The sequence below is a fragment of the Oncorhynchus nerka genome, linkage group LG28, assembly GCF_034236695.1.
Source record: "Oncorhynchus nerka isolate Pitt River linkage group LG28, Oner_Uvic_2.0, whole genome shotgun sequence".
Taxonomy (NCBI): Eukaryota; Metazoa; Chordata; class Actinopteri; order Salmoniformes; family Salmonidae; genus Oncorhynchus; species Oncorhynchus nerka.
The window spans coordinates 27,354,905-27,415,852 of record NC_088423.1 but is presented as its reverse complement, the minus strand read 5'-3'; the positions used below and the strand labels follow the sequence as shown (position 1 = coordinate 27,415,852).

General features: G+C 41.5%; 1 protein-coding gene across 1 annotated transcript; it reads left to right on the top strand.

Moving 5' to 3' along the window:
* Positions 1-2,134: 2,134 nt before the first annotated feature.
* crtac1b (cartilage acidic protein 1b) lies at positions 2,135-56,114 on the top strand. The gene is made up of 15 exons (XM_029639700.2): positions 2,135-2,249; positions 11,221-11,411; positions 16,420-16,616; positions 17,070-17,206; positions 28,717-28,873; positions 44,364-44,498; positions 44,627-44,772; positions 49,145-49,281; positions 50,937-51,019; positions 51,398-51,498; positions 51,627-51,795; positions 52,350-52,495; positions 54,648-54,690; positions 54,872-55,015; positions 55,354-56,114. Exons 2-15 carry the CDS (start codon positions 11,224-11,226, stop codon positions 55,479-55,481), a joined length of 1,911 nt encoding a protein of 636 aa, XP_029495560.1. The 5' UTR covers positions 2,135-2,249; positions 11,221-11,223; the 3' UTR covers positions 55,482-56,114.
* Positions 56,115-60,948: the final 4,834 nt, after the last annotated feature.

Below are 60,948 nucleotides of genomic sequence, written 5' to 3'. Positions count from 1 at the left end.
AACAGGAAAGGGCCTTCGCCAAACTGTTGCCACAAAGTTGGAAACACATAATTGTCTAGAATGTAATTGTATGCTGTAGCGTTAAGATTTCCCTTCACTGGAACTAAAGGGCCTGAACCATGAAAAACAGCCCCATACCATTATTCCTCCTCCACCAAACTTTACAGTTGGCACTATGCATTGGGGCAGGTAGCGTTCTCCTGGCATCCGCCAAACCCAGATTCTTCCGTTGGACTGCCAGATGATGAAGCGTGGTTCATCACTCCGGAGAACATGTTTCGACTACTCCAGAGTCCAATGGCAGCGAGCTTTACACCACTCCAGCCGACGGTTGGCATTGCACATGGTGATCTTACACTTGTGTGCGGCTGCTCAGCCATGGAAACCAATTTCATGAAGCTCCCAACGAACAGTTCTTGTGCTGACGTTGCTTCCAGAGGCAGTTTGAATCTAGGTAGTGAGTGCTGCAACTGAGGACAGACGATATTTACGCTTCAGCACTCGGTGGTCCCGTTCTGTGAGATTGTGTGGCCTACCGCTTCATGGCTGAGCCGTTGATGCTCCTAGACGTTTCGTCTTCACAATAACAGCACTTACAGTTGACCGGGGCAGCATTAGGTGGGTAGAAATTTGACAAACTGACTTGTTGGAAAGGTCCCATCCTATGAAAGTGTCACGTTGAAAGTCACTGCGCTCTTCAGTAAGGCCATTCTACTGCCAATGTTTGTCTATGGAGAATGCATGGCTGGGTGCCCGATTTTATACACCAGTTAGCAATGGGTGTGGCTGAAATAGCCACATTCACTAATTTGAATGGGTGTCCACATACTTTTGGATACAGTATATAGTGTATATAGGTTTACTAAGTTTATGACCTCAGTAGTTTGTGTGTTTTAAGCGTCCCAACCTCACAGGCTTTAAATTATGGTGGGAGACGTCCTTGAAGAAGTGAACGTCTCATTTCAGTGGGGAGTGCATACAAACACAAGCGTGCGAACACACACACACACACACACACACACACACACACACACACACACACACACACACACACACACACACACACACACACACACACACACACACACACACACACACAGATGCTTGATGCATGAGCGAATACAGACACACACACACATAGAGAGAGAGAGACACACACACCACACATCTCATTTCGCTAGGGGGTCTCAGGGAGGCTAGGTCATCGGAGCATGACCAGGGAATTATACAACTGCAGACCAGCAGCAATAAACCTGCAAAGGCACACACACATGTGCGTGTGTGTGTATGCGTGTTAGTCTGATCAGTGTCTGAGCAGCACCGACTCAATTCCAATCTCCTCACTTAGCTCTCTGTAGATAAATTGTGACTCAGGATCACAGGATCACTCAGTGTTATAACACTGTTTGATGTAACATTGCTTAGTTCACTGGAGGGTACTGCCATTCTGAAGTACAAGCCTATGCCTTGTGCAAATGTTGTGTTTCTGTTATTCTACCCACAGTCTGTGATATGTTCCTTGCAAATTGAGAGCAGAGAGATTCTCTTATCTATAAAAATTACCCTGAGGTGGGATTGCTACTGCAGGTAACATTTAATAAAATGCTACCCTAATTGAAATAGTGGCAAACTAGACAGACCAATAGCACCTGAGCTGCAAAAAGTTTTGAAGCCTATATTCGAGTGGAATTCATTTTCACATGGATGTGTTTTTTTCTGCGTTTGGATTATTGCCATTACATATGAGGGGCAGACAAAACGCTTTGATTGGTGAAAACGGTTAACCTATAGCCTATATTTGGGCATATAAGATGTAAAGAGTAGGAACGTTTCACAGATTCTGTACGCAGGTATGAATCATGATGAGGATGAAATGTAAAGGCATTGAAGCATCCTCTTAGCATTCCCGAATAACCATCGCACCTCCCAGTCCCCGGTCCCCGCTGCAACTCATTTAATATTTTAATGAGCACCTGAGAAAATCTACACTCCACGCGCCCACGTCTCCCTTTCCGCAGTATCCATTGGCTGCCTCCTAAAACTTCACGCACATGTCTGCCGATTGGTTTAAATCTGACACAAGTGATTTCATAAAGCTTTTCTTTTCTAACTAGTGTAAATGGATGAAGAAGTCTGGTACCCAAGAGACACTTGAAGTGGCTTGTCTCTACAGAATTCGCTGACTCGTCCCCTCTTACTCTTTCTGGCGCTGGAGGAATAGTTGCGTCGGTGTGTCCATGTGATTGCGAGTGAGTACCCTGGGTCTTTTGACAGTTCTGCGGCGGTAGGCTACTGTACTTAACTGGACGGCGCGCAGATAGGATGCTCTGAGCGCGTCTGTGGAAGTTTAGCTCGTCATCATTCAACACAGTGATATTATGTTATATTCTATCATACGAGCGCATGGCCAAAGATGTGTTGATATGGGTTCTATTCTAAGCTTGTACAATATGTTCGTGGTAGGTAGGTAGGTAGTTAGTTAGTTAGGTAGGCTACTAGACTACAGTATAAAGTTGATACCCAAAGTCAAAGGTTTGCGGGATTGGGTAGCCTATATGCAATATGCTGTAATGTTCAGTGATGCTGAAAAGTCGCTGCAAAACTTTTAATTTGTGTGTTATAAGAATAACAGTTGTTCCAAAGCTATTTGCAAGATAATATATTATGGATTTGAAAGTAATGTCTGTGCAGACTATATAATTTGTATTTAGGCTAGAATGGATTTATTTATTGTAATGATTACATTAATTCATTAATGAATTCATGGTTGATGGTTGATGAAAAATAACATCTTATAACCCCTATCCTAACCCTCAAGTTAACCCTTACCCTTATCCTAGCCCTAACCTTAACCTTTACCCTAACCCTCATTTTAAACCTAACCCTAACATTAGCATATCAACAGATGGTATGTAGAGCATCTACAATGGACTATCCAAATAAAGTGTGACTCATTATTTTTTTATTTTTTTATCGAGCTAATCAGTTATTAATTATTTTTCAGAGCTAATCAGATGTGATTGAATTGCAGTGAAATATTTAAATACATTCGTAGTTTGTGCTGAGTGTCGAGTTGGACCTATTTGAGAGCAGTAAGTGTTGTAATTGGCCATTAGTATGATTGTATAAGTGCCTTGGCTCTGATTTGAAGATGGTGTGTGTTTGTGTGTGTGATGAGGGCTCTTGCTGCTTTTCACTTTTTCAGAAAATCTCCTGATGAAGTAGCATTCCTCTAAACTGTTGATTGGTCAGAATGATTATGACTAAGCTCAACTCAGTGTGTCTGGAACAGTTTTAATTCACTGATGGCGGCTCCTCTCTGTGTCCTGTGTGTGTGTGTGTGTGTGTGTGTGTGTGTGTGTGTGTGTGTGTGTGTGTGTGTGTGTGTGTGTGTGTGTGTGGTGCAGTAATGGTGTCCTTCACAGAGAGGAGCCTCCATACAGCGTGTTGTGTAAGTGAAGATGCTGGTGCTGCATGGGGCTCTTTGTCGCAGTCTTATCAAGATTTGAGCACGGCGTGAACACTTGCTGATGTTTGCATACTGTACTGTAATGGCCTCTTTATGGCCCCATAAATAAAGTCCAAAACATCTCACCATTTCAAACGACAGTGTTCCAATCTGTCAAATCATCTTATTTCGTTATTGAGAGTGATATTCTATTGTATTGAAGGAGAGAATTTGGTTATTTTCCATAAAGAAAGCAGGTTTTGGACTATATTTCTGTATTGTTCACTGATGTCCGAGTTGTTGGTTGTGTGAGAGTGGGTTTTGATTTAGTCGGCATATCAGTAACTGAGGTCACTCACAGCTCAAATACAACCATGATATATCATATATGACAAACATATTTCATATGAGTCATAGCTAAGTACTTTAGAACTTCCTAAACTGTTGTAGGAGGGGTGTGGAGAGCAATGTGATAAGGGACGTCCCAGAGAGTGTAATGTGTTTTACTGCAGTGCGAGGTAGTTGAGAAACAGGCAGGAGCCGCTCAGATCTGTCCTTGAGGTACAGTAGTACAGTAGAAGCCTAATGTACTAGCAGGGTCCCGTTCTGTCCTCTCTGCTCCTCTCCTGTTGTGAAAGAGCTGGACTGGTGAAAGCAAAAATACTTGGTAGACGTTTTGTTGTCCGTGCAGGGGAAGGAGAAATGAGAAGAAAGATACTTTTTAGACTGTTGAGATTAACACAGTTCCACTCTTGGATAAGTGCAAATTAAGAAAGGAGGGGAAGAGAGGATGCCACGTTAGACCATTGAGATGCAGCTGCTGTCTCATTGCAGCAGTAGAGCTTGTGTAAGACCTCTGTCTTGGTTTGGCACCAAGCTAGCTTAACAAAGGATCTAATAATAAATCAAATCAAATTTTATTGTCACATACACATGGTTAGCGGATGTTATTGCGAGTGTAGCAAAATGCTTGTGCTTCTAGTTCTGACAGTGCAGCAATATCTAAACAAGTAATATCTAACAGTTCCACAACAAATACCTAATACACACATCTAAGCAAAGGAATGGAATAAGAATATATAAATATATGGATGAGCAATGACAGAGCGGCATAAACTAAGCTGCAATAGATAGTATAGAATACAGTATATACATATGAGATGAGTAATGCAAGATATGTAAACATTATTAAAGTGGCATTATTAAAGTGACTGCTGTTACATTTATTAAAGTGGCCAATGATTTCAAGTCTGTATGTAGGCAGCAGCCTCTCTGTGCTAGTGATGGCTGTTTAACAGTCTGATGTCCTTGAGATAGAAGCTGTTTTTCAGTCTCTTGGTCCCAGCTTTGATGCACCTGTACTGACCTCACCTTCTGGATGGTAGCGGGGTGAATAGGTAGTGGCTCGGGTTATTTTGACCTTGATTATCTTTTTGGTCTTCCTGTGACATTGTGTGCTGTAGGTGTCCTGGAGGGCAGGTAGTTTGCCCCCGGTGATGCGTTGTGCAGACCGCACCACCATCTGGAGAGCCTTGTGGTTGTGTGAGGTTCAGTTGCCATACCAGGCGGTGATACAGCTCACAGGATGCTCCTAATTGTACATCTGTAAACGTTTGTGAGGGTTTTAGGTGACAAGCCAAATTTCTTCAGCCTCCTGAGGTTGAAGAGGCGCTGTTGCACCTTCTTCACCACACTGTCTGTGTGAGTGGACCATTTCAGTTTGTCCATTTCAGTTTGTCCCTCACCTCCTCCCTGTAGGCTGTCTCGTCATTGTTGGTAATCAAGCCTGCTACTGCTGTGTCGTCTGCAATCTTGATGATTGAGTTGGAGGCGTGCATGGCCACGCAGTCATGGGTGAACAGGTATTATAGGAGGGGGCCGAGCACACACCGTTGTGGGGCCCCAGTTTTGAGGTTCAGCAAAGTGGAGATGTTGTGTGCTACTATTCACCACCTGGGGGCGGCCTGTCAGGAAGTTCAGGACCCAATTGCACAGGGCGGGGTTGAGACCTAGGGCTTCAAGCTTAATGATGAGCTTGGAGGGTACTATGGTGTTGAATGCTGAGCTATAGTCTATGAATATCATTCTTACAGAGGTATTCCTCTTGTCCAGATGGGATAGGACAGTATGCGGTGTGATGGCGAATGCATCATCTGTTGACCTATTTAAGTGGTAAGCAAATTGAAGTGGGTCTAGGGTGACAGTTAAGGTGAAGGTTATATGATCCTTGACTAGTCTCTCGAAGCACTTCATGATGACAGAAGTGAGTGCTACGGGGCGATAGTCATTTAGTTCAGTCACCTTTTCATTCTTGGGTACAGGAACAATGGTAGCCATCTTGAAGCATGTGGGGACAGCAGACAGGGGTAGGGAGAGATTGAATATGTCTATAAACACATCCGCCAGCGGGTCTGCGCATGCTCTGTGGACGTGGCTAGGGATCCTTGCGAGGGTTAACACGTTTAAATGTCTTGCTCAAATCGGCCATGGGGAAGGATAACCCACTGTCCTTGGTAGCGGGCCTCGTTGTTGGCACTGTATTATCCTCAAAGTGGACAAAAAAGGTGTTTTAGTTTGTCTGCTTAGACATGAGACGTATATGGCAGGGTCTACAGACGATCTTGGACTTCAAAACGAAAACCAGCCATGTCACGGACACCACCGGAGGGAATAACTACACTGTATTCAGACATATTCTCAATCGCCTTTCCATGGTTAAATGTGGTGGTTCACACTTTCAGTTTTGCCCAAATGACGCCATCTATCCACGGTTTCTGGTTAGGGTAGGTTTTAATAGTCACAGTGGGTACAACATCCCCTATACACTTCCTTATGAACACACTCACCGAATCAGCGCATACGTTGATAATATTCTTTGAGGCCACCCGGAACATATCCCAGTCCGCATGATCAAAACAATCTTGAAGCATGGATTCCGATTTTTCAGACCAGCGTTGAATAGTCCTTTGCACGGGTACTTCCTGTTTGAGTTTCTGCCTATAGGAAGGGAGGAGCAAAATGGAGTCATGGTCAGATTTGCCGAAAGGAGGGCGCGGGAGGGAATTGTATGTAATGGAAGTTACAATAACAGTGGTCATGTGTTTTTCCAGCGCGATTGTTGCAATCAATATACTGATAGAATTTAGGTAGCCTTGTTCTCAAATATGCGTTGTTAAAATCCCCAGCTACAATAAATGCAGCCTCAGTATATATAGTTTCCAGTTTGCATAAAGTCCAGTGAGGTTCCTTGAGGGCCGTCGTGGTATCGTCTTGAGGGGGAATATACATGGCTGTGACAATAATCGATGAGAATTCTCTTGGGAGATAATATGGTCGCATTTGATTGTGAGGAATTCTAGGTCAGGTGAAAAAGGAAAAAAGGACTTGAGTTCTTGTATGTTGTTACAATTACAGTCATTAATCATGAAACATACACCCCAGCCCTTCTTCTTCCTGGAGATGTTTATTCCTGTCGGCGCAACGCACTGAGAATCCAGGTGGCTGTACTGACTCAGACAGCATATCCCGAGAGAGCCATGTTTCTGTGAAACAGAGTATGGTACAATCCCTGATGTCTCTCTAGAAAGCAACCATTGCCCTGATTTCATTGACCCTGTTATCTAGGGATTGGACATTAGCGAGTAATATACTTGGAAGCGGTGGGTGGTGTGCGCGCCTCCGCCTCTCCCTCTTCTCCGGCGGCGTTGTTTTGGGAAGGCCCTGGAATCAGTTAAAATTCCCTGGGTGGGAAAGTCGTATCCCTAGTCATTGTGCTGGTAAGTAGACGTCACTCTGATATCCAGTAATTCTTCCCGGCTGTATGTAATAACACTTTTTCTGGGCAAGATTTTCTGGGCTAACAATGTAAAACAAAATACTGCTAAGTTTCTTAAGGACTAGAAGCGAGAGCCCTCTCTGTCGGTGCCATCTTGCCACGGATCCCCCCGGTACTGCTGCTCATTCCGTTCACCAGCTCCGGAGGTCTACGTCACTGGCCTTCTACGCGTCACTGAATTGGATTCATTACCACCAACCCCGGACTGTCTTGTCTCATTACGCACACCTGGTTCCCTGCCTCCTATCATTATACAACATGACACATCTTTAATCTTTGTAGTAGGGTAGGAGTGTGCAGCATCGGGTAATTATTAATTGATCAATACATGTACTTTGTTAGTTTGTTTCTATTTAAGTGGTATACCCTTAAATTTTCTCACCAACCACTGGCCAACATTGCACCTATAAAATATAACAAAATTTTCCTTCATATTTTATGTAGTTATAGTTTTTCGGTCAAAGTTCCATTACTCATCTATCCCTTCCTGTCCTCCCCTTTTATAATATATGTTCTGCCCTCTTATCTATTACAGAGCATTAGCAGGCCTGTAAAATGGCCTGTATTTCTCAGACTCATCAGTCATTATGCTCGCTTCTAATGGGTAGAAACGGCCACATCTCTTCCCTTCTCTACCATTCATTAACCCAGAGGTGATGAACGCAAGACTGTCTTTGCTGAACGCTACCCTCTTATCACTGTGCTGCCCACACACACGGCCAAGGAGGCTGGTGGGAGGAGCTATAGGAGGACGGGCTCATTGTAATGGCTGGAATGGAATGAATGGAACTGTATCAAACATATGGAAAGCTCATGTTTGACTCCATCCCATGTATTTAATTCCAGCCATTACAATGAGCCCATCCACTTATAGCCCCTCCCACCAGCCTCCTCTGACACGCGGATGTACACATGTGTGCACACACACACACACACACACACACACACACACACACACACACACACACACATAGATGCAAGCCCAAACTTACACATGCATGCTGCATGCACAAACACACAAACAAACACAGCTTGCTATTACCCTACCCCGATTACTGGGACAATGATGCCGTTTTATCTCAAATTGAATTGTTGAGGAGGATGTTAAAGAGTCATATATCACCCAGACAGAGGCAAAGCAGAACGGTGTGTGTAAGCACTAAGCAGTGAGTGAATCCACAGCACCAGGGAGCTGAGATGAGAATGGTTCTGTTGTATTACATTAGAACTGAGGGACTGTGATGATGGCTTTTGGTGTTTATACAGTCAGTTGGTAAATCAAGTTGTCAGCTTTTATAAGGCCATCAGGTTCAGTGTGTGTATGTATGTGTGTGTGTGTGTGTGTGTGCTTGACATTTACAATGGGAATGACCTTCCCCAGCGGTCAAAACTGGTTGCCATTGCCTCGTTATGGTTGTAGAAGACTGTTTTGTTATTGTCTTTTTAATGGTCAGAATTATTTTTTATGAAGACAAGACGAGAGCTTTGCAACCAACGGGCATAATGTAGTGCTGTGCTACGCATTACAACCCACAAAAATAAACTAGCCGATCTGTGTCAAGTGATTATGATACCAGACAGCTGCTTCTAGGTTCTCTACTCCCACCCGCAATGAAATATCGAGCATCAGGAGCATAAAAAACCATATGCCATTTGAAATAACTTTATTAGCCTAAATTATATTTTTATAAAACATGTAAAAAATGAATCACGAAATTTAGTTCCACATTTCAAATATGGACAGTCCAGGAATATTTTACTCCAGATCTTGATAAGAAATGGCCATACCAGACAATTGTTTTAAAGACAGTGGTATTTAATGGACTGCATAGATTGGAAACTGATCAAATAGTAAGAGTAGGGTACACCAACATAAGTTTTCCATGCATACAAAAATTGCCACAGTAGAGATTATTTCAGTTGTACGTAATGATTGTTAAATTGTCTGGTCAAAATGTAGGACTAAGTTTTTCCGATGATAATACCCACCAGAGGGCGAATATACAGTACCAGTCATAAGTTTGGACACACCTACTCATTCAAGGGTTTTTAACATTTATTTTTACTCTTTTCTACATTGTAGAATAATAGTGAAGACATCAAAACTATGAAATAACACCTAAACAAATTAAAATATATTTTAGATTTTAGATTCTAGCCACCCTTTGCCTTTGACAGCTTTGCACACTTTTGGCATTCCCTCAACCAGCTTCATGAGGTAGTTACCTGGAAAGCATTTCAATTAACAGGTGTGCCATGTAAAACGTACATTTTTAAAATTGATTTCCTTCTTAATGCGTTTGAGCCAATCAGTTGTGTTGTGGCAAGGTAGGGTAGGTAGGGTAGGTATACATAAGTCCTATTTGGTAAAAGACCAAGTCCATATTATGACAAGAACAGCTCAAATAAGTAAAGATAAATGACAGTCAAGCATTACTTTAAGGCATGAAGGTCAAGAATTTTGAAAATGTCTTCAAGTGCAGTTACATAAACCATAAAGTGCTATGATGAAACTGGCTCTCATGAGGAACGCCACAGGAAAAAGATGCAGAGTTACCTCTGTTGCAGAGGATAAGTTCATTAGAGTTACCAGCCTCAGAAATTGCAGCCCAAATAAATGCTTCACAGAGTTCAAGAAACAGACACATCTCAACATCCACTGTTCAGAGGAGACTGCGTGAATCAGGCCTTCAAGGTCGAATTGCTGCAAAGAAACCACTACTAAAAGACACCAATAATAAGAAGAGACTTGCTTGGGCCAAAAAGCACGAGCAATGGACATTAGACCAGTGGAAATCTGTCCTTTGGTCTGATGAGTCCAAATTAGAGTTTTTTTAGTGAGACGTGAAGTAGGTGAACGGAGGATCTCCACGTGTGTGGTTCCCACCGTGAAGCATGGAGGAGGAGGTGTGATGGTGTGGGGGTGCTTTGCGGGTGACACTGTCTGTGATTTATTTAGAATTCAATGCACACTTAATCAGCATGTTTACCACAGCATTCTGCAGCGATACGCCATCCCGTCTTTCAACAGGACAATGACCCAAAACACACCTCCAGGCTGTGTAAGGGCTATTTGACCAAGAAGGAGAGTGATGTTGTGTTGCATCAGATGACCTGGCCTCCACAGTCACCCGACCTCAACCCAATTGAGATAGTTTGGGATGAGTTGGACCACAGAGTGAAGGAAATGCAGCCAGCAAGTGCTCAGACTGTTGGAAAAGGCCCACCTGTTAATTGAAATGCATTTCAGGTGAAATGCATTTCCTCATGAAGCTGGTTGTGTTATTTCAGATTTTTGATGCCTTACCTATTATTCTACAACGTAGAAAATAGTAAAAACAAAGAAAAACCCTTGAATGAGTAGGTGTGTCAACTTTTAACTGGTATTGTATATTCAAAGACCTTGGTAGCAAGCAGGACAGAAGGTGTCATCGACATCAGCTTTTAGGGTGCAGTTATGAGGTGACCAATAATGGTTGCAAATGAGATCAGCTGTGTTGGTGAATTTAGCACTTATTGATGGTTTAATGCGAGTTCAACTGCTGATAATCTGGTGGCCATCGACGGTTACAATATGCCTGACACCTTTTCCATTACATTTTGTTATGAAAAAACAAGTATTTACCTGGTTGTAATAGTGACTATTTGGTTTGGTTCTGGTTATAATCTTCTCAACCAGAAAGACAATTTTCATCCAGAATGTGATGTCAATGTGATGTCATATTTTCACCTCCACTGCCCAGCTGTTCTGAGGGTGTGGAGGGTTGCAAAATTATGCTAACTTGACCAAAATATAAAGGTTATCCAGAAGTCCTGCTTAGAAGATTTCCGGAATTGGAAGGGAATATGCAGAAAATGTAGAATTTTCCAACCAGGATTTCCAGAAAAGGAACGATGCTAAAATTTTGCATCCCTAAGGTTGTGATTCTGTCTGCAGGTGATGATGTCCCTGTGGGTGTGTATATTCCTCCCTGTGCTCTCTGCGGCCCAACGGTCAGAGCCCATGTTCTCAGCGGTCACAGAGACCATGCTTCCTCCGGACTATGACAACAATCCCACCCAGCTCAACTACGGAGTGGCTGTCACCGACGTAGACAACGATGGAGATCTTGAGATGTTTGTAGCCGGGTGAGTGAGTGACATGGTCAATAGAACTAATCAGAACTAGTCAGAATTGGTCAGAACCAGTCAGAATGTGTCAGATCCAGAATATGTTAGACATAGAAAGCAGTGGATGATCTGGAGATATTCATAGCCAGGTGAGTAAGTTAGAAGGTCTCAGAACCAGTCAAAAGAACTTAGAAGAACTTATTTACCTTCAGAGGTGAATGTAGCAAGCCAGTTGCCGTGATAAGTGTTTTATTGTTGTACACTCTCCTCAAACAATAGCATGGCATTCTTCACTGTAATAGCTACTGTAAATTGGACAGTGCAGTTAGATTAACATAAATGTAAGATTTCTGCCCATATAAGACATGTCTATGTCCAGGAAAGTTTGCTGTTACTTACAACGTCATGCTAATCACATTAGGGCACTTTAGCTCAACAGTCCTGGTATAGGGACACCGATCCCGTAGAGGTTTGTGTTTCCAAGTCTATACTGTTGTTGTGTAAACAAATTGCATATATGCTTTCACTGGACATCGTCATTGGTTTTGAAAACTATTATAAATAAACAGCACAATGCAGAAGCGTCAATTATTGAGAAAGTGGCACACATTTTTACCCATTTATAAAAATAAAAAACGGAAATATCACATTTACGTAAGGATTCAGACCCTTTACTCAGTACTTCGTTAAAGCACCTTTGGCAGCGATTACAGCCTCGAGGCTTCTTGGGTATGACACTACAAGCTTGGCACACCTGTATTTGGGGAGTTTCTCCCATTCTTTTCTGCAGATCCTCTCAAGCTCTGTCAGGTTGGAAAGGGACCGTTGCTGCACAGCTATATTCAGGTCTCTCCAGAGATGTTTGATCCGGTTCAAGTCCGGGCTCTGGCTGGGCCACTCAAGGACATTCAGAGCCTTGTCCCGAAGTCACTCCTGCATTGTCTTGGCTGTGTGCTTAGGGTTGTTGTCCTGTTGGAAGGTGAACCTTCAACCCAGTCTGAGGTCCTGAGCACTCTGGAGCAGGATATCAAGGATGTCTCTGTACTTTGCTTCGTTCATCTTTGCCTCGATCCTGGCTAGTCTCCCAGTCTCTGCCATTGAAAAACATCCCCACAACATTGTGGCCACCACCATGCTTCACCGTAGGGATGGTACCAGGTTTCCTCCAGACGTCATGAGAGTGCCCTTAGTTCAATCTTGGTTTCCTCATACCAGAAAATCTTGTTTCTTGAGCTCTGAGAGTCTTTAGGTGCCTTTTGACAAACTCCAAGCAGGCTGTCATATGCCTTTTACTGAGGAGTGGCTTCCGTTTGGCCACTCTACCATAAAAGCCTGATGGGTAAAGTGCTGCAGAGATGGTTGTCCTTCTGGAAGGTTCTCCCATCTCCACAGATGAACTCTAGAGCTCTGTCAGAATGACCATTGGCTTCTTGGTCACCTCCCTGACCAAGGCCCTTCTCCTCCGATTGCTCAGTTAGGCCGGGCGGCCAGCTCTAGGAAGAGTCTTGGTGGTTTCAAACCTCTTCCATTTAAGAATGCCACTGTGCTCGTGGAGACCTTCAATGATGCAGAAATGTTTTGGTACCCTTCCCTAGATCTGTGCTTCGACACAATCCTGTCTCGGAGCTCTACGGACAATTCCTTTGACCTCATGGCTTGGTTTGTGCTCTAACATGCACTGTCAACTGTGGGTTCTTATATAGACAGGTGTGTGCCTTTCCAAGTCATGTCCAATCAATTGAATTTACCACAGGTCGACTCCAATCAAGTTGTAGGAACATCTCAAGGATGATCAATGGAAACAGGTGCACCTGAGCTCAATTTTGAGTCTCATAGCAAAGATTCTGAATGCGTAGTAAATAAGGAATATTATTTTTTTAATCAATTTGCAACATTTTCTAAAAACCTGTTTTTGCTTTGTCTTTATGGGGTATTGTGTGTAGATTGCTAAGGATTTGTTTTTATTTAATCCGTTTTAGAATAAGGCTGTAACAAAATGTGGAAAAAGTCAAGGGGTCTGAATACTTTCTGAAGGCACTGTATATGACTCTGGTCAAAACTGTTATAAAACAGCCTATACAATATACTCTCAATTATGTTTGACCTTGTTACATTTATTCCTGCTTCAAGAAAATCCACAAGGGCATGTTTTATAGAAAATTCACAGGATGGCCAAAATGACATCAACCTTTATGTAACATTACAGAAACAAACCTAAAACAACCTCTATTCTGTTTAAATTCACTCCTGCCTCAAGAAAATCCACCATGACATGCTTCAACAGTAAGTGAAATACAAGGTGGTACTATCACAAATTATGTCTATTACAGATAATTACATAACAAAATGTCTTCTCTGTTATAAAATGTGAAATCCCATTCTGTTTCAAGAGGAAAATTGATTCGTTCTCACAGTAACAGGAGAATCAGGGAGTTTATAGCAGTAAAACGCTTTCTTCCATTTATGGACCTAAGAGACAATTACAGCGATTCCAAGACAAGATAGTGATCTCTCCAATAACCCCAACAAGGTGGGAAAAATGGAAAGTGATCTATCGTTTGCTTAACTAAAGTTTAAATAGGTCCGTAGCTCTTGCTCTTATGTTAAGGTATCTTTACTTCACTGAACTAAACATAGGGGGAAAGGGATCTATCATTTCTGACCAAGGGTAGGAAGTGTTCTGTCACTCACTTAGCTAAATGTACAAGAAAAGGGGGGAAGAGATCTGTCATTTTCTGAGCTAATGGAAGAGAGAGAAGGGCTGAACAAGGATGAAAAAGAAAGTGTTTTACAGGACGAAAGTGTATAAGGGTGACCTGAGTCTTCGACAAGTGGTGCTCATGAGAATGGATAATGCTGGATGGCGCTACACTGATAGAGGTTTGGCAAGACTGCAGTATACAGGAGAGTGGAGGGAGGGGCAGAGACAGGGATGGTGAAATTAAGCACTGTCATCCCATGACTATGATATAGTTTAGTGAAGTGTGGCATCTAGTTGAAGTTAAGTGATTGGAAGTTCAATAAGAAGTGGTACTTTATTCTTAAAAGCAAGATGTTTTGGCATCAAACCTTTCATCAGAGCAGGCTGGTAACCTTCACATTGTCTGAAGATCCCCTTCTCTTCTCCATTATTCATGACAAATGGCCAGATTTGAACCAGGTGCATATATTTTCTAAAGGGAACATTGAGGACACAGATTAAATAATGGTGAGATATATAAAAAAGTAAATAGTAAATTAACATAGATTCATGTTTTAGATTTTATTTTTTGGTGTTTTAACCTCGCTGAAAAAACCTGGCACTTTGGAAGTAAACCTGTCCCTCAGACATAAAATACTGGGACATAGCCTACTGTATACATGTATATCTTTGAGCAGCGTTATTATTCCATAGACACATATTTTGACATAGTTCAGTCTCAACGTCTCTCCCCAGAACCAGATCTCACGCGATATTTGGTTCTGGGTTGCCGAGATGAGACACAGTTTAATGTATGTCCATGCTCCATAGAACACATCTATAGTCAAAGTATGAGACAGGTTGTCAGTGAATTCCTGAGGTCAGATAAGGGTATGTGCTATCCGGGATCCCTGGGACGTCCCTACCCAATTGAGGTTGACATTTTAAAATGGTTAAAGTAAGAGTCATGGTTATGGTTAAGGGTAAGGGGAGGGGTTAAATTTAAGGTTTAAGTTTTAGGGTTGGGACGTCCCAAGGATGATGGATAGCACTGATCGTCAGATAAGTGTCCGTAAATGAGAGGTTTACTCTGTTTGACCTCCCATCATCTCTCTGCTCCATCTATGGCCTATAGCATCCAGCCTTTAACATCTACAGCCTATAACAAACAGCCTATAACATCTACTGCCTATAACATCCAGCCTATGTGTACCGGTGTGTGTATAGCACTTTGTGACATCTGATGTAAAAAGGGCTTTATAAATACATTTGATTGAATCTAAGTAACATAAAGAATCCATCGGTTTAAGCTTGAGATATGTGTTTTTGCATGGGCTGTGTCTCAATTCTCCGCATCTGCCTATGTTTCACTGCTGCATCTGCGATGGAAAGTGTCAGAGCTACAGCACTGTTTCAGACCAACAGACATCCGGAAATCCGTCTTCTCACAAAAACAACTGTAGCATTTGAACGGTTTAGCCTACAAACTAATACCATTCTATAGAAAGGAGAGACTCTCACAAATATGATGGTGTTTTCTGTTTTGCTCTAAGACCCCCACAAGCCTCACGGGACTTGTCTGAAATCAGTAACGCTAATTTGCCAACTTTTGTCTGTAGTGTCCGAACCGTTTGGGCTACAAACGAATATGACCCCAGGGTAGACTTTCACAAACATGATGGTGTCATGGGCCTATAAAAATAAGGGGTTAAATGTGTCAAAAAACTACAAATATTTCCAAAGCTTTCTTCTATTTCCTAGATATAAGAAAGACACGTCAATAACGTAATATTATAAATCATTGTTTTAATATTTCTGGGGGATACCTAAAGGGGTCCTAAAATTCTAAATCAAATAGTTAAATGATCCATGGTGTGACTACACAGTTTTAGAAACAGATTTTTCTAAGGGAACTCTTATGAACCTTAGATGGGGCTTGAATTTTTTTTCATTATTCTAAATACCTGAAGGTATAAGACATAAACTGGTGTTTACTAATACCTCAACTTTAGCTCAGAGGGTTAACACGATCTTGAGGCCAGTAAATACAAGAAGGCAATTACTCCCTGTTGTTCCCCCATGATTGATTGACGATTGTAGGTGCAGCCCTATGGGCGACAATGAACTCTTCTTAAAACAGGTACTATTTGCCCTAACAATGCCTCACAAATCTTCAAGTGGGATCTCTCAAAACTTCCGTTAGAATAATGTCCATGAAAAGGTAACGATTATTTATGCAAATATTAAAGTTAACACTGGAACTCTGTGCCCTGTAACTCTGATGTTGCCTAGGTCAAAGGGTTTACATGATGTGCAGCCTTTAACTCTGTTGTTGGTCTCTTACAGGTACAATGGTCCCAACCTGGTTCTGAAGTACGACAAGCAGAGGAAGAGACTGGTCAACATTGCTGTTGACAACCGTAGCTCCCCTTTCTATGCTCTGAGAGATCGCCAAGGCAATGCCATCGGAGTGACAGCCTGCGACATTGATGGAGACGGAAGAGAGGAGATCTATGTGCTCAATACCAACAACGCCTTCTCAGGTAGACATGCACACACACACACACACACACACACAGAGATGCATGCATACGTTTAAGCATATATACTGTACATACACCCGCACATGCACTAATACACACACACAAGTACACACACACATACACACGGATCATGTCCTCTCATCTCTCTTCAGACACAAACACGGAAGGGAGGATCAATATAGCAGAGATAAACATTTCTAATCACAGACTTCATCAGGTAACAGATAAGGACTTTGTGTCGCTATTAATCTTCAGAGAGTTTATAGGACTGACTGCCAAAACTACAATATCACAGCTTTATCATTTTCTCTTTACTTTATTTACCCCCAAAATGGTTGTATAGGATTCTAGATGTTTTATCTTCATTTAAATCTAAAATATTCTCTGTTCTTTTCTTTTCTCCTCCCCTCCCCTCTTCTTTCCTCTCCTCCTCCTCCACCTCCTCTCCTGAAGGTCGTGCCACCTACTCTGATAAGCTCTTTAAGTTCCGTAATGGCCGGTTTGAAGATCTGTTAAACGACGATATTAACGAACACCGCGATGTAGCCAACCGCTTGGCTGGACGATCTGTAGCCTGCATAGACCGAAAGGTACAAGAGCCACACACACACACACACACACACACGCTCAGACTGAGAAACACACTCGCACTGCAGAACTCACTATACACAGCTCTCTCTAAACAGATCTGTCTTTCTATGTCAGTTTCTGTCCTTTACACCCCATTACTAACCTCTTATCTCATTTGAGCATATCAACAATAACTCAGGCTTTCTGTTTAGTGTCTCTTCTCCCAGCCCATATTATGATGTGGGTTTTATATTTGTGTGTGTGTCTGTGTGTGTGTTTGTGTGACTGTAGGTGCGTAGTCATAATTCATGCTTGCTGTGTGTCCCGCCCTCCTCAGTGTGTGTTATGACAGTTCATTAGAAGAGAGATGTGGTGTTCCGTCTCCTCTTTCGCTCAGTGCACCGCTGTAATTACAAAACAATGGGCTCGTTCATTCTACAGACTGACATACAAGGGGAGAAATTATGTCTACACACAGACACGCATACACACAAAATACAATGACACAGACAAACACACACATTTAAACAAACATGCATGCATGCACTTGCATGCACACACACACACACACACACACACACACACACACACACACACACACACAGTAAAATAATGTGGCAATGGATGGCCAGTGTATGGGCCAAATGGAGATAGGCAGAACAGCATATTTCTGTAATCATGACTACAGTCCTCTCTACCCCACCCCAGGTTGAGGGATAAAGCTGTTACCCAGTGAGGTACAGTACGGACGGTATTAGAATCGATTTTCTGACTGCAGTCTCATCTGACTGGGCATGGGAGAGGAGCCAAGCCCATAGGAAGAGATCTCCTTTTAATATGACAATACCTTTACAACGGTCCAAACTCTCCTTGAGTGTGTGGTCTCCTTGAGTGTGTGTATTGTGTGTGTGTACTGTGTGTGTGTTTGCACACGGGCATGTGCGTGTGTGTGTTAATGTCATGAGATGGATGAGAGAATAAAGCATTTTCCTTTAGCTGTAAAAATCTACCTCTCCTATACTTTCTGAGAGGACCTTCTTATTCTCCCATCCACAGTTGGAGTTAAGTTTACAGCAGTCATTGATGAGCAGGATGTGAGCCCGCCTCATGTAATGGAGATTTCTCATCATTGTACTTTAATATGATATATAATATATACATTATAGCCCCATTGGAGCAGCATCACAAGGGTATAAAAGCCAGTGGTTTGAGCAGTTTCTCACAGCAGGAAAATATTCCTCCATTATAATTAATTGGGTTGATACATCTTTTGTTAATCAAGTCTGACATTTTCTTAGGTGTAAATTACAAACTTCAGAAGCCTTTTAAACCTTGTATACACTGTTTGCATTTCCTGCTGCACAGGAAAATTCCATTTGACAACACAGATCAAATTAAGATATAGCACATTTGTATGTGGTAGGAAATTCAACTGATCAATCAACTTCAATTTTGTATCACTCACGTCCCTAACACACTTTATAGTGAAAGACAGTGTGAAAAAAGGGGGAAAAGACAGAAAAATGTTGTAATAAGGCCTAAGATGTGAACCACTCTGTTTTGTTCCCCCTTTCAGGGGACCACCAGATTACAGTCAAAAGCTCTTGAAGACCACAATTCCCAGAGATTTTTTTTACATAAAATATGTTGCAGTATGTTTTTTTGTATTTATACAGTACCAGTCAAAAGTTTGGAAACACCTAGTCATTCAAGGGTTTGTCTTTATTTTACCATTTTCTACAAGGCATGAAACTATGAAATAGCACATATGGAATCATGTAGTAACCAAAAAAGTGTTAAATAAATCAACATATATTTTAGATCCTTCAAGGTAGCCACTCTTTGCCTTGACAGCTTTGCACACTCTTGGCATTCTCTCAACCAGCTTCACCTGCAATTATTTTCCAACAGTCTTGAAGGAGTTCCCACATATGCTGAGCACTTGTTGGCTGCTTTTCCTACACTCTGCGGTCCAACTCATCCCAAACCATCTCAATTGGATTGAGGTCGGGTGATTGTGGAGGCCAGGTCATTTGATGCAATACTCCATCACTATTCTTGGCAAATGAAATGAAATAAATATGCCTGCTCTCAAGCTTATCCTTTTCTTAACAATCCTGTCGTCTCAGATTTTCAAAATATGCTTTAGAACCAGAGAAAATCAATAATTTGTGTAAGAGTGGTGATAGCTAGCTTAGCATTTAGCGTTAGCATTTAGCACGCAACATATTCACAAAAACCAGCCAAGGAATCAAATAAAATAATTTACCTTTGAAGAACTTCAGATGTTTCAATGAGGAGACTCTCAGTTACATAGCAGATGTCCAGTTTTTCCTGAAAGATTCTTGTGTAGGACACATCGTTCCCTTTTGTTACTATGCATTTGGCTACCGAAACTAACCGAAAATTCAGTCACCTACACGTCGAACTTTTTTCCGAATTAACTCCATAATATCGACTGAAACATGGAAAACGTTGTTTGAATCAATCCTGAAGGTGGTTTGGCATATATCTCTCCATTGAAAGCACCGTCCTTGAAGCCTGCTTTGTTGTCTGATTCGAATGGAAAAATACTGGGAGCTGACTTTTGCGCACCAAATGCCACGCAGACACCAAGCGGGACACTTGGCAATTGTAGTCTCTTATGGTCAATCTTCCAATGATATGCCTACAAATACGTCACAATGCTGCAGAGACCTTGGGGAAACAAGATAAAGTGTCCGTTTATTCCTGTCGCATTCACAGCCATATAAGGCGATCATGGAAAACGTAGCCTCAAAAATCCTGTTCATTTCCTGGTCGGTCATACATCTTGGTTTTGCCCGAAGCATTTGTTCTAAGGGACTCACAGTGAAAATCTTTGCAGTTCTGGAAATGTAAGAGTCTCTTCTTTCCAAAACTATCAATTCCAAGCATATTCGAGCATCTTTTCGTGACAAAATATTGCGCTTAAAACGGGCACGTCTTTTTATCCAAAAATGAAATACTGCCCCTAGAGTACTAACAGGTTAATTGTGCCTTGAATTCTAAATAAATCCCAGACAGTGTCACCAGCAAAGCACCCCCACACCATTACAACTCCTTCTCCATGCTTCATGGTGGGAACTGCACATGTGGAGATCATCCGTTCACCTACTCCGCGTCTCACAAGGACACGGAGGCTGGAACCAAAAATCTCAAATTTGGACTCATATCACAAAAAGGCCACAAAGTGTGGGGGAAAAGAGAAAAAAAAGGTAGAAAGATGAATGTGTTTGGTGTTATTGACTTCTAAATAGACTTCTATCACTCACTCAGAGATATAATTACTCATCTAGACCACTGCATCTTTCTTAGTCTCCTTCAGTGTGTGTGTATTCCGCATACGTGCCTCTGTATATGTGTGTGTGTGCATGCCTCTGTATGTGTGTTTTTTAGTCTCCTTGGGAGGGAAGTGCCATCATTTGTCTTTTCCAAACTGATGAAGGGAAGCTATTGATTTAAGACATGTGAAAGTGATAGATGACACTGAAACAGGACCACTTTCAGACAAAGACTAGTGACCGAAAATGAACTTTGGTATAAAGAGCTTTCTGGAAACTATTTACACGTTTAGCTCCAAATGTGAATATTTGGTCCTACCAGAATGTCAAAGTTGATTTGTTGACTGTAATAGCCTCCTTAAGTCAAACAACGTCACAATACGAAAGGCCTTCAAAACACGCACACACACATGCCCACACAGCCATTCATGCATGCATGTACACACACACACACACACACACACACACACACATTATGTATAGTCTCCTGATCTGTAATGACTGGTTACAGAAATGAGCGTGAGTGAAGCATCATTATTGAAAACCACTGACTTTTAACACCAGTAACTAATTTTCAATGGCCTTGGAGCCTGCAGCACTAAATCATACTTGTGTGTGTGTGTGTGTGTGTTTGTTTCTATTACCTGAGATGGATGTGCTGAGAGAGTGAGCTGTGACGATCTGATGCTGGTGGTGACATTTACATTCCTTAACAGTCATTTTAATTTTAGTCCTGCAGTGGAAATTAGATTAGATTGTATTTAGTCACAGGCACAGGGTCACAGATGTAGTTGCAGTGTATAGTGAAATTGTTAACCTCCAAGCTGATTGTCTGGGGGTAGAAGCTATTGCCCAGTCTCTTAGTTTTAGCCATGATGCTCCTGTACTGCGTGCGTCAAAGTGATGGATGCGAGGAGAACAGGCCGTGGCTTAGGTGGCAGATGTCCCGAATGATCTTCTTGGCCTTCCTGTGACATCTGGTGTTGTAGGTGTCTTGGAGGGCAGGCAGTGTGCGCCCAATGCTGCGTTTGGCTGAGCGTACCACCCTCTGTAGTTCCTAACGGTCCGCGGTGGTGGAGATTCCATATCAGGCTGTGATGCAGTCCCACAGTATTCTCTCGATAGTGCTTCTGTAGAAGCAGGCAAATTTCAGCTGAATTTCTTCAGCCTCCTGAGGTGGAAGAGTCGCTGTCGTGTATTTTTTAGGTAGACTGGATCTTTATATTTGCCATCTGGGTCTTGTTTTAATAATAGTGAAATAAGACCTTCCTGCTTAGTACCTGACAGACCATTTCTATAGGATTAATTAAAACAATCTTACAATGGCGCTTTTAGTATATCAAAAAAAGGCTTGATAGACCTCTACCAGTATGCCATCAAGCCCTGGTGTTTTTCCAGACTGAAAGGATTTAATAGCCTCAAAGTTATTCCTCTGTAATTTGTCCTTCACACGGATCTTTCTGTACATTTAATAATTTTCAATTTTTTATATTATTTGGAAAGAATTCCTTTCCGTAATCTTCATTCAGTGGAAGAGGATGAGACGGAAAAGAGAACATCTGCCTAAAATAGTTATCTTCCTCTTTTAAAATATCATTCGGAGAATCATAGATGACTTGAGTAACGAGTTTCTGCAAATTATTTTTGTTAGTGTTCCTGTGTTGGAGATTCAGGAAGAATTGTGTGCATTTTTCTTCATATTCCATCCAGTTTGCTTTATTTTTGTAATATATTTCATTAGATCATTCTTGAATAAGTTCCTCAAGTTCTTTTTGTTTTTCTTCTTACTTATTTTGTCTCTGTAACATCGTTTTTATTGCTATCTACCTGTACTATTAGTTCATGGATTTCCCCTGTTTGTCTTGTCTCTTTAGCCAGAAACTGCTTTTTTATTATTCATAGAACATTTAATCGAATGACCTCTGAAGGTACATTTAAAGGTATCTTATAAATTATTTTGTCTTAGTTAAAAATGAGTTGTCATCCAGTAACTTTGATTACATTTCCAATATCCCTGTCCATGTGGAAATTCTATAAGGGTTATGTGAAGGCCAATTAGATGATGATCCGATCGCGTTCTGTTTCCTATTAAAACTTTTTTCACCTTTGATGCAAGAGAGAAAGAGAGAAAGAGACAAGAAAGTAGTCAAGACGACTAGCTTGATTAAGTCTCCTCCATGTATATCTCTCTAGGTTGAGGTTTTTTAGTCTACAAATATCCACTATTTCTAATGTGTCCATAATATTTGTGATAATAGTTTGTAGAGTGATTTCCTTTACAGTCCATTGAGGTATTTAACACTGTGTTATAGTCTCCTACCAGAATGATTTGATCATTTGTTGGCTGTAAGTTCAATAAATTGGTATAAATATTTTCAAAGATGTATGGATCATCCTGATTTGGACCATTATAGATGAACCTTTCTAGCGCAGGCGTTCCACTAGCAGAACCCCTCGACAACATTCCGCTGAAAAGGCAGCACACGAAATTCAAAAATATTGTAGCTTTCACACATTAACAAGTCCAATCGAGAAAATGAAAGATAAACTTCTTGTTAATCTACCCATCGTGTCCAATTTCAAAAAGGCTTTACAGCGAAAGCACAACATATGATTATGTTAGGTCAGAGGCAAGTCACAAAAACACACAGCCATTTTTCCATCCAAAGATACGAGTCACAAAAAGCAGAAATATAGATAAAATGAATCACTAACCTTTGATGATCTTCATCAGATAACACTCATAGGACATCATGTTACACAATACATGTATGTTTTGTTCGATAATGTGCATATTTATATCCAAAAATCTTAGTTTACATTGGCGCGTTACATGCAGTAATGTTTTGATTCCAAAACATCCGGTGATTTTGCAGATAGCCACATCAAATCCCAGAAATACTCATAATAAACATTGATAAAAGATACAAGTGTTATTCACAGAATTAAAGATAGACTTCTCCTTAACTTCTTATGGTATAGAGGACACTTGCGTCCCACTTGGGCAAAAGCCAGGAAAAATGCAGCGCAGCAAATAAAATAAAAACCAATTATGCATTAGGGGGCGCTATTAAATTATTTTCATGAAAAACGTTAATTTTGAAAAAGGTTTGACGTTGTATAGGTAGCATTTTCCGGTCGATTTCTCAGCCAAGCATGATGAACAAACGGGAGCTATTTCCCCTACAAAAAAATAATCTTTTTGGAAAAAAGGAACATTTGCTATCTAACTGGGAGTCTCCTGAGCATATTTTGAAAAGCTGAGATGAAGTTCTTCAAAGGTAAATTATTTAATTTGGTTGCTTTTCTTATTTTAGGTGTAAAATGTTGCCTGCTGCCAGATCCATTGAGCCTCAAAATGTTAAATCAGCATTATGCCATGATAAACTTACACAAATGCTTGTCGGCGAAAGCGTTGGCTGTAAACAAAGATGGTAGCATATTTTGAAAATCTGAGATGACAGTGTTGTTAACATAAAAGGCTATTAATTCCGTCCATATATATCCATTTTGTGTTTGAATATATTTATTTCATTTCATTTGCGATTTTCATGAATAGGAAAAGTTTCTCAAATTGAAGGGTATTTATGAACACAACAAACCGCTTTTCAAGTCTTCTGCTAATTTGTTTGAGCCAGCTATGAATTCAACGATCCCGGATCCGGGATTGAAATCAAGTTCTCAAAATGTTAAATCACACATGTAAAATACTCAATTAAAGCTACACTCGTTGTGAATCCAGACATGATTCAACAGTTTTAGTCAGATTTTAAAAAGCATATCTTTATTCCTGGCATGAGTAAGCATGAAATTGGGCAAGCTATTATCTGATGATAGCACAACAGTAAACAAAGATGGTAGCATATTTCAACCCTGCAGGCCCAATCCAGCCAAAGAAAAATCTGCCAGAAATAAAATATAAAACATGCCTTACCTTTGAATCCTAGAGCTTCTGATTTGTTGTCCACTCCAATATGTCATCCATAAACTTAACAATTGGTCCTTTTGTTCGATTAATTCCGTCCATATGTTATATCCATTTGATCCAGAAAAATCAGCTTCCAAAACAGACCACTGAATTCAGTCATTCCCCCTCCTACAGAAAAACAATTTCTAAAGAGTTGCCTATAAACTTTGACCCCAAAATATTTCTTTGAAAAACTACAAACCTAAATCAAAACAAATTTGTAATACAACTTTCAGGTATTTTTAAACCCGTAAAATAATCGATCAAATTGAAGACGTGGTCTATCTGTGTTCAAAACAGGATGAAACAACAAACCAAGCTACTTTTCAAGTCTTGTGCAACTCTCAACAGTGTTCAAACGCAGTTCCTAGATGGCCAGACTTCTTCATGGGGGTCCTCCGATTGCACAAAGGAATAACCTCAACCAAATTCCAAAGACTGGTGACATCCAGTGGAAGAATTAGAGAGAGGTAGGAACTGAAATCAAGTTCAAACTAAGAACTATTGTTTGCCAATGAGGACTCAATGAACAGACAGAGACCTGCCAAAGCAAAAAAGAATTCTGACCACCGGTTACCATCCTGAGACAAGGCCGGGCTTTGCCTGCTACATAGGTTCTGTTATACTCACAGACATCATTCAAACAGTTTTAGAAACTCCAGAGTGTTTTCTATCCAATACTAATAATACTATTCATGTATTAGCATCTGGGACTGAGTAAGAGGCAGTTCACTCTGGGCACGCTATTCATCCAAAAGTGAAAATGCTGCCCCCTATCCCAAACAAGTTAATAAGCCAAATGTCTTTTTCATCCACTTTCATATTAATAAAGATCCATCTTCCTTGCACATCATTCCTAACTAGTTGCACATTCAGATTAAATTAATATTATCACACTTGAGTTACCGTGCCCATGACAGAATTATTTCACCGCTCCTTTTTTCCATGCAACTTCATCTAAGGATGTAGAGTGAGTTTCCTGTAAACAGAATATCTTTTTGGGAACAATCCTCAGGTTATTTTTTATATAATCGATAATATTTCAACCGGACTGTACCTTCTTCAATAGGAGAGAGAGAGAAAAAGTCTGATCCAAGCTGTTGCGCATGCAAAACTCTGCTGGCTCCCAGCCATACAATGACGAAATGTGATCTTTCTCGCTCATTTTTTCATAATAAAAGCCTCAAACTATGTCTAAAGACTGTTCACAACATGTGAAAGCCATAGGAAAAGGAATCTGGTTGATATCCCTTTAAATGGAGCGAAGGCAGGCAATGGAACAGAGAGCTTTCAGGAAAAACAGCACCTCCGGGTTGGATTTTCCTCAGGTTTTCGCCTGCAATATCAGTTCTGTTATACTCACAGACAATATTTTGACAGTTTTAGAAACTTTAGAGTGTTTTATATCCTAATCTGATAATTATTATATTAATCCTAATTATATGCATATTCAAGATTCTGGGCCTGAGAAATAGTTTCATTTGGGTATGTTTTTCATCCAAACATCAAAATACTGCCCCCTACACTCAACAGGTTAAAACTTGTTTTTCAACCACTCCACAAATTTCTTGTTAACAAACAATAGTTTTGGCAAGTCGGATAGCACATCTACTTTGTGCATGACACAAGTTATTTTTCTAACAATTATTTACAGATAGATTATTTCTGTTATAATTCACTGTATCACAATTCCGGTGGGTCAGAAATGTACATACACTAAGTTGACTGTGCCTTTAAACAGCTTGGAAAATGATGTCATGGCTTTAGAAGCTTCTGAGATTCTGATAGGCTAATTGACATAATTTGAGTCAATTGGAGGTGTACCTGTGAACATATTTCAAGGCCTACCTTCAAACTCAGTGCCTCTTTGCTTGACATCATGGGAAAATCAAACAAAATCAGCCAGGACCTCAGACAAAAATAGAGCTCTCCACAAGTCTGGTTCATCCTTGGGAGCAATTACATACACCAAGTTGACTGAGAGAAGAAGGTAGCCCTGAAGGTACCACGTTCATCTGTACAAACAATAGTATGCAAGTATAAACACCATGGGACCACGCAGCCGTCATAACGCTCAAGAAGGAGACGTGTTCTGTCTCCTGGAGAGGAACGTACTTTGGTGGAAAAAGTGCAAATCAATCCCAGAACAAGGACCTTGTTAAGATGCTGGAGGAAACCGGTACCAAAGTATCTATATCCACAGTAAAAACGAGTCCTACATCGACATCACCTGAAAGGCCGCTCAGCAACTGCAACTGCACATGGCGACAAAGATCGTACTTTTTGGAGAAATGTCCTCTGGTCTGATTAAACAAAAATAGAACTGTTTGGCCATTATGACCATCGTTTTGTTTGGAGGAAAAAGGGGGAGGCTTGCAAGCCGAAGAACAGCGTCCCAACCGTGAAGCATGGGGGTGTCATGTTCTGACCCTAGTTCTTGTGTTATTTGTTTGTTTTAGTTGGTCAGGACGTGAGTTGGGTGGGCATTCTATGTTTTTTGTTTCTAGGTTGGTTTTCTGTGTTCGGCCTAGTATGGTTCTCAATCAGAGGCAGCTGTCGTTAGGTGTCTCTGATTGAGAATCATACTTAGGTAGCCCGGGTTTCACTGTTGTTTTGTGGGTGATTGTTTCCGTGTCTGTGTTTGTCGCCACACGGTACTGTTTCGGTTTGTTCACGTTTACTGTTTTTTTAAATAAACAACCATGGACACTTACCACGCTGCGCATTGGGCCTCCGATCCTTCTCGCTTCTTCTCCTCAGACGAAGAGGAGGAGGAAAACCATTACAGGGGTTGTGTGGGTGCTTTGCTGCAGGTGTGACTTGTGCACTTCACAAAATACACTAAATTTATGTGGATATATTGAAGCAACATTTCAAGACATCCGTCAGGAAGTTAAAGCTTGGTTGCAAATGGGTCTGCCAAATGGACAATGACCCCAAGCATACTTCCAAAGTTGTGGCAAAATGGCTTAAACAAAGTCAATGTATTGGAGTGGCCATCACAAAGCCCTGACCTCAATCCTATAGAAAATTGGGTGCAGAACTGAAAAAGCGTGTGTGAACAAGGAGGCCTATGAACCTGACTCAGTTACACCAGCTGTCAGGAGGAATGGGCCAAAATTCACCCAACTTATTGTGGGAAGCTTGTGGAAGGCTACCTGAAATGTTTGACCCAAGGTAAACAATTTAAAAGCAATGCTACCGAATACCAATTGAGTGTATGTAAACTTCTGGCCCACTGGGAAATATATCATTCTCTCCACTATTATTCTGACATTTTACATTCTTAAAATAAAGTAGTGATCCTAACTGACCTAAGACAGGGCATTTTTACTAGAATTAAATGTCTGGAATTGCGAAAAACTGAGTTTAAATGCATTTGGCTAAAGTATATGTGAACTTCCGACTTCAACTGTATATATTCTTAATTTCTTTAATTTTTACTTTTGAATTATGTGCGTTTTTGTTTTCTAGGTATTATTACTGCACTGTTAGATCTAGAAACACAAATATTACGCTGCACCTGCCGTAACATCTGCAAATCTGTGTACGCGACCAATAAACTTTGATTTGATGTGTGTGTGTGTAAGGGCCAGTGGGTAACTTAGCGCATTGTAATGGTAGTGTGTAATCTATTAGGGTGGTTCCGTCTGTGCCTTTATGTCTGCAGGGACCCTCACTGATAATGGAGTGTGAAATTAACCTCCAAAGGGATGAAGAGAAAGATGGAAGGAGGAGAGTGAGAGAAGGAGGGAGGAGAGAGAGGAGGGAATGAGATGGAGGGCTAGAGAGAAAAGAGAGGGAAGGAAAGAAAGATGGAGTAAGAAGACAGAAAGAGGGAGAGAGAAAGATTGTAGGATGAAAGAAAGAGAGAGAGAAGGGAGACGGGTAAAGAGTGGAAGAGAAAATTGTATGTGTGTGGGGAACTGAGTAGGGAATTAGGGAACAAGGATAAGGGTTGAGTTCGATGAGTGAAAGATAGGGGTCTAGAGTTCCAACCTTTTTGTGCAGTCAATGGTTCCAACTTTTCATGTCTCTCCTTCCTTATGGAACTGGGTGTGATGCCATGGACAATGTTTGTTCACGTTGCTTACTAAAGTCTCTTATCCAAATAATTCCTTCTCCTTTCATATGGTACATATCGTTATGCCATCTTCTAAATACTGTTACAAACTTCACCTATGTTCATGGTTGTTTTAATAACCAAATTTACCAGCGGTAACTTAAATCTAACTCAAAGTCCATGTCTTCTTGTCTCTAGGGTACAGGTCGTTATGCCATCTACATAGCTAACTATGCTAGTGGTAACGTGGCTCCCCATGCCCTGATAGAAATGGATGAAGCTGCCAGTGACCTCTCCCGAGGCATCATCGCCCTGTCCAACGTCGCAGAGCAGGCTGGAGTCAACAAGTTCACAGGTAGATCTGTGTGTGTGTGCTTGTGTACCTATGCAGAGTTGGAGAGAGAGTAAAAGTGAGAGTACTAGAATGAGAGAGAGAAAGACCATTTGGGAAAAACGGAGGAGTGATAGAAAGGGAGGAAGAGACCATAATCCATTGCGTGCCTACTTGTCGGGTCTGTGTTTATTTTACACCTAAGTAAAATACAGAAGAATGTGCTATCAAGAAAGACAGCAGTTGCTTTGCGAGGTCTGTCTACCTGAAAATGCATGATCTAAATGATTGATAGTTGGTATTCAGCAGTCATAAAATGATTTTTAAAAACATTTTATTTAACCTTTATTTAACTAGGCAAAGGTAGGCCTTATTTACTTTGAAGAACTATTAAAATATTGATTTTGTAAGACAGCATAGGCAGCAGCTCTGTAGAGATGAGAATGAAGTAATAAAGTAATCAAATAAAACACATGTAATGCAACAACTGAAATAAAAGTAAAGTATTGTGAATAAATGATGGTTAATAAGTGATAAGCAGTAATGGGCATCACTACCATCATGGGACTTGTATTAATTGTTTTATTCGGTTTTGTTACATTATTCAACCCACATAATGCATACTGCATTTTCATGTTTAAAAAAATAATCGAAAACAGTGATTTAAAAAAATAATCAAACCGAAACCGAACCGACCTCAAAAATAACTAATCGCTTAACACTAGTTTGGGATAGTTAAAACATTTCCTAATAACAACGTATGCCTATTTCTGCACACTAAGAGTTCTTTGGGAAGGGTGATGGTTTTATGGGGAACCATAGTGAATCAAAGAACCCTTCAGTGGTTCAATCAAATATTTAGGGACGTGGTTTGCTCACAGCTCTTATTGTGCAACTGTGAGTGACAGTCATTCCAGTTGATCTAATCTGTTGTGTTATGCCATTACATGCTACATATGACTATGGCCAGTGACTGTGTCTTGTGAAAGAGTCACGTATGGTCTTGTGTCAATTGAGAACGGTCGACTAAGTCAGTGGTTAACAATTGTGTCCTCAGGGACCCCCAGCTGTTCCAAAGCTAGCACACCTGATTCAACTTGTCAATTAACACAATAATAACACCTATGGAATTTTAACAGTATAGAATACAGAACCCTCTGGCGCAGTGGTTAAGGGTGCTGTACTGCAGCGCCAGCTGTGCCACCAGAGACTCTGGGTTCGCGCCCAGGCTCTGTCGTAACCGGCTGCGACCGGGAGGTCCGTGGGGCGACGCACCATTGGCTTAGTGTCGTCCGGGTTAGGGAGGGTTTGGCCGGTAGGGATTTCCTTGTCTCATCGCGCACCAGCGACTCCTGTGGCGGGCCGGGCGCAGTGTGCGCTAACCAAGGTTGCCAGGTGCACAGTGTTTCCTCTGACACATTGGTGCGGCTGGCTTCTGGGTTGGATAGCGCTGTGTTAAGAAGCAGTGCGGCTTGGTTGGGTTGTGTATCAGAGGACGCATGACTTTCAACCTTCGTCTCTCCCGAGCCCATACAGGAGTTGTAGCGATGAGTCAAGATAGTAGCTACTAAAAACAATTGGATACCACGAAATTGGGGAGAAAAAGGGGTAAAATTCAACAACAAATATAATTTAAAAAAGAATAAAGAACCCTGTATTGTTCTTCAAAAGGATCTACAAACAACCTTTGAGATTGAGAAAGTTTCTATATAGCCCCCAAAAGGGTTGTAACCCTTTTCTGGTACAATTATAGAACCTTTTTTTAATGGTCCTTAAGATACCTTAGGAAAGGGTTCTTTATAGCACCATACAGGTTCCGTTTATATAACCTTAAAAAAAGGTTCTGTGTAGCACCAACAAGGGAGCTGCTATTGTTGCAACTCAGCCAGGTGAGGACTGGCCACCCCTCAGAGCCTGGTTCCTCTCTAGGTTTCTTCCTAGGTTCTTGCCTTTCTATTGAGTTTTTCCTAGACACCGTGCTTCTACATCTGCATTGCTTGCTGTTTGGGGTTCACGTTGCCCCTAGTGGATGGTATTGAAGCATCCCTGGTGTGTGTGTGACTAGCCATGTTCTTTGTCCCGAGCCTGATTTACAGAGCGACCAAGTCCCACTGAAATATAGACCTTTTTACTACACACACAGAGACAGAGAGACAGAGAGAGAGAGAGAGAGAGCGAGAGATCGAGAGCGAGAGAGCAAAAGTGAGAGAGAGAGAGAGAGAGTGAGAGAGAGCGAGAGAGCAAAAGTGAGAGAGAGAGAGAGAGAGAGAGAGAGCAAAAGTGAGAGAGAGAGAGAGAGAGAGAGCAAAAGTGAGAGAGTGAGAGAGAGAGAGAGCAAAAGTGAGAGAGAGAGAGAGAGAGAGTGAGACAGAGAGAGAGTGAGAGAGAGAGAGCAAAAGTGAGAGAGTGAGAGAGAGAGAGTGAGAGAGAGAGAGCAAAAGTGAGAGAGAGAGAGAGAGAGAGCAAAAGTGAGAGAGAGAGAGCGAGAGAGAGAGAGCAAAAGTGAGAGAGAGAGAGCAAAAGTGAGAGAGAGACAATTTGAGAGAAACGGAGGAGTGATAGAGGAAAAGGGAGGAAGAGAAAGAAACAAGACATAAAGGTGTTATAAGAGAGGAGAGATAGAGAGAGACTGCCTTGTCAGCTGTTTACTCCAGTCAAAGTCATGAAGTGAGGGAGAGGAGAAGAGAAGGGCGACACGCACATACATCACCCTGGACTGGCTCAATGACATTACTCACTGCTTAGTAGAGCTGTGTTCGTGCGTTTGTGTGACAGGGAGTGGAACGGACAAACCCTGAATCCCAAATGTACTCCTTGCCCTCCTTAGGTCTAGATCTAAGAAGATTGGATAAGTGTAAGCAATATCATTGTTAGCTCCATATATTCCTCTGATAGGCAAGATATACCTATCCAATCCTCTTAGATCTACACAATTGCCTAGGAGATTAGTGGTTGATCTGGTCTAGGTAAGCAGCTAAATTGCTAAACCAGGTTTTGTGGTCCTGGGATTGCACACAGGTATGGTGACCACTGCTGTAGGAAGGCATCCAAACCACTAGAGGGCAGAGTGTTCAGAGTGGGTAGATTAACAGTACACCATTACGGTTTCATAGTGATCTAGATGCCTTCATTTTACGCTCATTAATCACACTGGAGGAGGAACAGACAGTGAGGTTGTATTTTTAATCGTAACATCGTCCTGGAGGGGGTGGAGGGGTTCATATTTTATGACCTAAAGGAGCAGTTGTGTTGTCTGAACTGATAGAGAGAGATAGTCAATTAACAGATATAAATCTGATACCAGGGTGACTCTGCAGATTTTAAGACTGAGTCCTGACTCCCCCTCCCTCCCCTACACCTCCTGGTCCCTCGCTCTTCTTCCTTCAATCTGTGTTGTCCTGATATAGGGGGGACAGATATTATACAGGGAGTATTTTGGGTGGCTAGTTCGACCCATTTCATTCAAGCCAGCATCGGTGCAAGATTAAAAGCAAAGTGATTTGAGCAATTAATACAAAAGGGCTTTTGGCTTGAATAAATTACTTGTATGGTACAGGGTGTGCGCGTGTTTGTATCTGTGTTAACAAGATCTCACGGTTTTACCAATTTGACTTCAGATTCTAACGTTTATCCATGTTTTTACTAATGTCAAATTTAGAAGTTTCCCCAAATGTCAAATTCGACCCATTTCAGGAAACTAGGCTTATGTCGCGGGTCTCTACTTCACAGCAGAGCCGTTTGAACGTTTATTTTTATTTTTATCTAAATGTTTTTTTTGGCAGAAATGCCTTCTCGAACATATAAACTTTTATGTGCCTTAATAACACACTTGTATGCCATCTGAAAATACAATTGTTAAATTACGAGCCTAGTTGGTTTAGCCATAAAGTCAGAAACCTTCCCGCTAGCCATGATTGACTGATAATGAGTGGGCTGGACAGGCAGAGAGATGAGTTTGGATTGGTCTGCCATATAGCACGCTTCTGTATATTTGAGCTGGTCAGTGTTGCTAAGTAATCTTGTCTAAGGCGGCTTTACATTTTTTTTTTTCGGAGTAAAACTGCATAAGTTTTGGTCTCCACTTTCTGGAGGACCGAGTTTTGAAATCAGTGGAATTCGAGTATGATAGCTCAGGAGATGGAGAAAACACCTGTCTCCAGATTACATCTTCAAACTAAGGGCAACCATGGCATCCGACAGGAGAGGCAACCATGGCATCCGACAGGAGACGCGTCCATCCATTATGTATACGTGTAGATAGTCTAGCTAGCTACATTTTCAGATATTGCACGTTTCTAATTTTGACAGAAAGTGGTTTCATTTCAAGTTAAAGTGTACTGTTAGCTAGCTAGCTAATGTTAGCTGGCTGGCTCGCTAGCTAATGTTACGTGTATGCTTGGCTAGTTATAGCCTAATGTTAGCTAGCTAACATTGAACCTGGTTGCAGATTCATGCAGGGTAGTAACGTCATGAGTTGGGATTATGGTTCATTGTTTAGCTAGCTAGCTAGCTACATGTTTTAACAAAAGACTCCACTATGCAAGTAGCCATTTCGGGTGTGTTCGTAAATTCAATATGGCCATCTACTCCGATTTCAGAGCACTCTTCGTCTGAGTGTGCCAGAGCGCAGAATATCTGATGAATTTACAAATGCTTAACAGCCTTTGAATATGGCCGGTGTCAGTAAACATTGAGAAAAAAGCATAATTCAATTGTTGCCAGCAGGACAGTTACAGTCACCAACGCTCTGGATAACATGAAAACAGCCTACCAGCTCTGCTAGGGCGAGTAAAATGGGTGGGGGCTAAAGCTTAAGAGGGTGTAAACAATGCTAAATGGGTGTAGACAAAAAGAGCTCTTCAGAAAGTACCAATACATTCAAAGGCCTCTCCAGTAGGTTCCAAAACATTTCCCATTGTTCCTCAAATGCAGTGTATGATATACCATTTTGTTGCTCTGTGTCTCTGCTTTTATCCAGTGTAAATAGAAATGTACTTGTTTTTTTACACCATGGGTTTTACCTCCTACTCCGCATCATTCTGTTTCTCCAAACGTTACATTTCGAATTTAAGGATTAAGGTTTTGAAAAGGGTTAAAACATTAAGTTTAGGAATTCATTCTGAATGGTTAAGGGTTACATTTTGAGATAAGGTTAAACAAAACCACAAAAAACGAGTGTCTACCATTGGGATTGAATTTTCTACCTTCGGATCAGGAGATTGTGCCTATCTGCCACTGCTGTCCACAACACCTGAGCAAAACCCAAGCCTACTTGATGGTAATAGTGCTCACTGTTGCCCCTAGTGGCTGGTTTTGAAGTCATTTCCCAACGTCCTCTGGACATGGACAGGCGTTACATTTCTAAGTCAATCTTGAGCAATCTGGCTGATCTGTGCGTACTGTATGTGTGAGCGTGCGTTTTTGCATGCATGTATCTTTCTGTGTGTGTGTGCGTGCGTGTGCATGTTCATGTGGTCATGCTCCCTGTGATGTGTTGGCAGTTGGTGTTCTTTCTCTCTGTGAGGTCTGTGTCAGCAGAATGCCCTATGTCCCGTTCAGGGGAAATGGTCTGGAAAGACTGTAATGATCTCTCTGATCGCTTTTCTGATGGAGCCTGCTCTCGCCTTCTTTCCTCTCTCACTCACTCTCACTCTCTAGCTCTCTCTCTAGCTCACTGTCTCTCCTTTCTGTTCTCTTTTGATTTCTCCCTGTCCCACGCTATCCCCCCAGGGGTTGGAACCAAAATTACAGTGCCTTCAGAAAGTATTCACACCCCTTGACTTTTTCCACATTTAGTTGTGTTACAAAGTTGGATTAACATTTATTTAATTGTCATTTTTTTGTCAACAATCTGCACAAAATATTCTGTAATGTCAAAGTGGAAGAAAAATTCTAACATTTCAAAAAAATATATGAAAATTAAACACTTGATATTGTATTAAGTACTAAACCCCCTGAGTCAATACATCTTAGAATCACCTTTGGCAACAAGTACAGCTGTGAATTGTTATGGGTAAATCTCTAAGAGGTTTCCACACCTGGATTGTGCAACATTTGCCCATTATTCTATTAAAAATTCTTTTAGCGCTGTCAAATTTGTTGTTGATCATTGCTGGACAACCATTTTCAGGTCTTGCCATAGATTTTCAAGCAGATTTAAGTCAAAACTGTAACTTGGCCACTCAGGAACATTCACTGTCTTCTTGGTGATTTAGGTTATTGTCCTGCTGAAAGGTGAATTAATTAATTTCCCAGTGTCCTCTAGGATTTTGCCTGTGCTTAGCTCCATTCCATTCATTTTTTTACCTTGGAAAAACTCTCCAGTCCTTAGTGATTACAAGAATACCCATAACATGATGTAGCCACCACTATGCTTGAAAATATGGAAAATGTTACTCAGTAATGTGTTGTATTAGATTTGCCCCAAACATAACACTTTGTATTCAGGACTAAAAGTGAATTGCTTAGCCATATTCTTTGCACTATTACTTTAGTCAAAACATTTTTATGGTAAATGACTTCACCAATCAGTGCAGCTAGAGCAGCTTGCTATGGAGCGAGTAAGCGCTTTAATCTGTATAGTAAAGTTGTTAAGAGCAAATTGTATTTTGCCGTAACAGCATGCACTGTTAAAAAAGTGTTTTGTAACACTAAAACTAGTGGCAACTGAGCTGCCACCATTGTTAGGGAGACAAAACCTTAACTTTGCTGGAGTTTACACCAATCAGGCGCCTGAGGACTGTAATTGCCCAGGCCTCAGGGGTTATGTATGGGGTTATGAGGCAGATTTTAGGTGTACTGAAACCAGTGGCCATTTTACTATGTAAGTCTTGGTTGGGAAAACCCAAATTCTTTGGTGGGGGATACATGCCAGCAAAGCCACAACACCAAACAATACACGAATTGCAGTGTAATGGTGACAAATGGTGCCCGTAAACTGTTTAAAAAATATATATATATTTTACCTTTATTTAACTAGGCAAGTCAGTTAAGAACAAATTCTTATTTTCAATGACGGCCTAGGAACAGTGGGTTAACTGCCTGTTCAGGGGCAGAACGACAAATTTGTACCTTGTCAGCTCGGGGGTTTGAACTTGCAACCTTCCGGTTACCAAACAGCAGAGCTGTCTTTTCAGCAACCATTGAGCGAATCCTTACCTCCACTACACCTGGCTATCAGTGGAGCCTTGTCTGGCAGCGACACAGTTAATTCAGCCTCATTTACTACAGTTTTAAAAAACATATCTGATATGACTGACTCGCTTAAACAAATGTGGTTTCTACTGACAATTGAGATGTACAAATTATGGCATAAGGGCACAATGAGCGGATAAGATGTAATCCATAATTTTGATTAAGACATTAATAAATCCTCTTTGGGATAGGGGGCAGCATTTTCACTTTTGGATAAATAGCGTGCCCAATTTCAACTTCCTGCTACTCATGCCAAGAATATAATATATGCATATGATTAGTAGATTTGGATAGAAAACACTCTGAAGTTTCTAAAACTGTTTGAATCATGTCTGTGAGTATAACAGTACTTATGTAGCAGGCAAAACCCAGAGGACTAACGCTTCAGATTTTCTTTTTTTGAGGTCACTGTCTATTCAATGGGTTTTCATTGGGGAAACACTTGTTTGCAGTTCCTACCGCTTCCACTGGATGTCACTAGTCTTTGGAAATTTGTTGAGGTTATTCCTTTGTGTAATGAAGAAGTACGTCCATCTTGAATCAGTGTAACGTTATGTGTCCTGTTTGAGAGTTGCGCATGACTAGAAAGCATGCTTGAGTTTGTTGTCCTCCTGTATTGAAAACAGAGAGACCCGTCTTCAATTTGATTGATTATTAACGTTTAAAAATACCTAAAGTTGTATTACAAAAGTAGTTTGAAATGTTTTGGCAAAGTTTACAGGTAACTTTTTAGATATTTTGTAGTGACGTTGCGCAAATTGGAAGCTGTTTTTTTCTGGATCAAACGCGCCAAATAAATTGACATTTTGTATATAGATGGACGGAATTAATTGAACAAAAGGACTATTTGTGATGTTTATGGGACATATTGGAGTGCCAACAAAAGAAGCTCGTCAAATGTAAGGCATTATTTATATTTAATTTCTGGGTTTTGTGCTGCGCCTGCATTGTTGAAATATGCTACTCTCTTTTTGTTTACTGTTGTGCTATCATCAGATAATAGCATCTTCTGCTTTCGCCGAAGAGCCTTTTTGAAATCTGACATGTTGACTGGATTCACAACGAGTGTAGCTTTAATTTGGTATCTTACATGTGTGATTGAATGAAAGTTAGAATTGTATAGTATTTTATTTGAATTTGGCGCTCTGCATTTCCCTGGCAATTAACCAAGTGGGACGCGACTGTCCTGCCTATCCCAGAGAGGTTTGATTGAGCTAAGACAAACGTAGTCAATAAGACGGATGTAGTCAAAACTATTTGTTCAGCACTTCTAAAATGTACAACGACAGAATTCAGAACATGGGCCATTCTTACAGTAATCTCCCATTACACCAAGTCAGAGCCGTCGGATAAATAAAGGGGGAATATTAGCAGACAATGAAAGCTTTAACAATATTCGTTGATGATATTTCTCTAAAACAGGTTATAGGTTACATGTGCACCTCCAAGTCAGAACTGTAGGCTAAGTTCTCTTAAAGGAGAAGTTACAGGTATGTGAGAGCCAGAAATCTGGCTTGTTTGTAGGTGACCAAATACTTATTTTCTGGATTTTTTTTCTCATTTTGTCTGTCATAGTTGAAGTGTACCTATGATGAAAATTACAGGCCTCTCATCTTTTTAAGTGGGAGAACTTGCACAATTGGTGGCTGACTAAATACTTTTTTGCCCCACTGTACATATCTCCCTGGCATTTTACATAATTTATTAAGCAGCATACAAGTCATTTTTGGAGTCCCCATTGTGTTGTGCTCATTTGAACAGGAAGGTGGCTCACGGTCCTTCTTATGGGCAAAGTTTGTCATGAAACTTTCATCAAAGTCTTGTCATTCTCTGGATTTATGGTGCTTTCAAGACAACTGAGAACTCAAAAAAATACAAGGTTGAATCATGACATCAGTGATCTTCAGGTCGGAGCTCGGAGCTCTTCCTCAGAGTTCCCAGTTGTCTTGAACTCACTGAAGTCTGAGATTTTCCAGTTCCTATGAATGACAGCATGACCAATTTATTCAACTTTTTCTGGCCCATTGTTTTGCGTGTGAATTTTTATCCTTTTAAGCTTGGAAAAGAGGCCCTTAAAACCAGACTTGGACCACACAGCCTCCCCACTGAATAGCAGGGTAAGCAAAGCAGTGATTCCTTTGCAACACTTGCAGTTAGCCACGGATTCATTCCAAAATAGTAATTGCTGAATTTGCGATTTACAACTTGTTGTGTAATGTTTATGCCAAATGGCCGATGAGCACCGATACATTTGAGCTATAATTTCTCTTTATATGACAACGATTGAAAAGGATTTGCCAGTAGATTGTCTGCTTGTCTAGCTTGCTAGCTAAGATTTTGAAAGTATGATGTTGAAATGATCAGTCCAATCAAAGCTACGGTAGCTATAGTTGAAGTCGGAAAGCTACAAAGTGTCACGCCCTGGCCTTAGCATTTTGTGTTTTCTTTATTATTTTGGTCAGGCCAGGGTGTGACATGGGTGATTATGTGTTTGTCTTGTCTAGGGGTTTTGTAGATTGATGGGGTTGTGTGTAGTATAGTATTCTAGGTAAGTCTATGGTTGCCTGGAGTGGTTCTCAATCAGAGGCAGGTGTTTATCATTGTCTCTGATTGGGAACCATATTTAGGCAGCCATATTCTTTGAGTATTTTGTGGGTGATTGTTCCTGTCTCTGTGTTTGTTGCACCAGATAGGGCTGTTTTGGTTTTTCATGTTTATTTTTTTTTGTATTTTTCATTAAAGATGTATAAAGATAACCACGCTGCATTTTGGTCCTCCTCTCTTTCGCCAGAAGAAAACCGTAACACAAAGCTACAAAGCTACAGTTGAAGCCGGAAGTTTGCATACACTTAGGTTGGAGTCATTAAAACTCCTTTTTTCCACCACTCCACAAAATTCTTGTTAACCTTTTCAGTCGACCCTCTACTTTTTTGAACATTCTGTTAAAAATCGCGCAACATTTCAACTCATGCCAGGAATATAGTATATGCATTTGCTTAGTCTGTGTTAGAAAACACTCAGACGTTTAAAAACTGGTTAAATCACTGCTGTGGCTTTACCAGAACGGCATTTACATCGAAAAGCACAGGAAAACTGATTTCCATGGCACTTGAACCCATTGATAAACGTGAACCACAATTAATTGACTGAGGTTGCAGTACCTACAGCTTCCACAGGGTGTCTAGAGTCTTGTCATTTCCCTTCGAGTTTTTTCTTGGTTAAAGTATCTAATGACCGGATATTTTCGTTGAGTTTCTACATTTTTCCAGACGGACAGCTAATAATCTTTACATCGCCTCCTGATGAATTTTATCGCTTATTAACGTTTACTAATACCTAAAGTTGCATTACAAACGTATTTCGAAGTGTTTTGTGAAAGTTTATCGTCGACTTTTTGAATTTAAAAAAATGACGTTACGTTTTGAAACAATGTTTTTTGTTTATCACACAGTCTACATATAACGATATCTAGGCTTTATATGGACCGATTTAATCGAAATAAAGACCCAAATAGTGTTTATGGGACATCTAGGAGTGCCAACAAAGAAGATGGTGAAAGGTAATGAATGTTTTCTATTTTATTGTGCACGAAATGCTAATTATTTTGTTTACGTCCCCTGTGGGTCTTTTGGGGTGTTGCATGCTATCAGATAAAGCTTCTCATGTTAACATTTTAAAAATCTGAAGTGTAGCTTTAATTCGATACCCTGCATGTGTATTTTAATGAACTTTTGAGTTTTAACTAATACTATTAGCATTTAGCGTAGCGCATTTGCATTTCCAGAGCTCTAGTTGGGACGCAAGCGTCCCGGGTAGAAGCAACAGGTTAACAAACTATAGTTTTGGCAAGTCTGTTAGGACATCTACTTTGTGCATGACATAAGTCATTTTTCCAACAATTGTTTACAGACAGATAATTTCACTTATAATTTACTTGTATCACAATTCCAGTGGGTCAGAAGTTTACATACACTACATTGACTGTGCCTTTAAACAGCTTGAAAAATTCCATAAAATGATGTCATGCTTTAGAAGCTTCTGATAGGCTAATTGACATCATTTGAGTCAATTGGAGGTGTACCTGTGGATGTATTTCAAGGCCTACCTTCAAACTCTTTGCTTGATATCATGGGATCTGTAAGTTGTTTATCATACTCATATTCTTCAAAATCAAGGGAAATATGGTATTATATTTGACATGAACAGAAATAAAAAAAATGTCAATGACTGCTAATGTTTAGAAGTAGCACTAATAGCAAAACTAGCATTTAGCATTTAGCGTTAGCATTTAGCATTAGCATTTAGCGTTAGCATCAGCAGGCAACATTTTCACAAAAACCAGAAAAATATTCAAATAAATCATTTACCTTTGAAGAACTTCGGATGTTTTCAATGAGGAGACTCTCAGTTAGATAGCAAATGTTCAGTTTTTCCTGAAAGATTATTTGTGCAGGAGAAATCGGTCCGTTTTCTGCGTCATGTTTGGCTACCAAAAAAAAACGAAAATTCAGTTATAAAAACGCCTAACTTTTTCCAAAATAACTCCATAATATCGACTGAAACATGGCAAACGTTGTTTAGAATCAATGCTCAAGGTGTTTTTCTACATATCTCTTCAAAGATATATCGTTCGTGGAAGTGTGCTTTCACCTCTGTATCCCGTGTGAAAATGCATGCAGCTGAGAATTACGCATCAATTTAGACAAAGGACACCGGGCGGACCCCTGGCAAATGTAGTCTCTTATGGCCAATCTTCCAATGATATGCCTACAAATACGTCACAATGCTGCAGACATCTTGGACGAACGGCAGAGAGCATAAGCTCGTTCATGGCCCATTCACAGCCATATAAGGAGACGATAGAAAAACAGAGCCTCAAAAATTCTGCTAATTTCCTGTTTGAGGTTTCATCTTGGTTTCGCCTATAGCATGAGTTCTGTGGCACTCACAGATAATATCTTTGCAGTTTTGAAAACGTCAGAGTGTTTTCTTTCCAAAGCTGCCAATTATATGCATAGTCGAGCATCTTTTCGTGACAAAATATTGCGCTTAAAACGGGAACGTTTTTTTATCCAATAATGAAATAGCGCCCCCATAGCTTCAACTGGTTAAACACCAATATTCAGATTGAAGAACCACTTTTGGTGTTTCAGAGTACTTCCATTCTGTTTTTAGTACCCGCAAAACAGCAGTCTCAACATCAACAGTGAAGAGGCAACTCTGGGATGCTGGCTTTCTAGGCAGAGTTGCAAAGAAAAAGCCATATCTCAGACTGACCAATAAAAATAAAAGATTAAGATTGGCAAAAGAACACAGACACTGGACAGAGGAACTCTGCCTAGAAGGCCAGCATCCCGGAGTCGCCTCTTCACTGTTGACTTTGAAACTGGTGTTTTGCAGGTACTATTTAATGAAGCTGCCAGTTGAGGACTTGTGAGGCATCTATTTCTCAAACTAGACACTAATGTACTTGTCCTTTTGCTCAGTTGTGCACCAGGACCTCCCACTCCTCTTTCTATTATGGTTAGAGCCAGAACAAACAATACATCTGATCTTGAGAAGCCCCTCCTCTGTATCAGAGATTGACCAGTCGATAAAATGAATGAAAAGCGGCGAGCCCCCGGGTCCCGATGGTTACCCAATTGAGTTTTACAAAAGATGATCTTCTAAGCTGACACCCTTATTATGCTAAGTTTATACTGAGGCACACATGCAGGGGTCACTCCCCCCTACCATGTCACAGGCTGTAATATCAGTCCTCCTGAAAAAGGGGAATGACCCGCTGAAATTTGAGTCCTACCGACCCATTAGCCTGCTTTGTTGTGACTATAAGATACTTACTAGGGCTATGGATATCCGATTTAGAAGTGGTTATGCCTACAATAATACACCCCGATCAGATAGGCTTTATCAAGGCTTTATCAAGGGCAGACTGACGGTAACCTACCAAATTCTTCCCCCACTCCAGAAGCCCTGATCTCTCTGGATGCCCAGAAAGCCTTTGACTGTATTGAATTTGAATACCTCTTTACTGCACATGAAATATTTGGATTTGGCCCTACTTTTGTCTTGTGGATAACGGAACTATATTCAGCTCCTCAAGCATCTGTTCGTACCAACAGCACTCTCACAATATTTCTCCCTGCATAGAGGAAATTGTCAAGGCTGTCCGCTGAGTCCTCTCCTGTTTGATATAGCCATTGAACCCCTAGACATGTCCCTGAGAGGTGGCGCAGGGATGACAGTTGAGGAGGGCAGGTCCACAAACTGTCTCTGTATGCTGACGACCTCTTACTGTATATCTCAGACCCCATCACGTCTATCCCAATCACTATTGATATCATCTCCAGATTTGGCAATGTTTCAGGTTACAAAATCAATTTCACAAAAAGCTTACTCTTTACGCTCAATAAGCAAGCAATAGAACTATCTTTGGATTAATTTCCTTTCACAGTAGTGCTCAATACTTTCACATATTTAGGGTTCTGTGTGACTCTGAACTTGAAAGACCTGTTCAATTTTAATTTCAAGCCAGCCTTGGAGAAGGCTCAGCAAGACCTCAATCACTCCCCATATCATTCGCTGAGTCAACTCTGTCAAGATGGTCATAATGCCAAGATTCCTGTATCTATTTCAGACTATTCCCATCTTTATTGCAATATATATATTTTTTAAACTGGATAGACATGTCTACTTTCATTTGGAAAAAAAATATCCTGTGGTTGCATAAAGTGTTTTTGGAGAGACAGAAAGGAGAGGAGGGTCTTGCCCAACCCAATTTCCTCCAGTAATATTGGGCTGCTAATATTCCCAAGATAACCTTTTGGGCCTCTACATTTTTAGAGGGGGAAGGACTGGTTTGGTCCCTTATGGAAGAGCTCTCGTGTCAACCATCATCCCCAGTCTCCTAAGTCTGTGCACCCCTACCATTGAGCATTCAATACCACTCAAACAACCCTACTGTGAAAAGTTCACTCAGGATATGGTCTCAGTTTAGTGTCCACTTTGGACATAGACAAGCTATCTCATCCATGCCTTTTATTTCCAACTCCTCTTCACACCTTCCCTCATAGATACAGCCTTCCAGCTATGGTTTTAGAAAGGATTGAAGAGTGAAAAATACCTTTTCCATGAGCGTATATTTACCTCCTTTGAACATCTAGTTAGAGAGCACAGTATACCCCAGACATACTTCTTCAGGTACCTGCAGATTCGTAACTTTACAAGAAAGATTTTCCCCTCATTCCCATCTCTCCCACCCACAAGCTGGCTCGATGAATGTCTGAAACTGGATCCCTATGCAAAGGTAAACATTTCGAAGTGTCACATGTGCTCCCTCTCCGGTCTCTAGGTCACCAGCCTGCTCGTTATGGCGCACACCTGTCACCATCGTTACACACACCTGCTCATCATCAGACTCTCCTGGACATCACTTCCCTGATTACCTTCCCTATACTGTATATGGCACACCCTTTGGTTCCTTCCCCAGGCATTATTGTTTCTGTTCCTGGGTCATGGCTGTGCGTTGTTTGTGTTATGTGTTTGTTTCATTTGTTTATTAAAAGACTCACTCCCTGAACTTGCTTCCCAACTCTCAGCGCACATCGTTACACTAAGCTATATGACAATATTCAGAATATTGCATGCCCCACTCTTGGCCATGTAAAGTGTTCATGGGAGGAAGAGTTTGATTTCCGATATGACCTGGCATTCTGCAATTGACAGGATACACTCATCCTCTATCTGCATTAGACATGGGTTATTACAGTTTCAAGGATTTCATCGCCTACACTTTTGCAGGAGTAGACTTGCCAGATTGTTTCCAGAAATAGACCCAACCTGCACTAGATGCCATCAGGCACCCTCCACGCTGTATCACACATACTGGTCATGCCCGGCACTAGTTCCATTCTGGTCCTCTATATTTGAGACTTTCTCATATATATGCAATAAGGAAATTGCCCCAGATCCCTCTGTTGCTATTTTCGGGGTAGCCCCCGAAGGGCTTACTCTTTGTAACACCCAAGCAGACGCCATAGCCTTCTGGCCAACTCTTTCTTTTGAAGTGGAAGTCATATATTGTTTAACAGCCATTGCATAGGATAGTATCAATGTAACTTGTTGCTGTATTTATGTTGTTACTGTCCGTTATGTTCTATCTACTTTTAAAAATCAATAAAACCAATTTATCATCTCTTTCTCTCTCTCGAGGTGTGAGAGTCAGATTGTGAGATGTGTTCTTTCTCTCTCTCTCTCTCGCTCTCTCTCTTGGGGTGTGACATCAGTCAGATTGTGAGACGTGTTCTGTCTCTCTCTCCAGGTGGCCGTGGTGTGGTTGTAGGTCCCATTGTTAGCCAGTACTTGTCTGACGTGTTTTGTGATAACGAGTACGGACCTAACTTCCTGTTTGTAAACAATGGAGATGGAACCTTCACTGACGTGGCTCAGCAGGCAGGTGAGAGAAAGATGGAGAGACAGCTAATTGAACAGGTTTATCTATGTATTTTGATTGCCACACCATATATTACTGTGGTGTGTTTCATTTTAAAAGTTCAAATGGGAGTTCCCTCCTCTGTGTACCAGGTGTGGAAGACCCTATGCAGCACGGTAGGGGGGTGACTTTGGCTGACTTCAACAGAGACGGAAAGATGGACATTGTCTACGGAAACTGGAACGGGCCACATCGACTCTACCTACAGCTGGGCAACAACCGCAAGCACAGGTTCAAGGTATGGAACACAGGTTTAAACACAGATTCCACGTACGGTACTGTGGTTCAAGCACAGGTTCACGGTTTGGTAGACAGATACAAACACAACTTCAGCACAGGTTCAAGTTACAGAAAGTAGGCTCACACACAGCTTCAAGGAACGATAACAAAGGTTCAAGCACAGTAATCAACTAGCATCCCACCGTTTCTTCTATTGAGCAGTACATTGATCTTAGCTAACCTTCAGCTACTGTGCTTAATGATTCTAGAGGGTACAGCAAGATCCTTCCTCTGACACACACGCACGCTGCTGCTGCGGCTGCTGCTGCTCTGTCTCTGAAAATAATCAATGGCTACTTTCCTGCCAGAACAAAGCCCAGATATTTAGATCCTGAATCCCATTATTATCAGTGTATTTTTATGGTCTTAAATACTTTCGGCTGATGATTTACCAATTACTTCTAACTGTAGTTAAAAGTAAAATAGCTAATTCAATTTGTTTCCAGTGTATGCGTGCGTGTGTTTTGTGTGTGTGTTGTCAGGGATTAAGCTGTCCCAGTGAGGCCTTACACCACAAACCCCATAAACCTTGGCTGGGCTGATGTTTCTGTTAATTCAATGAGTCCCACCATCGCACCGGTGTGATTTATACTGAACAAAAATATAAACGCAACAAGCAACAATTTTACAGTTACAGTTCATATAAGGAAATCAGTCAATTGAAATAAATAAATTAGGCCCTAATCTATGTATTTCACATGACTGGGCAGGTGAGCAGCCATTGGTGGACCTGGGAGGGCATAGGCCCACCCACTTGGGAGCCAGGGCCACCCACAGAGGAGCCAGGCCCAGCCAATCAGTTTTTCCCCACAAAAGGGCTTTATTACATACAGAAATACTCATCAGTTTCATCATCTCTCTGGGTGGCTGGTCTCGGGTGATCCCACAGGTGAATAAGCTGGATGTGTAGAGCCTGGGCTGGCATGGTTACACGTGGTCTGCGGTTGTGAGGCCGGTTGGACGTACTGCCAAATTCTCTAAAATGATGTTGGATGCGGCTTATGTAGAGCAATGAACATTCAATTCCCTGGCAACAGCTCTGGTAGACATTCCTGAAGTCAGCATGCCAATTGCACGCTCCTTCAAAACTTGAGACATCTGTGGCATTGTGTTGTGACAAAACTGCACATTTTAGAGTGGCCGTGTATTGTCCCAGCACAAGGTGCACCTTTGTAATAATCATGCTGTTTAATCAGCTTCTTGATATGTCACGTATACTCCCTCTCTAGCCTCTAGGTCATCAGACTGCTGCTTACCCCGCACACCTGACACCATCGTCTTGCGCACCTGCGCCTCATGCCACTCACCTGGACTCCATCACCTCCTTGATTATCTCCCCTATATCTGTCACTCCCCTTGGTCTTTCCTCGTTGTTTGTTTCGTGATCATTGCTTCTTTTATTTATTAAAACACTCACTCCCTGAGGATTTAAACAAATTTGTGCACAACATTTTTTATTGTAGCTCATGAAACATGGGACTAACACTTTACATGTTGCTTTCATATTTTTGTGCATTAGGACTTTTAACCCCTTTTTAAACATTGTGTGTTTGACCTACAGACCTCTGGGTTGTACCATTGGATTTGTCTATTTCGTCCGTAGATACCAACCATGAGTCTGTGTGGTTAACAGGGGCTGAACTAGAGCGGGGTTTGTGAGACAAGGGTGGATCCCAGGTATTTCTTTACAATAACGTCTGTAGAGTCCCAATAGTTTGAGCTACAAAATATTAAAAATATATATGAAAAGCTGAGACTTCCACAAACGAAGACCATAGGAAATCCCAGGACATAATAACTATAATACCAGAATTAGCTCACATAGTTGCTGTCACAACCTCAACTCTCTCACACACACAGTATCTGGATTGACCTTTAGCATTGGTAATTTTGGTGTTGTCAAAGGTGTGTACGGGAGGTGAAGTCAGGTGCAGGAGAGCAGAGTGTAGTGAACAGGCGCACTTTAATTCCGTTCCAAAATACACAGCACATAAAAACAATAACGTGCCAAAAACACGGAACATGACAAAAGTAAAGCGCCCGACAATAATCCACAATACCAAACAAACAATTACACACAAAGACATGATGGGAAACAGAGGGCTAAATACATGTAGAATGATTAGGGAATGAAAACCAGGTGTGTATGGGACAAGACAAAACAAATGGATATATTAAAAATGGAGCGGCGATGGTTAGAAAGCTCGAACAAGGAGAGGAGCCGACTTCGGCGGAAGTCGTGACAGGTGTTTTGTCACTCCAGTAATTTACTGAATAAAAGGAGCTGAAGCAGCAGCTTGGCTGGACAGTGGATGGACAGGGGGAAAAGGGGAAAGTGCCGATTAGGACTGTTTTAACTCTATGGATGCAGCGACCCCCCCCACACACACACACACACACACTTGCACACTTGCACACATGCACGCAAAATCACAGGCACACACACTCATCTTACCAGTATGTCTCCCAGCCCCACCAACCATAACTAAGAATACATCTCAGAAGACATGATGTGAGCTAATGGGGCATCTTGATATGAAATGTCAGCATGGATTCAGTGAAAATCACTATCATGTTGATTTGAATTGAACAAATCTGAGATTTGACAAAGTAGTTGGTCCTCTTCCCTAATATGGCTAACAACTAACTCTCCAAGTCCTGCTGGCTTCATTCTGGGATGGCTCATTGATGTTGTAGCCACAATGCGTCGATAATGAAGGGGGCTGTATTTTTTACTGGTTGGCTCTCCTCTTTCTATTTCGCTCAAATACCCACATACTACGCACAGCCCTGAGCGCCGCCCCTTCCATTACAAAAGTTGGATTTTCAAATCCAAACAAGTTGAGGTCTCAAAACATTTGAGAGAACCAATCAAGGCCTCCTTTCAAGATCAGTGTGTCACAACTCTCCCTGCACTGTGAGTCATGTGGGCCGCATCAGCCAGGCTACTTTTTCCCAGTATAGAGCACCTCACTCCATCTCCTTTGCCCCTCTCTTTATCTCCGCTTCCCTCTCTTCTCTCATCAACTTCTCTCTCTCCCCTCTCCCTTTTTTCTTTGGCCATTCCATCCTCTCATTCACCAAAACAACGGAAGATCACTTTCTGCCCCTTTCTTCTCTTCCCTCGTTCCCTTTCCTTCTCTCCCTCTTTCTCTCTCCTCGCTCCTCCTCCCCTCACCTCCCTCCTTCCTGCCCTCACTTGGCCATCCCCTCTCCTTCACCTAAACAGTAGAAGGTCACTCCCCTCCCTCCCCGCTTTCCTCATCCCCTCTCCTCCACGCCCTCCCCTTAGGCTTTATGATCCATATAATTAACACAGGGAGTAAACACTGTAAGGAGAGAGGCATGAGATAGAGGTGAGAGAGAGGAGGAAGAGGAGAGGAACATATACACTACAAGACCAAATGTATGTGGACACGTGCCCATCGATCATTACATTCCAAAATCATGGGCATTAATATGGAGTTGGTCCCCCCCTTTGCTGCTCTAACAGCCTCCACTCCACGAGCCCAGGACTAAATCACCTGACCAACAAATCAAGACTCCCCTCCCCCCAGTGTTGTAGAACAGTACAATAGTTTGGGCTTGAGGCTCCCAAATACTTTGACAGTTGACACTATGCCTGGTCCTGGATAGGATGTGCAGGTTTTTGTTACAGCCCAGCTTTACACCAGCAGACCAACTACAAATTACTCACTTTGCTTATCCATACTCACAGTGAGTCCAGCAGTCACATTTCATTGCATTTCATTTTTTTATTTGACCTTTATTTAACTAAGCAAGTCAGTTAAGAACAAATTCTTATTGTCAATGACGGCCTAGGAACAGTGGGTTAACTGCCTGTTCAGGGGCAGAATGGCAGATTTGTACCTTGTCAGCTCGGTTACTAGTCCAATGCTCTAACCACCAGGCTACCCTGCCGCCCACAATTGCACATGTATTACCCTTTTAAGAAAACTAATGAAAAATGCTTCCAGACAGGACTGAGTGACCCACTATTTGGGTTTGGTTGAGAGTTTTTCCACTCAACAGATGGTACATTTACAGAAATACAATTTTATGAACAGGAATATCCCCCAGTGTGTATGTAATATCAACACAAAACATTGCCTAAACCCCATGAGGTCGCCATAGTGGGATGTTAGCTACCTGGAGTGAGTGTACATAGTGAGTATCCCCATAATGTTACATTGGTCTCCTGCTGTTCCTGTTGTGTGTGTGCTTGCATGCAAACTCGTGCCGTGCATGCATATGTGCGTTCGTGCCTGTGTTCCTGTGTGTGTGTGTGTGTGTCTGTGTCTGTGTGTTACCATATTGTCTCCCTCCCCCAGGACATAGCGTCTCAGAAGTTCTCCATGCCGTCTCCGGTGCGTACGGTCATCGCTGCAGACTTCGACAACGACAACGAACTAGAGGTGTTCTTTAATAACATTGCTTACAGAGGGTCGTCATCCAACAGACTGTTCAGGTACACGCGCACACACACACACATACACGGAGACGCACACACATACACACTCACACACATGCAATATATCAGTTGAATCATCAGTTCCAAAAAGCAATTAAACTAATTTAATTTCCATGTAAATTTGAGCCTCAAATCTTAGCTAACATTTGTTAATGTCAGATCTCTAATTCCTCTGTTATTTTAGGCTTAAAGCATTTCTGTAGTCAGGAAGTAGTCATAATGACTGAATATTCCCAGACGTGTGACTATTGGTGGAATGTGTGTGTGTGTGTTTGTGTGCTCATGTGTTTGTCCCCTTTGTAGTTATGCAGGATATCTGTGGTTTGAAATGGTGATCAATCCAACATCCAAAGCCCGAGGCTCCACTTGTACCATATTAAAACCTGAGTTGAAGTTTCAATCATGAAACACAATCGGTTATGCATTGTCTGGCAATGAAATACCCAGCTTGAACTAATTGTCCTCATTGTCCTCATTGAAGCTAATTAATTGAATCAATCAAAGTTGTGCTGGGTTTGAGTGCGCTGAAAACCTCTGTCTTATGTTCTAAGTTGACAATGTTCTGAAGTTTAATAAAGTTGATAGAAAAACATATTTGTGACCCAATCTCAATATGGGAAATTTTGTTAGGTGAGGCGCTGTTCAAACTATGAGATGTTACGAGGAAATGACAGTGATTAGTACCGGATGTGTAAATGATTGAACTTGTCCATGCCAGGATAATCAGGACAAAATAGCTGCTGTGCTTCATAACATCCAACATTACAAATGTGTAGTGGATATGAAACTCGTCCAAAGTGTGTTGGCTGGAGTAAATCAGGGACATTACTGAGATCTAAAAGGCAACTGTCATTCACAGAGAGTGACAGGCTAGTCCAGGGTTCTCCAACTGGCGGCCCGCGTGCCAAATTTGGCCTGCGTGTGGATTTATTTGCCCCCCAAAGTTTTCTGAGCAAAAAATCTATATATTTTGAAATTGTATGTCATTGTGGGACATTAAAGACTGTAAAAACACTAGGAAATCAGCTCCAAGTAATTTATATTTTGGAAATCTGTTCCTAAGTATTCCCACCATAATAGAGAGACACATGATCGTATACAAATACAAGCAAGGTTTAAAATGATTGTTTTAGTCAAATATTTTATCTGTTTGGGCCTCTTGCGGACAATTTGCAGTCTACAAATTAGGAGAATTTTTGTATTATATATAAAAAAATTATTGATGAAAATAAAAGTATGTAAAAATACCAGGAAATCAGCTCCAAGTGATTTTCATTTTGGAAATATGTTCCCAAGTATTCCAACGCATAATAGACAAGTGATCGTATACAAATGTAAGCAAGGTTTGAAATATTATATCTGTTTGGGCTTCTTGTGGTCAATTTGCAATCAACAAATTATTTGACATTCTGTTCCGGCCCCCCAACTATGCACTCAATAACAAATTGGCCCAAGGCTGAATCAAGTTGATGATCCCTGGACTTGTGTCTTGCTTTTTTGACTAAGGCGGTTGGCTTTGAGGGGCATTTGTTGCTGTGCAGAATGTTATGAGTTTGAGTCCCACTTGGGGAACAACAGAATGCACCCTGAGTGATGGTAGCTGGGCCTGGGTTATTATGGGGAGTTTAACAGATATCTGGTTGCTATGGCAGGGTAACTAGGAGAGAACATGGGGACCCCCAGATTGAGGAGCTGAATGTGGGGGAGGCAGCCGAGCCAGAAGGACGAGGAACAGGTGAGGGTTGGGGGTCAGGGGAGTGTACAGGTGTATGTGTATGGGGGGTAGAAATACCTATTAGGCTTACACTGTGATGAACTGTTTATCATTAACCTATTCTACACTGTAAATGTGTAACACACATCGATTAAATAGTGTAATTCCTACTTCTTCCAAGGGATGGTGCTAGATGTCTGTGGTTTGAGATTGTAAACTTGACTAATCAGCTTTGGCAGCTCTGATTCTAGCTCCTTATCAGCCTCTTTTCTCAATGTGTGTTCTCTTATTATTCTTATTGTGTTGTATGTTCGTGTCCTCTCAGTGACCTGTGTCCGTTGTTAGTTCGATGTGTGTGTTCTAAGTGTTTGCATGTGTGTATGTGTTGTCGTCTATCAGGGGCGGCAGTGACAGACTTTGATGGAGACGGTCGTCTGGACCTGCTGATATCTCATGGAGAGAGTGCTGCACAGCCTCTCTCTATCTACAGAGTCAACCAGGTACCACTGTGTGTGTGCTCTGACCACGTGTTCTCGTTGTGTTTTCTCTCACCATATTTTCTAATTCGAGATGTTGTATCCCACACACATCTCCTTTAATCTGCCCCCCCCCCTTCTCTTTCTGTCAGGGCTCCACTAACTCGTGGCTGCGCGTTATCCCTCGTACCCAGTACGGGGCGTATGCCCGGGGGGCTAAGGTAGTGGTCTACACTAAGAGAAGTGGTCCACACACACGCATCATCGACGGGGGCTCCGGATACCTCTGTGAGATGGAGCCTGTAGCACACTTTGGGCTCGGTAGGTCTGACACATACAGATGTACGCTCATGCACACACACATGCAGGTACATATAGATGTACGCTCATACACACACACATGCACGTAGGAAATAAACACACGCAGCGTGCACACAAACTGAGTGTGTGTGTGGAAAGCACTGCCAGATCCATGTGGAAAGCATTGCCTTAATATCCCTTCTGATTGGAGGCCCGGGGGAGAGATGGAGAGAAAGAGAGAAAGGGGAGTAGGTGAGGAGGTGGAAGGGAGAGGCAGGTGCAGGTGCAGCAGCTGGAAGGCCTGGATAGAAACCCCTCTCCAGCCCCTCATCCCCATAGTCCAGCCAAGACAGTTAACTTCTGCCAGTTCAGACTAGCAGTAGTGTAGTGTGTGTGTGTGTGTGTGTGTGTGTGTGTGTGTGTGTGTGTGTGTGTGCGCACTGACATGATATAGAAACATTAAAGGAACATTATGTGGATTTTACGGGAACATTATGTAAACATTCTGACAATGTTATGGAACATTATGAGGATGTTTTGGTGATGTTACCTGTCTCTCTTACCTGTCTCTCCAGGTAAAGACATAGCCACTAATGTTGAGGTGTACTGGCCAGATGGGAAGTCAATAGCCAGGCCTCTGGAACCAAGTGAGATCAACTCTGTCCTGGAGATCCGGTATCCCAGAGAGGAGGAGGAGGGCACACCTGAAATAGAGATAGAGGTAAGGACCGTCTTTTTTATCTCACTCTTTCCTTCTCTTTCTCTCTCTCTCTCTCTTTCACTGTTTCTTTCTCCCTCTCACTGCCCCCCCCTCTCTCAATTCAATTCAATTCAAGGGGCTTTATTGGCATGGGAAACATATGCTAACATTGCCAAAGCAAGTAAAGTAGATAATATACAGAAGTGAAATAAACAATACAAATAACCATAAACATTACACAGAAGCTCCAAAAGAATAAAGACATTACAAATGTCATATCATGTGTATATATACAATGTTGTAACGATATGCAAATGGATAAAGTTCAAAAGTGAAAATAAATAAACATAAATATGGGTTGTATATACAATGGTGTTTGTTCTTCACTTGTGGCACCAGGTCACAAATCCTGCTGCTGTGATGGAACACTGTGGGGTTTCACCCAGTAGATATGGGAGTTAATCAAAATTGGATTTGTTTTCAACATCTTTGTGGATCTGTGTAATCTGAGGGAAATATGTATCTATAATATGGTCATACATTTGACAGGAGGTTAGGAAGTACAGCTCAGTTTCCACCTCATATAGTACACGCAAAACAGCAGTCTCAAAGAGTGAAGAGGCGACTCCAGGATGCTGGCCTTCTAGGCAGTGTAGATGGGCAAAATAACACAGACACTGGACACAGGAACTCTGTCTAGAAGGTCCGCATTGCGGAGTCACCTCTTCACTGTTGATGTTGAGGCTGGTGTTTTTCGGATACTATTTAATGAAGCTGCCAGCTGAGGACTTGTGAGGCGTCTGTTTCTCAAACTAGACACTAATGTATTGGCCTCATGCTCAGTTGTGCACCGGGGCCTCCCACTCTTTCTATTCTGAATAGAGCCAGTTTGCGCTATTCTGTGAAGGGAGTAGCACACAGTGTTGTTTGAGATCATCAGTTTCTTGGCAATTTCTCACATGGAATATAATTAATTTCTCAGAACAAGAATAGACTGACGAGTTTCAGAAGAAAGGCCTTTGTTTCTGGCCATTTTGAGCCTGTAATCAAACCCACAAATTGTCACCTGCTGCTTTGTATGTTTTTATGTTTTGTTTGGTCAGGGTGTGATCTGAGTGGGCATGCTATGCTGTATGTCTAGTTTGTCTGTTTCTGTGTTTGGCCTGATATGGTTCTCAATCAAAGGCAGGTGTTAGTCATTGTCTCTGATTGGGAACCATATTTAGGGATCCTGTTTTGTCATTGTGGGTTGTGGGTGATTGTCTATGTTATGTTGCGTGTTAGCACAGTGGTTCATTAGCGTCACTTTGTAGTGTTCAGTTTTTCCATTAAAATGACGAACCTTTACCACGCCGCATCTTGGTCCGATCCTTACTCTCTTCAGACGAAGAGGAGGAAATCTGCCGTGACACATATGCTGATGCTCCAGATACTCAACTAGTTTAAAGAAGGCCAGTTTTATTGCTTCTTTAATCAGGACAACAGTTTTAAGCTGTGCTAACATAATTGCAAAAAGGTTTTCTAATGATCAATTAGCCTTTTAAAATGATAAACTTGGATTAGCTAACACAACGTGCCATGGGAACACAGGAGTGATTGTTGCTGATAATGGGCCTCTGTACGCCTATGTAGATATTCCATAAAACATCTGCTGTTTCCAACTACAAAAGTAATGTACAACATTAACAGTGTCTACACTGTATTTCTGATCAATTTTATGTTATTTTAATGGACAAGAAATTTGCTTTCTTTTGAAAACAAGAACATTTCTAAGTGACCCCAAAGCCATTTTGACATTTGGTCAGTAGATTGTTTTCGCTGAGGAAATGTACGAGTCTGCTGTTAATGATAATGCAGAGGATATTTCCAATGTTGCTGTTGACGTATATCCCCCGGTAGTTATTGGGGTCAAATTTGTGTCCACTGTTGTGTATTGGGGTGATCTCAAACCACACAATGGGGACTTCAAAGCAAGTGGCTAAGTCCATTGACCCCGCACATAATTTAGTTGGTCTGTCTCTCTCTCTCTCTCTCTCTCTCTCTCTCTCTCTGGTTGTTAATAATTATTATCCAGTGACTATATTCTGTACTTATCATAAGATCTTGTGTTATAAGATGATACAGTTTCTCGTTTTCAACGAGACACTATTGAAGGTGTATCCCTTTCTTACAGTGTGGCCAAGGGTTTGCTATGAATGAGAATGGCCGGTGCACAGGTAGGTTGAGCTCCACTATATGTCTTTAACAATCCCTGTCCTGTTTGCCAATGTGCTATCCTGCATCTCTTTCCCTGCAATAAACGTCTTCTCCCGCTACCTTCCTTCTCTCTCCCTCTCCTCCCACTCTCCTCCCTTCCCCCTTTACCCGTCCCATTCTTTCCCTCCTCCCTCCCTCCAGATAAGGATGAGTGCACCCAGTTCCCCTCTGTGTGTCCCACTGACCGTCCTGTATGCACTAACACCTATGGCAGCCACAAGTGTCGTGCCAATAAGAGGTGCAACCAGGGCTTTGAACCCAACGATGATGGATCGGCCTGCGTGGGTGAGTGGGCTTACCCTGGTCCTAGATATGTTTGTGCTATCTTGCCATCTCTTGTAAATGCCATGCCATGTTTGACCATAAAAAGTGGCTACACAGCACTAACAGACCTGGGACCAGGCTAGAATGTGCTACGATATACAATAGATATAGCTGCCCAAGCGAAATAGGTTTTTTGAGGCTACAGTCCTTCCAACGAGTGATTGTAACATTTTCCAAACTACTTTTCTCCTCTCTGCATCCCTGTACCTGCATAACTTACTGTTTGCACTGGCTTTGCACTGTGAGTTAATCTATGGCTGTTAATAATCTTTCTCTGTCTTCATTGTGCCTCTCTGCAGCTCAGGTAGCTTACTTTGGGGGGACACGCTCTTCGGGGGTCCGAAGATGGGCCGGCTTCTCTCTCTGGCTTCTTTCTCTCTCTCTGCTGCCTCTCCTCTCCTCCCGTCTGCAAACCGGACTACTGTAGCTGCTACACACTTCCTCTCCACTTCACTCTGGAACCTTCCCTCCTTCGCTCTCCTCCCTCTCTCTGGGGGAGTGTACAGTGACTCTCGAAAACAAACTGAACATGAAAGTCTCTTCTCTATCTTCATTCCTCTGGAAAATGAACTGCTCATGGAAGCATCTACCATCTTTTCACTCGTCCTGAAACAAACGGATCATAGAACTCACTCCCTCTCTTCACTCTCAAAATGAGCTCTCCATGAACATTTCTTATTCTCTTCACTCCTCTCATACATAACAAATCATGGACTTCTCTTCCTCCTTTCTTCACTTGTTCATGGACTTTTCATGGACTTCTGTTTGTCAACACTTAGCTCCCAGCCCCCTCTGAACTGTAGAATTACACACACACACACACACTGGGAGCATGCTGCTGTGAGTTAAGGAGTTAACAACGAGCTGCAGAGTCCTTCACACCACCTCATCAGCTGGACTAGCCTTGGACTTCAGTGTGTCTGCGTCTATATATCGCACACTATTCCCTCTAGAATGCACCGGTACATATCTGGGTCATGTTCAAAAGGACACACCATAGAAAAAAGTTTCCATATATTAATACCTCTGCATTTCACTCTGTTCCAAAACATTTATTTCGTGCCTACTGAACATAATATATGCCATTTAGCAGACGCTTTTATTCAAAGCGACTTAGTCATGCATGCATACATTTTACATATGGTGGTCCCAGGAATCAAACCCACTACCCTGGTGTTACAAGCGCCATGCTTTACCGACTGAGCTACAGAGGACCCTGCTTTGGGTTTCCCATGATGGAAGAAAGGTAATGTCTGCTTTATTTGATACACAAAGGACATGATCTTTATCATGTTTTTGACATTAGCATTGGATGATTCTTGATAGATGCTTTTCATGAAAACATATTGCATAACAAGTACATATCACACAGTCATACCCAAGCCTTCAATGCCAAACAGTGTTCTTCAATCCTGCTTCTAGGGTTCCGCAAGACTTTTCTTCCGTCCCAGCACATACATACTGTACCTGATTCAAACTCAGTTGATCAGATGAATCTGGAATGTTAACGTTGTGCTGGAACAAAATCCTGCACAACATATAGATCCCCAGGACAAGCACTGAAGAACACTGATGTAAAATGATGCTCAAACCAGGCTTTCCACCAAATGTTGCATTGCCTCCTTACTGTAAATAAATGATGATAATGATGATGTATAAATTATGATGTTCAACCTGTTTTCAAGTTAATTGCATTCCTTATCGTGTCTCCAATGTCAAATAAAAGTGTCATTATTATATAAAAGAGCCATGTGCAATGTGATTTAAAAAGTCAAATCCATCTCATTATAGGATGAATCCGAACCTGAGATTCCTGCATGCACTGTAACTCACACTTTCAATATGAATCACAGATGTCAATCCGAGATATGTATATTTAGTACTGATGAAACTCAAGTTAGGTTCTGACACTCTGTTCCCAATGTTAGCATTTTAATGTTTAGCCATGAGAGACAATACACAAGCTGTACAAAAAGGAAACAGTCTGATTGCGGGTTCAAATCAAGACAAATTGTATTTGTCACATGCGCCGAATACAACAGGTATAGATAGACCTTACCGTGAAATGATTACTTACCAGAAATGCCGTTCCAGAAATAGAGTAAATATTTGCTAAATAAACTAAAGTAAAATAAAAAAGTAACACAATAAGATGACATAACAATAACCGGTACCGAGTCAATGTGCGGGGATACAGGTTAGTCGAGGTAATTGGTACATGTAGGTAGGGGTAAAGTGACTATGCGTAGATAATAAACAGTATTTGGTTTTAAATATACTTAAGCATCAAAAGTACATGTAATTTCAAAAATATACTTAAGTATCAAAAGTAAAAGTATGATTTGTTTCAAATTCCTTATATTAAGCAAACCAGGTGGCACAATTTCATATTTTTTAAATTTATGGATAGCCAGTGGCACACTCCAACAATAAGACATAATTTACAAATGAAGCATTTGTGTTTAGTGAGTACGCCAGATCAGAGGCAGTAGAGATAACCAGGGATGTTCTCTTGGTAAGTGTGTTGATAAAACACACCAACAATAGCCTAAAAATGTATTGTATATGTCTTCTTCGTGAGACAATGTAATGGGATAAGACAGAGGTCTGGAATTTCAATAAACAAAGGGAATCAGTGAGGGATATTAAAACATGTTCAAGACCGGAATCTCACTGGATATATGCTGGAGCCATAATGATACTGTCACAATTCCCATGTTCTGTGTTCTATGGAATGTTGGTATGAACAGATCATAATCTATGGAATGAGAGGAATGTTTGCTTTCAGGATCATCTCAGGTGAAGTTCTTTTATCTTTTACTGAAGAAACTTAGCCAAAGCAGCAGCATACACAATTAGACAATGATCAGCATAAAACATTCAATCACCTTTTCGGCTAGATCAGGGATGGGCACTTATCTGGAAAACCAGGTGTATGGCCTCCCTGACCAATCAGTGACATTAATGTACCAATGAAGTGCCAGGGAGAGGAACAAAACAGGAAGCCACGGGACCTGAGCGTCCCATTCCTGGTCTATGATGCAAGAAGGTGCTATCTGACTCAACCAACTGCAAACTGTAAACAGGATCTTTGGTTAGTGCATGAACCAATAAACAGTTCAGTGGAAAAAATAGGGTGATTCACACATACCTGCTCAAGAAACATGTGATAGAATGGAAACTTGCCATTGTCAACACAGTTTAGGGGTTACAAATTCCCTTAATAAGGTTCATTCTAGGTGAAGTCATCTGTCCTCATGGCTGCTAGGGGGAACTTCCTAGACTAGAAGCAGTGGCCCTTTGGACACTACCTCTACCATTTGTACTTCTGTTTTGCCTTTACCTTTTGGTCAAGCTTCATTCAGCCTCAGTATGGGGGGACCTGGAGAGAAAGATGGCATATGCTAACCTGCAGACAGCGCTAGGGAGAGTAAGTGTCACATCACAATCTACATTCCTTTGGAGTACTTTCACCTTTACCTTTGGCTTCTGGTCAACCTTGGTTCAACCTCACAGTAACATGAAGAGATGGATGGGAAATGCTGACCTATAAAGGGGAACAGTACCTCTATCTCACTGTGTCCTGTAGACTGAGCGTTTGGTGATGTCATGTCCATGTCCCTCTGTTCAACTGAACCAACAGCTGCGTTTCTACTGACTGTGTGTGTGTGTGTGTGTGTGTGTGTGTGTGTGTGTGTGTGTGTGTGTGTGTGTGTGTGTGTTATCTTGTTTTTTTAAACTTACGGATAGCAATGGTCATTCTCCAACACTCAGACATCATTTACAAACAAAGCATTTGTGTTTCGTGAGTCCGCCAGATCAGAGGCATTAGGGATGACCAGGGATGTTCTCTTGATAAGTGTGTTGATGGACCATTTTCTGTCCTGCTAAGAATTTAAAATATAACAAGTACTTTAGGGTGTAATGGAATGTGTATGAAGTAAAAAGTACATTATTTCCCTTAGGAATGTAATGAAGTAAAAGTTGTCAAAAATATAAATAGTAAAGTAAAGTACATAAACCCCCCAAAAAACGACATGTAGTACATTGAAGTATTTTTTTCTTAAATACACCACTGTGTGTTTGTGTTTGCATTTGTCAGTGTGTTTGCAGTCACTTGTGCATGTGTGCATGAGCGTTTCGGATGGGGTTAAAACATAACGTTTAGGCACTCATTCCGAATGGTTAAGATAAGTGTTAAGGTTTGGGATAGCATTAAAACAAAAATAAAATAAACTGGGATCAAGCACACAACCTGATCCAGGGTCATTGGATTACGCCCATCCACGTCCCTCGTCCACAATACTTGAGCAAACTTGACGGTAATACTGCTCCCTGTTGCCCCAATGGCTGGTTTGAAGGGATTTCCCGACGTCCTCAAGACATTCAAAGACGTCCAATTTTGAAGTCACTCTTGAGCGATCTGCCTGGATGGTGTGCCTGGTGTGTTTTTGTTATGTTTGAATGCAACATTAGATTCCTAAGGCTGCGCTAGACTTTTGAAGAGCTTTGGGGAAGAGAAGGGGAGGAATGAAAGAGGAGAGAGACGGGTAAGAGAGCAAGCTGGTTTACCCTCCTCTCCGCTTGGGCCAAATGAACTGGAACACAGGGCTCACGCTATTGACTCCCCTGTTTATCCAGGTGCCACTCTATCTCTCCCTCCTCCTCCTCTCTCCCTCTCTCTCTCAATTCAATTCAAAGGGCTTTATTGGGAAACATATGTTAACATTGCCAAAGCAAGTGAAGTAAATAAACAAAAGTGAAATAAACAATAAAAATTAACAGTAAACCTTACACTCACAGAAGTTCCAAAAGAATAAAGACATTTCAAAGACATTTCAAATGTCATAAAGTGGGTGGGGTTATATCCTTCCTGTTTGGCCCTGTCCGGGGGTGTCCTCGGATGGGGCCACAGTGTCTCCTGACCCCTCCTGTCTCAGCCTCCAGTATTTATGCTGCAGTAGTTTATGTGTCGGGGGGCTAGGGTCAGTTTGTTGTATCTGGAGTACTTCTCCTGTCCTATTCGGTGTCCTGTGTGAATCTAAGTGTGCGTTCTCTAATTCTCTCCCTCTCTCTTTCTTTCTTTCTCTCTGAGGACCTGAGCCCTAGGACCATGCCCCAGGAATACCTGACATGATGACTCCTTGCTGTCCCCAGTCCACCTGACCGTGCTGCTGCTCCAGTTTCAACTGTTCTGCCTTATTATTATTCGACCATGCTGGTCATTTATGAACATTTTAACATCTTGGCCATGTTCTGTTATAATCTCCAGCCGGCACAGCCAGAAGAGGACTGGCCACCCCACATAGCCTGGTTCCTCTCTAGGTTTCTTCTTAGGTTTTGGCATTTCTAGGGAGTTTTTCCTAGCCACCGTGCTTCTACACCTGCATTGCTTGCTGTTTGGGGTTTTAGGCTGGGTTTCTGTACAGCACTTTGAGATATCAGCTGATGTACGAAGGGCTATATATATATATATATATATATATATATATATATTTTTTTTTTGATTGTGTCTATATACAGTGTTGTAACGATGTGCAAATTGTTAAAGTACAAAATGGAAAATAAATAAACATAAATATGTGTTGTATTTACAATGGTGTTTGTTTTTCACTGGTTGCCCTTTTCTTGTGGCAACAGCTCACAAATATTGCTGCTGTGATGGCACACTGTCGTATTTCACCCAGTAGATACGGGAGTTGATCAAAATTGGATTTGTTTTTGAATTCTTTGTGGATCTGTGTAATCTGAGTGAAATACGTGTTTCTAATATGGTCATACATTTGGTAGGTTAGGAAGTGCAGCTCAGTTTCCATCTCATTTGGTGGGCAGTGTGCACATAGCCTGTCTCCTCTTGAGAGCCAGGTCTGCCTACGATGGACCTGTGTCATGAC

Bases quoted from the DNA above. Each gene is read 5' to 3' on its own strand.
- crtac1b (XM_029639700.2), top strand. From the start codon at position 11,224: ATGATGTCCCTGTGGGTGTGTATATTCCTCCCTGTGCTCTCTGCGGCC. The intron at 28,874-44,363 runs GTAGATCTGTGT...CTCTCTCTCCAG, and splicing joins TGGAGTCAACAAGTTCACAG to GTGGCCGTGGTGTGGTTGTA. The intron at 51,020-51,397 runs GTGAGGGTTGGG...GTCGTCTATCAG, and splicing joins GCCAGAAGGACGAGGAACAG to GGGCGGCAGTGACAGACTTT.